At 36.1% G+C, this 60948-nt stretch overlaps 2 protein-coding genes across 4 annotated transcripts; both read right to left on the minus strand.

Moving 5' to 3' along the window:
* Nucleotides 1–1133: 1133 nt before the first annotated feature.
* Nucleotides 1134–22027, minus strand: txlnba (taxilin beta a). Of its 3 annotated transcripts, none has more exons than XM_051725167.1 (10): nucleotides 21897–22027; nucleotides 19024–19300; nucleotides 17512–17603; nucleotides 15253–15423; nucleotides 7828–8022; nucleotides 5978–6097; nucleotides 5578–5652; nucleotides 2652–2744; nucleotides 2429–2524; nucleotides 1134–2344 (listed from the first exon to the last, which is right to left on the minus strand). In XM_051725167.1, the coding sequence occupies exons 2-10, from the start codon at nucleotides 19298–19300 to the stop codon at nucleotides 1409–1411; spliced, it is 2055 nt and encodes a 684-aa protein (XP_051581127.1). In that variant the 5' UTR covers nucleotides 21897–22027; the 3' UTR covers nucleotides 1134–1408. The 3 variants fall into 3 exon arrangements, with proteins under 3 accessions (XP_051581127.1, XP_051581125.1, XP_051581126.1); XM_051725165.1 differs by having other exon boundaries at nucleotides 19024–19303; nucleotides 21897–22023; XM_051725166.1 differs by lacking the exon at nucleotides 5578–5652 and adding an exon at nucleotides 5724–5798 and having other exon boundaries at nucleotides 19024–19303; nucleotides 21897–22023.
* A 14023-nt stretch (nucleotides 22028–36050) lies between these two features.
* On the minus strand, nucleotides 36051–38289 carry cited2 (Cbp/p300-interacting transactivator, with Glu/Asp-rich carboxy-terminal domain, 2). Its single transcript, XM_051725175.1, has 2 exons — nucleotides 38078–38289; nucleotides 36051–37816 (listed from the first exon to the last, which is right to left on the minus strand). The coding sequence occupies exon 2, from the start codon at nucleotides 37810–37812 to the stop codon at nucleotides 37120–37122; it is 693 nt and encodes a 230-aa protein (XP_051581135.1). The 5' UTR covers nucleotides 37813–37816; nucleotides 38078–38289; the 3' UTR covers nucleotides 36051–37119.
* Between the last annotated feature and the right edge of the window lie 22659 nt (nucleotides 38290–60948).

The raw sequence follows: 60948 nt of genomic DNA on the forward strand, positions 1-60948 counted from the left end.
TCCACTTACGTTTAGGTGTAGGTTAGGGGGTTGGATTGGGTTGGGGGTTCAGTTTATAAAATATGCACTTATCTTCCCTGTATTAAAGCCAGAGATTTCACTAGAAAAAAATCTTGAGTTGTAAAATTTCCATCCTGGTCTATTTTTATCTGTCATACTTGTTTTCATTTCTTTAGTAATAGGGCTACATTCAGAGGCATAGCAAACATCATAATGGTTCATACATGACAGTGGATGTATAATAGGTTTTTGACTCCTTAAGTGATTATGGTGAAATCAAGGAGTTCTAAGAGCAAAGTTCTACCTGTCAATCAATCACTAAAACAAAATTTTTTAACTTTGCCGGTTACGTGTGGCTTTAAAAAGAAAAGATCCGGTCAGATATTTTGCAAAAGCGCATACATTCAGAAGTTCACAAATATTTTTCAGTGTACCTGATGTCACCATAAAGTGACACAGATGAGAAGAACACGCATCTATGAAGCTCAGATAATACTACCCTAAAATAACATGCAACAAAATGGATGCACTAGTTTAAAATATTTTTTGTTTATTTTGTTTCTGTCAAAATGACGGACAGCTTTTGGAATTATGTGTCAATATTTGAAAACAAAAATGGGTAAATGGAAGAGAATTTTCGGTTAATACTACTGACAGCCTCTACAGCTAAAAACAACTCGCTTTTGGCGCTCCTCTTTGGACATTACACCAGGAAAATGGAGCTCACAATTGTGCAACAACAGTTGCCTCTTTGGCCACTGGGGGGCAGTGTTTTGCATTTTGGTAAGCACACACCGATTTTACCTAAAGAAAATTCAACCTAATGTTTTCGATTTTACTGTGAGTTCAGTCTGGAATATCACAGAGACTTAAAGGGTGAGCTGTTTAGACTTGGGCAAGTAAACACCCTAGCAATAGCCAATGCTCTAGTAACCACCCAGAACAACAACGTGATAAATACCACTCAGATCACCTGAACAACTGCATCGCAATGCCTTGGCAACTTACCAGAACACCTTAGCATCGAAGCCCTAATATTTTCTACAGAAATGGTAAAAAGTGTTTTCTGTAATGTGTTTTTTACACAAGTCATATGACTCATGTCTTTAATTTTGTGGAAATGTACACTGTAGGATTGTCAACAGTAAAACTTTATTTGATGTCAGTGAAAAGAAGTGGAAGTTGAAAAAGTCCATACTACATTCAGAAAGTTATGCAAAGATAGCCAAGAGGCCATTCTTAAAGTTAACTTACTTAAAGGAAAGTGGCATATGACCAGTCTATCATCTTCTATATGTAATTCGTTAACAGCAAAACACTCGTCAAACTTCATTAAAACAAACTGATCTAGCAAATAAAGAAAAGTCCACATGGTGCACCTTGGATAATGCACTATGCATTATTTGGCTTAGCTTTTCTTCACACCCTTAGCAGAACCTTTCTTGGTAGGACCTTGTTTTTTAATCTGGGGTTTGCTGGCCTTTGGTTTGGCCTCTTGAGATTTTTGGGCTTTAGGTTTTGCTGTCTGTGCCCCAGCAGCTTCCTCTTTTTGAACATCATCCTCTTTGAGGGACTCTTGTTTAGGTGAGTCTGCTTCAGGTAGCTCAGATTTAACAGCTTCAGCTTTGTCCACTTCTGGTATTGCCTCTTCTTTTATGACAGGCTCTGGCTTAGTGGATTCTTGTTCAGTTGTCTCTTGTTTGACTGCTTCTACGTTTCTCACTTCTTCCTGGCTTGGTTCCTCTTTGGCTGACTCTTGTTTTCCTGTCTGTTGTTCTATGATCTCTGATTGCAGAGGCTCTTGAGGAGGTTTGGATTCTGTCTCAGGTTTGGCTGGTTCAAGATTTGTGGGCAATGGCTTGTCTTCATTTACTTCTACAACCTGTGGTTTGTTTTCCTCTGTGGTATAGGGTTCCTCTTGTACGAATTTCAGTTTATCTGCTTGTTTGGTGGGCTCAGGTTGGGGGACCTCAGGAATTGCTGGAATCTCTTGTCCAGACTCGGATACCTCCTCTTCCTCACTGTCTGATTCCCCAATGTCATCTGTAATGGGAGTGACCAAGGAGGCTGCAAACTCCTGTAGGCGGGTCTGCTCCTCCCATAACCTCTCCATCTCAGCGGTCAGGGCTGGGTTTGTAGCTGGTGTAGAAGGTTGGACGAGCTCTGGAAGCTCATCTACCTGAGGCATGTCCATGGCAGGTTTTGGGGATGCCTTATCCGGAAAACGTATTTCTTTAATCTTGCTGTACAGAACTTTTCTCTCATCCTGCAAGGCTCGGCATAAAGTCTCCAGACGGTCGATCTTCAAAGTGAAGAGTTCAAACTCTTTTGCCTTTTCAGATCGCTGTAGAAGCGTGTAAATATGTTATTGATCGCAGAGCTAATGGTCAAATAATGACAGAACTTATGTACATTGGTTACATGTTACCTCTTCTATCATATCAACAAGAGCTTTGTTGCAGCTTTCAAACCGTGTCTTCCATGTATTTGACTCCTTTTCCAGCTTGTTCATCTTCTTTGTCATCTAGAGAAAATAATGTTATCAGAATTTTTTGAGACTTGGGACAACTTAAAAAGGCAATTTCAAGTTGTTCTTTGAACAAAAACGTTAAAATTGGTTCCAAACTGTAAAAGTGTGTAACGTAACAAACCTTATCCATCTGCTGTTTGAAATTGGTATAAATCTCATTGCTTTTTGCCAGTGTACCCTGGAATTCGTCAAACTTCTCGGAGTACAACACAAGCTACAAAAAGAACATTAGGATTAGTTTCTACCATTTCAACCAATTAGTTTATAGTTTCTTTCTACTAAAATATCTTAAATTGTTAAAGAACTTACAGAGGGGCAAATTCACTAAACAGTTGTGCCACCTCTGCCAGCGGTATTTTAACACAAAAAGCTGTTTCTTATTCACATAACACCTGCAGTCTAGTTTAAGCAGTGCTGAAATTGTGCTGCATCTTGATTATTTAAATGAAGTTATTGTTATTCCTTTCCACGTAAACACACCTGGTTTCTATGTAAATTCTGCTCATTACAGATTGTGCTTCATTCACAAAAATTGCCTGCCGCAATTTACATCATGCTATTACTGCCAGATGAAAGCAGGTGGTAAAATGTCTTTTATTTAAAAGAGTACACTGTGTACATTTCTATTGATCATATCAGCAGTAATTCATCTAATAATGATCAAATGATGGAGAAGAGCATTATAACCTGACATATCCACATGTGCGGTGTAGTCAAGCACACTTTTGGCATGTTTAACTCTGGTGCATTTTTGAGCTGCCGCCCGCAATTTTTCACACTTAAATTTAAAAGCTCACCATTCACACATACTAATGCTAATTGCAAAACATTTTGTCTAATTTTTCAGAGAATCTCCAAAATTACAAAAAAGACTTAAATTATTCATAAATAATATTTTATGTTTATAATCTTATGCTAAACAAAAAAAATATTTTTTTCTGTTCTAAATTTGTTAACATGAAAATCTGGTTATGTTCACTCTACCTCACTTTTATTTCACTAGATGGCAGCAAGCACTAGAAAAAGATTTTTTCACATTCCATCACAATATACAGATCTGAAATGTTGGTGTCACTCTAATGAATTTTAGCCCTCACAGATGTGCTCGTCCATAGACATTCAGTCTAATTTTCAGTTCAAGCACCACCCTTGTTTCATTGAAGCTCTATGTGTCACTAAAAAGCTAAGATCCTCCCCTTTGGGATGATATATAACATTTTATCATTAATAGTCAAAAACATATTTTTCTGATGATTTGTTTAGCATGCTTTTCCTGCTGGATGGCATATTTTGTTCTAGACATCTAAGATATAACATTGGATTATTCAGCCAAGCAAGCTCATTGAAAACTGACTAAGGTAATAACTTGGGGCTTACAGCAGCAATGATCGTGCATAAAAGAGTCTGTATTTGATGACTTACAGAAATAATTTTTTACATGGTGATTCTTTTGAAAATCTTTCAAACTGTGTATTAGGGCAACAAAATAAACTGTATATTCACATTCCTGAGAATGAAAGCTTTAATTTGATATATGACTGGTCCATTTAGGTGCTATGTGAAAGACTTTTATTTTCACATAAATATTTCTACCCCATTACCTATAGGGGGGCGCTAATTTGCGACGAGAATGTTTTGCAGCCTTATTTTATGTAACATAAATGCAGAAATGATAGTTATCTCTGAGAATTTCAGAGATATTCTGAGAATATTCTAAGCTTTCAAATGATACCTCATATGCCTGACTTATGTATACGGTGTCTTTAACATTTTAAGTGTAAACATTTTCACGATATAGCGCCCCCCCTTTGGACCTGACGGCTGTACAGTCCCGGCAGGGTATGCAGATCTTGGAGGTCTGCTGCATCCTCCGCTATTTAGCACTCATATTTGTCCTGCAAGATTGCACAGAATTGCGCTTGCAAATTGCGTTCAGCAGCGATTTTGTGAGCGCTTTTGTTCTGTTGCCTGATCTGCATAATTCCTTTAGTAAATCAGGTGCTAAACCAGCGCAGACAGAGGGTGCAAATAACCAGTGCTTTTACCAAGTGCAATTCAATTTTAGTGAATTCCCCCATGTGTATTTACTTGACCATAAAACATGCATAATATATTAAGATTTGTTTTCAGAGAATCTGGAATTATGTTTATTATTATTATTATTATATTATTATTATTTAAAGCATAGTTTTTTCTTTCAATCTGCTAATAAGAACAGTATTTAATTCAAGATATATATTCTCTGAAAACAAGTCACACTATCTTACATTATTTTTGCTGGAAACTTCTTGTACCGGCAAACAGACAAAAATACTGATAAAGGAAAGGGATTTCTTGCAGTGAAAACGTTAATTCAATATAAGATTGCGTGCATGTTGTATGTTAACATAACATTTAAACTTAATAAGCTCCTTGTAGTCTTCTTTATTATTCAATTATTTTTATGTTGATGTTATTTTTCACACCAAACTAGATAAATCAAGAGGAACCAATCAAAGTTTTAGCTTAGTTTGTTTAATCCTAATAAGATATGAATTTTCCTGTGTAACTGGTTATTTCTCATTAAAAATATGGTTTTGATGTAAAAAGGAAACCAATGATATTACAGCTCTATCTATCTATCTATCTATCTATCTATCTATCTATCTATCTATCTATCTATCTATCTATCTATCTGTCTGTCTGTCTACAGTATCTATCTATCTATCTATCTATCTATCTATCTATCTGTCTGTTAATCTGTCTGTCTATCTGTCTATCTATCTATCTATCTGTCTATCTATCTGTCTGTCTGTCTACAGTATCTATTTATCTATCTATCTATCTATCTATCTATCTATCTATCTATCTATCTATCTATCTATCTATCTATCTATCACTACAAACGTGTAATGCAATTGTGCCTAATGGGTTTGCATCAGGATTGTACATTGGTTTATTTGTTTATGTGGTTTGTCATACAGCTCAAATGGACAACTTTATGAACGCCACAGCTTGGAAGGAGCGATTGAGGGACAGTGGGTAATGGCACAGCTGTAGATATTCACCTGAGCCTGCATGACTGTGTGCTGTTCTTTCAGCTCTTTAGCCTGTAGTTTCCACTCTGCGGCCTGAATAAGTAACTGGTTAAACACAACACACACACACAGACAGACAGACAGACAGGTGAGAGAGACCAAGAACTCAACTTTACCTGTTTCTTCATCTGTAACTCCTGCTCCTTCATTGTGTAGCATTTCTTAGTTTTTTCAATTGCCTCTTTAAGCAACTAACAACATAAATGGTGAGATGTAAACGTATGCCAATTCTTTAGAGTTTAAAAGTTAGTTCTATGTAAGACATTGTTGTAAATTAATTCCTCTTAAGCACATGCAGATTACTTTGTTTGCCCTTCAGTTTACTTTAGGCAATTCTAAAGAGCAGGAATAAGAGAATTGTGCGTCTTACATATTCCTTCTCTCTCTTGTGCTTCTCTTCTGCTTCCTTAAGTAGCATCTTGGCTTCTTCCAGTTTGGCATCAGACACTTTCTGCTGTAGATCTCGGTGCTTGAATATCTTCTCTAAGGTCTTTGTGTATACAGGGAAGACAAACTTGACGAGTTACATCATACTTTATAAAGTCAGTCAAATGTTTATTAGAAAAATAAACAAAAGGTCATAATTAGAAAAGAAGAATATTTTTTTATGACCATTTTCTCTCTGACTCTAGAATAAATGTGCCACTTTCTATACGTGCCTAGAAGACTTAGACTTTAATGCCCTCTTTGCATGTGAAATGAGTAATTTCTGCATTTACGTATGGGCTTCAGGTTTGCTGTCAGGTACAATATAGTTTTAACTGTCGCTAAAGCTGTTAAGCTCTTGTGAAAGTAAACCTCAGCCTAATTTTTGCAGCTTAGTTTCGATAAATAGTCTTTTTGAACTTGGGATCCTTCCCAGAGTTTTGAGCTCTGAAAGTTACAGTATGTTTACATAGTACACTGAATTTGTATTGTCAAAGATCAAGGGAAAAAAAGTATTTAATTTGATATGACTCCTTTAAAGGACTTTTTTTTTTTTTTACGTCAACAAGACAATAAGATATATGGGACCTTATAACACCTAGAACTGATTACAGGACATTAACACTGCATTCTAAAATGTTTTTCCACCAAGTGGCTGGACAGGATCTCAGGAATAATCCACATCATGTTTATTTTTATTTGCATCAGTCAACACAATGCAATATTTTAACAATTAAGAATTTGTCTATATCACAAGCTCCACTGTAATACCCTGCAAAAGGTGACTAACACAAGTAAAATTTGTTCCTGGATCAACGTTCTTTCTTGTTCTTGGAACAACATTTGTATTAACCAATCATAGCCTTATGCCTAAGGCTATCAACGATTGGTTGATAGAGATGTTGTTCCAGGAACAAAAAAGAATGTTGATCCAGAAACATGTTCTACTTGTGTAAATCATATTAAGTTTGATGAACTTTCCTCTTCAGTCTGATCATATGATGTGTGTCTCTACTTTAAACAACAGAGGGCAGTAGAGACACATGATTCAATTTGATTCCAAGACATTAAACTTCCAGCTGAAAGATGGGGTCTGTTTTAGCCCACCACACAGCTGTCTGTGAACAGTCTCTGTGGTGCCCATCAGCATGACAGATTGAGCTTCACTTCCCTCAAATCAGGCTTGTCATTCCACCGGTCAATTCTTATGTGATTAGATACGGAATACAATAATTCTCTACAAGGTGCAAGAACAGGGCATGAGTCACTAAATCATAATAAAACAGTGCAAAGTACTGTATGTTTGCCTGTGCATATAGCAGCTTTAGAATGTGTGAGAATGCAGCTTTCTCCTCCACATGTTGTGAAATTACAGCTCTCACAGACACGAGCTGTCTACTCTCAAATGTGCATACATTTCCTTTATGCATAGTGTAAGGATTACCCATATGGCTGTACAGACAACACCTCATTTTAAAGAGACATGGACAGGAATCCCAGTAATGGCTAATTAGAAACCTTAAAGCTGAAGTGTGTCATTTTTCGATGTAAAAATACTTGATCCTATCCCAGTTTAATATGCAGAAACAACTATAAGTAAGCCATTTGTAAGTTGGTGGAAGACAGTATTTGTAACTGCTGGAAGACAGAGGGAGTGTTCCGTTTTGGTGGAATGTGGAGGACCAACAGCATATTAGGCAGGTGGTCATAATGTTTTGGTTCACCAGTATATATACAGGTATTAAAATAATGTATATGTGTCTGTGTATGTATGTGCATGTTCATGTATAGTACCTGCTCTCTGCGCTCGTACTGATCTATGATGTTCTTGAGTTTGCTGGCCAGCTCGCTGTTCTCCTGGCACAGCTTGTTGTTGCGGCTGCTGTGCTGCTCGATCTGAGCATGAATGTCCACCAGCGTACTCTGGAAATGAGTGGTGATCTCCTTCCGCTTCATCTCATCCTCCCGCAGCCTTTGCAGACTCTCCTCCTGCAGGGTGAGAAAGAGAGGGAAATGTGTTGGAAATCTGGAAAAATATGTATGATGAAAGCAATCGGGATCTAGTACTAAGTCAGTGTTGAGATGGACAGTGGTAATTAGAAGTGAGTTTAGGCCAAGTCCACACTCATCTGTGTTCGTTTGAAAACTCCATTTTAAATTTCTTAATGTCATTGTTATCTAAAGTATGCAGTACTAGAGAGCGTTTTTAAAAGTCTCATCTTACAGTGGAGGAAAACTTTGTTCTGCAGCCAACAAAGCTTTTTGGAAGGATGTCCTCATTTCATATTCAATGTACAGTTGGGTCCAAAAGTCTAAGACCACACTGAAAATCTAGGATTTAAAATAAAAAAGTAAAACAGAAGGTTATGATATGAAATGAAGACAAAATAATTAAGAGTCTGCACAATTTCTAGGTCACTAATCAAACAAGCAATTTTGTGACATTGGAACATTCTCAAATCATATTGGGATAACAGATCATCAGGTTTTGCACAAGATTGCTCGAGTGCATGGTGTCATTAAAGTGTATGAAAACATTAATTCAAAGTGAAAACAAGTTGATTTCTGTTACACCATTGTCAAAAAGTTTTCCCTAATTTAAGCATAAACCTAACAAAATTTGGTTAGATTTCTCTGAAAGCAGGACCAGTGTTGGGTATTTATGTACTACATGTAATGTGGATCACATAAATCAATTACAAAAATCAAGTACTTGTAATAATTAAATTACAATACATTTTTAAATGTATGTAATCAGATTTCATGTTACTAAAGTTTAGTGAAATGACTGTAAATTGGTACTAAATGCACTTACAATGAAAGTTTCATCAAAACATGATATAAGTAATCCGAAAGTAAACACATTACCTAAAAAGTGTAATTTAAAATAGTTTGTTACTGATAACAATTTTTTGCTTCTCAAGTAAATGCATTTAGTTATAAGGATGTCCAGAGAGTTTTAATGGAAAACAAAAATGCAAAAATAATTTTTTGCAGAATATGAAATCTCTCTTAGTGGCATGAGATATACAATAAATCATCTTTTTCTAGCATCTCAGAGTGGACTTGTTAAACAGGCGTGCCGTTCCATGTGTTCTGTAAACATGAGCTCCTGTTTCCGCTATGCCAGCTCCCTGACTCAGCTAATCATCAGGAATCCAAGCATGGAATGTTCCTCTTAAGGGCCGAATCTGTTTGCTGCCTGTGTTTACACATGGCATGAGTCTCAAGCTCCCACCTGGGAAAGGTGAAGCTGTTGAACCAGTAGGCAAGATCATCAGGGAGTTGAATCATACACACATAGGCATTCAAGAGGAATGACCCTGCTCTAAAGACAAGATTAAATCTAATTTACTGTCCTCACGGCTGAGAATCGTACCTACACAGAGGGCTTAGATGTTCTGCTCTGACCTGCTCATTAATGGCTTCTATAATACTTAAATAAAATTGATTGGCGAATGAACAAGGTCAAACCCAGCCTCTGGGGAGACCTAGTATCATCAACTTCTGAAGGGGAATATAAGAATTTACAGCTAAAGTGTGTAATTTTTCCAATGTTAAAATACTTGTATTCCAGCTTAATATGCAGAGTCAGCTATAAATAATCCATTCGTAGGTTGATTTCCCTGAAAAGTGTTACTCAAAATAAGTAATCCACTACAAATTACTTCTCTAACATTGTAATCAGATTTTTAAATTTTTTTCCCTCCCCTTTTCTCCGCAATTTGGAATGCCCAATTCCCAATGCGCGCTAAGTCCTCGTGGTGGCGTAGTGACTCGCCTCAATCTGGGTGGCGGAGGATGAATCTCAGTTGCCTCTGCGTCTGAGACCGTCAATCCGCGCATCTTATCACATGGCTTGTTGAGCGCGTTACCGCGGAGACATAGCGCGTGTGGAGGCTTTACGCTATTCTCTGCGGCAACCACGCACAACTCACCACGCACCACACTGAGAGCGAGAACCACATTATAGTGACCACGAGGAGGTTACCCCATGTGACTCTACCCTCCCTAGCAACCAGGCCAATTTGGTTGCTAAGGAGACCTGGCTGGATTCGACCTCGTGACTACAGGGGAGGTAGCATCTTTACTTGCTGAGCTACCCAGGCCCCTTCATTGTAATCAGATTTCTTTACTAATTAATTAATAGGAAAATTAATCACATTATTATTTACATTACTTTTAAGTTACTTTCTAAAACACTTTTCCACTCAACGAATTCAAAATAATGTTCATATTTCCTCTTTGGCCTTGTTATGCACAAATCATACACTCAGCACCACCGCTTGTTTCTCCTTAAAATTAATCATTATGGAGCCCTTCAGCTGTCACAGAAACACAGATATACATACAGTATAAACATAATTCATGTTTTAAATGTATTATACGTAAATAATATTATTTAAGATATGTGTTACCCTAGTAATGTACTTAAAAGTAATTAAATTAATTGAAAATCAGTGTAATCTGATTACAAGAATTTAAAATGTAAGATATTACAATATGTTTTGACTAAAAGTAATTAGATTACAGTAACTAATTACTTTGTAATTGGATTACACCCAACCCTGGTCACGACCAGTCAGACACAACATTGGCTCAACCAATGGTATGAGTTTAGGGTGGGACTATCTGTTTTGTCCAACCAATGGCAGAAAAGTGGGAGTGTTAGGGAAATCTGCTTGAAAACAATCCTTATTTGTGCAATTCAATTTGGTGAAACTAGTGGCACAGAAATTATACACTTCACCTTTAATATCTTTTAAGCCCGGAAAATAAACAAATGTGATAAAGATACTCCTCTTATTTACCTCAAAGAAAACAAAAATGGAAGAAATAGATGTGGATCCAAAGGCTTGGACAAAAAACACTTCCTTTTATAACAAATCCTCCTGCACCTGTAGAAAAATGGCTCTAGGTGCTATGCACAACACGTAACATCTTTTGTAACATCTTTTTATACTGCACACACGCTGTGAAAACTGTCTATTGAAAGGCAACAAAACTGTTTGGCAGTGTGAAAGGAAATAAGCTTAGCTGACCACTATATCCAACTATGGGAAAACATTTCAAGGGCCAAATGACAGTTTTTGTCCGCAGGAAATAACAAATATGACATCTCAATTTACAGAGGCCTTCACAAACGGTTCTAATTCTCAAATAAACTTGTTTTGATGGTGTCTTGTTTGTGTCTCTTGGGGGAAGAAACACTACTTTCACTCTATAACTTGATACACTAATGATGCCACCCTTTCCTTGCTAGTTTAATCCACGAGACTGACTGTCTCCAATGGGTTCTACAACTTATAATACCTTGAGCATATACAGTACATTACAAAAATACATATTGCAGAAATGTTCATAGCAATTCTCTCTTGAGAAGAGTGTAAGGGCAATAGCTTGTTAGTAAAGCTAATGCATTATTCATTATAATGCAAATCTGCTCTAAAGGGAACACTCTAAAGTGTATAGGAAACTGTCTTAGGTGTGACCTATAACCCCTCTCAGACCTAGAGGCAGTCAACCTTCTTTGTAGATGTTGAGTCGCTGTGTAGCACTGATAGAAAGGTAGAACAGGAGAGCATGGCCCCTGCAGTGATTTGAGCCTGTGAGTCATTCTCTTTGACTTTTGATTTATAAAAGAATGGCAAATGCCATTGAAGCTCGGTAACACTATCCTTCTTGTCATAGTGACCTGTCAGCAGCACTTTGAGTCTGAGAAGTCAGAGCCTCAATGAGTCACTGCAGTAAAGCCCCACTGGACTCAAAGAGACGGCCTCCTCAGAAAAAGTTGAGTTGACTCAATCTCAGCAATCAAAACACTGACAGGGCCAAAAGGATTTTCGGAAAAAAAGTCTCCAACATGTCAACCAAAGAAGTTGCTATACAATTTCAAAACTTAACCCTCAGAGACTGACTATAGCAACATTTCATCAGTTGTTTAAATTGAATTAAATAAATATTTGTTAACAACAATTTTGGTGAGTGACGAGACCAAAATAGAGCTTTATGGTCACAACCATAAGCGCTATGTTTGGAGAGGGGTCAACAAGGCCTATAATGAAAAGAAAACCATCCCCATTGTGAAGCATGGTGGTGGCTCACTGATGTTTTAGGGGTGTGTGAGCTCTAAAGGCTTGGGGAATCTTGTGAAAATTGATGGCAAGATGAATGCAGCATGTTATCAGAAAATACTGGCAGTCAATTTGCATTCTTCTGCACGAAAGCAGCGCATGGGACGCTCTTGGACTTTCCAGCACAACAATGACCCTAAGCACAAGGCCAAGTTGACCCTCCAGTGGTTACAGTAGAAAAAGGTGAAGGTTCTGGAGTGGCCATCACATTCTCCTGACCTTAATATCATCGAGCCACTCTGGGGAGATCTCAAACGTGCGGTTCATGCAAGACGACCAAAGACTTTGCATGACCTGGAGGCATTTTGCCATGACGAATGGGCAGCTATACCACCTGCAAGAATTTGGGGCCTCATAGACAACTATTACAAAAGACTGCACACTGTCATTGATGCTAAAGGGGGCAATACACAGTATTAAGAACTAAGGGTATGCAGAGTTTTGAACATGGCTCATTTCATTTTTTTCTTTGTTGCCATGTTTTGTTTTATGATTGTGCCATTCTGTTATAACCTACAGTTGAATATGAATCCCATAAGAAATAAAAGAAATGTGTTTTGCCTGCTCACTCATGTTTTCTTTAAAAACGGTACATATATTACCAGTTCTCCAAGGGTATGCAAACTTTTGAGCACAACTGTATCTATTCACTTCAGTAAAATGACGAAGTGTTCTAAGAACACAGCAGATCAATATTTTTTCTTACAGTTTGTCGACTGAACACCAACATAGAGGTAAAAAACAGGAGCTGATATTAAAAATGGTTTACATATTTAACACAGATCTAGTGATATGATTAATTTGACAAAAACAACCGATCAAACTATTGCCTCACTAACATAATGTAAAAAGCATAACTTAATGAAGACTCATGCGCTGGTATAAACTCCACTTACAATGTGTGTTTTAAAGAAGGATTGTCCTTTGTTTTTTTCTGCAATGCATTTCATGTAATACTGCCTATCAAGAACGATATGCAAGAATGATATGCCGATAAATAACTCTCATTTGTGTGTTCCTCATCTCTAGATTATTAATTTAGATCAACATCAGTGCCGATAAAAAAAAACATGGATAAATGAGCATTGTTGAAAGCAACTTTGTAGAAAGTTGATTACACTGTCTGACTAATGACCTATTACATAAGGGTGTTTCGGCTCATGAAACTCACACGTGATTGGCTGAATGGTCGCTTAGTCAGCCCAAAGTAACAAAAGGCAAAGAATACTGTATACAAATCCACCATTTGGACTCGTTATGGGTTTAGCTGGGAAAAGTGCGAGGGACAAAAATCTCCTTTTTAAAGAGTGCAGGGGACGGCTGCTTCGCCCTTGCTCTCAGATTGAATTATGTAGTATGAATATCAATTAATTAAAATGAGCTAATGCAACACAATTCTTGAACATTTTGTCACAACTTAATTTCATTGCATTCAATCTTCTTACATTTTTTGAAATGAAGTTTACTTAATACATTTGTGTTGGGACTAAAAGATTAATTTTTGTTGACACAACTGAAACTGGGCAGGGAATTTATAGTTCCCAGCATGCTTTGCGGGGACTTGATGTGGAGAGTAAAAATGCTGAAATTAAGTGTTATTTTATGTGTTTTCAAGTTAGAAATGATCAAGATGACAGCAAGATAAGAAAATAAACTCAACAATTGATAGTATTTAATGTTGCTTTACTCAAGGAGCAATTTAACATTTAGCATGCTAATGTATGCTATTGCTAGCTGAAAGTTGGCTAACTAGCTTAACCTCATGATATAAATCAGTAAAGTGTCAAAAATATTATGTGAAACTAAAGACATGAATCATGTCAGGTACACATAAAATAATTTTGAGGCTACTTAATTTGGTCATTTAAAATAACTTTATTCTATTATGTTGAAATTACGTGAACAAATTACGTTTTTTGACAAAGAAAGAAGGCACTAAACCACGAAGAACAATTATGTTGATGTAACTTAATTGATTCATGTACATGATTTTTTCAGTGCTCCTTTTCTTAAAAAAGAAGAAGCAAAAATTAAGGTCACAGTGAAGCACTCACAATGGAAGTGAAAGGGGCCATTTTGGAAGGTTTAAAGGCAGAAATGTGAAGCTTCTAATTTTATATAAGCACTTACATTAATTCTTCTGTTAAAACTCATGTATTATTTGAGCTGTAAGTTTGTTTAAATCGTAATGTTTACAGTCATTTTAGGGTTTGTTGACATCGTCATGGCAATGTAGTTGTAAAATTGTATATAACTTCACACAGAAAAGGTTAGTAAGTGATTTTGTCACACTAAAATCACATTAACACGCATATTGTTTACATGTTGTGTACACTTTTGAAACAGTGAGTATTTTAATGTTTACAAACTGGCACCATTCTCAAGTGTATGTGCCTCACTGTAACCCAGATTTTTGTCTTTTTTTTTTTTAAGAAAATAAGGGACAAGTCTAAATAATTTTTTTTGGTAATCACCATTATGCCACAAATGCTGTCGATTGAGCTTAACTTGTATTAAACCCGGAGTATTCCTTTAATTAAAACTGGTAACATTTTGTTAAACCCATTGTTGTAATGTTACAATATTTATTCCATAATTCAACCTAAAACAAAATATGCAGACATCATTGTTTTTATAACCAGTATAACCAGTTTCCAAACTTTTATTTTGGAAGGAAAAATAGAAAAAAATATATAATATATAATCAAAATCAATTCTTAGATCTTTGGTAAAGGTAAAGACAACATAAATTCAAAGTTATTATTCTAAAGAAATAAATGTAGTTTTTTCCATAATCTTTCATCAAAATGTTATAACTTCCTCTGCATGTGAAATGACTTTTCTGCTGATGTAACCAAGGCCAGACAGGCTGGAAAAAATTATATTAACAAATAATATCATAGCCCTACTTTTCACAATCCAATCAAACCCCCTTGGAAGGAAAATCAAGTCCCACCCTAATTGTTTTCCCACTGAGTGTTCTGCTTCGCACATGTCACATTATGAAAGTTTAATGCATTGCCAGTGCAGTTCCATGTTGTCTTTTACAACTCAATTCTCTCTTAAACTGACATAGAGTTCTCACCTTTAGTGTCTTGTTATGTCTCTGGAGCTCCCTGCAGAGCAACTCCAGCTTGCTGCGGGCCAGGATAGCACGGCTGTTCTCAAACTGGAGCTGATCTCTCTGCTTGGCCAAAAGACCCTGTCTCTGCTGAAGCTGCTCCAGCTGTTTCTTCTCAGATCTGTGTTCCTCCACCTGCCCCATAATAACACACATGGATGCAGATGTGATCCATACATCATCTTATACACTGCAGTAAACACCACTGGCTGTTCTAAATCTACTTTAGATCAGGGCTTTTCAAGGTCGCGAGCACTTGTTAAGGGGAACATGAGATTATGGTGTGTGGCGTGGATTTTGATTCATCCCAGAGTGTCGAGTCTTTAGAATCCGTTCATCGAGATTCGTTTTTTCACCATTTCTGGGCCAGTACGCCAGTGTGTGGCCACGAATGTGCATCTTTTATGTACTAAGTGAGTCACTTAATCATTAGTTTAACTGATTTGTTTAAAACACAGAGTCTTTTACGGCCGAAGCCAAATTTGGAATGGCAAACTACCCATACTACTTGTACCACTTCTGCCATATCTGTCTATGGCTGAATTAATAAGAGCAGTACGGTAGTATGCAATTCCGAACTCAGCATGAGAAATGTGAATGATTCGTTCACTTAAAAGATTCATTCAAAAGCACAGATTCATTCATGAATGAAACGCTGGTGTTTTATAGATAAAATGAAGTAAAGGGAAAAAGATTGGACAAAAAGACAGAAGTATAAGAACAGGATTGACATATTGTGCTCTCAGAAACTCAGCTGTCACACTAAATATAGTAAAGTAAGGATATCTATTTTATGTATTGGTAAAGCCTAAAGCTTGCATAACCAATACTTATGTTGTTGTATGTAGTATGTCAAGTAGTGTGCCAATGTTGTTTAGCAGGCATTTTTTTTTTCTCAGTGGATTTTTACTTTTTATAATGACTGCCTGGCTATGTTCTAAAGAGCCTATTCAGAAATTTTAGATCTAGCAATGTAAAACGCATGTTTGATATGTATTTAAAAAATGGCCAGTTATTTACATGCTACATATTTTTTCCAAATCGTAGTGGCATTGTATTATGTCTCAGCTAACATATGGCCTGCAGGCCAGTAGTGGGTGCTTTCGAATGTGGACAGGGGTCATCATGGGCACTCTGACCGGTCTGCGGCTGCGCAGCCCCATACGCAGCAGGGTGCGATGCACTGTGTGTTGTGACACATTCCTCCTGTAACCATCATTAATATTTTCTGTGACTTGTGCCACAGTAGACCTTCTGTTGGTTCAGACCAGATGGGATAAACTTCGTAAACATCGATGAGCCTTGTGCACCCAACACCCTCTCGCCGGTTTTTAGTTTGTCCCTCCTTGGACCACTGTCGGTAGGTACTCACCACTGCTGACCAGGAGCACCCTACAAGCCTTGCCGTTTCAGAGATGCTCTGACCCAGTATTCTGGCCATAACAATTTGGCCCTTTTCAAAGTCGCTCAGGTCTTTACTCCTGCCCATTTCTCCTGCATTCAACACACTGATTATGAGAACTGATTGTTCGCTTACCATCTAATCTACCCAGACCTTGACATGTAGCTGTTATTCGCTTCACCTTTGAGTGGTCATAATGTTTTGTCTCATCAGTGTATATGCCCTAATAATAACTATAATTTTAATATGTTGGTTATATGGTTATCTCAGTTATATCAGATTTCTGTATGGAATAAACATCTTGGCTATGCTATAAACCAGTCTGTACCAGCATTAAAATGTATGCTGGGCTATGATGGTCTTTAAAGCAAGGAACATTCTGATTCTGGGGTTGGTCAAAGCACTTGAGGATTTTTTTTAGTTGTATACATCAAGAGACCCCTGAGATTGTGGAGTTCTGAGACCTATCTACTTTTTTCAGAACTATGAGAATTACTTGTAGTCTTCTGTGATAATTTCTTCTCTACGTATCATTTCCTTTATCTGTGTGCTCTGAAATGAAAAGAGTGTTGTGAGTTTCTTGTGTGGCATATTGCCTTGTGTTTAAATTAGCTTATTGAGCATGTGGCAGTGAATGTTTAGGTCATCACAGTATAAGCATAGCTACTTCTAACATCTCACGAATCGTGCTTTTATTTTCTCTCCATGCCAATCCGGTTTGTGTTGTATTTGTTTTCTCCTAACTGTCCTCCATGCATTGTTGTTGCCGCCAGTGATAACTGTTCAGAGAGAAACACTCTCTCGTGGGTCTTGATACTCACCAGCTCTGTGTATTTCTTTAACACCATTTCCACTTTCTCTTCTGGTGAGCTGAGCTTGTTCAGACTTTGCAATAAGGACGTGGCCTCTTTACCTGCGAGACAAGCATTTTCCATTCAGATCAGAGAATGGAAAGATAAAGAAGATGAGCACAAGCCCACAAGGGAGTGTTCTGCACATAAGCTTAAAAATAAATCAACGGCTGAGGCAGTGAAATCACAGTGTGATATGATAAAATGGTTTAGAAAAGCAAACAGGTAACAAGACATGAAAGTTCATAGGCACTATTGTTGCACTTGTTGGCAGAGAACTAAGACAAGCACCATAGCTGTCTGCATTTTAAATAAGTGGGCTGTTAGTCTTAATGTGTGGAGGATTCTCCAAACATTTGATTACTACACTCATAGCGCTCAACTGTCCTGATGATAGAAAAACTAGAGCACTGTTTATGGCTTCTAAAATTCTGTTTATTTGTCTGATTGAGAGCTGGTGCATTCTGCGTTGTTTTTCATATGAAACATAAGTCATGATCATAATCAATGTTCTTGTTAAAATCTCTGATATGCAGATTACATACCAGAAAAATTCCTGAATTAGAATTATATTTGAATAGAGATATCAAACAGGATGCAGATACAGAATTCTAATTAAAATTAGAATTTGTAAGTAGAATTAAATTGGAATAACATTAAAATAAATTAATTTAAGTGTTTTCAATACAGCAATAATGTTTAGACAGATGTCTAAAAGTTTAACTGCTTAGAGAAATGTCTAATCAAAAAAGTGTATTTGATGAATCAGGGAATAAATAGGTATAATTAGACAAATGTAATCCTAAAATTGTTAAATAAAATAAATTATGAATTTTTTGTTGCAGTGTTGGGTAAATTACTCAAAGTAATCCACTACAAATTGCTTATTACTTCTCTAAAATTGTAATCAGATTACTGACTCTCAGATTACAGATTACTTAATTGAAAAAGTAGGCTCATAACATAACTACCTACTTAAGTTACCTTTTAAAACGCTTTTCAAAAAAAAGTTTTACCGCTCAACCAATTTAAAATAATGTCTATATTTTTACCTTGTTCACTGTCACATGCAAGTCATACACCTAGCACAACATGTTTCTCCCCTGCAATGACTTGAAATACTAACCTAATTCATGTTTTAAATGTATTCTAGATAAATATTATTTTAGAATAAATATTAATTTATGTGTTACACTACTTTTTGTACTCAAAGGTAATTAAATTACAGTAATTAATTACTTTGTAATCACACACATTTGTAATATTACATGCAACACTGATGTTTTAAATTCCTCTGTGCCTCTTTGAATTGGAATTCAGTAAATCCCTCTTCCTGTCAAATCTTGCTGTCAGCAAATCAGCCTTTCTAGAGGTTAAGCTTTCTAGTTTGTCAGATTACTCTTTAATCTCAAGTTTCAGGTTTTGACTCTTTATCAAACTAACAATGTCAGTTAGATGACAAAAGAGGGGCAGATTCCTCACCCAGGCCCTTGAGGAGTTTTTTATCAGCTTTCTGCTCCTTCTCTGGGCTGGCTTCAGCTTCTTTGGGAGCAGCCTCTTCATCAGCTTTTGCTTCCTCCTCCTCATTTGTCTCCAAGATGGAGATCTGCTCCTGCATCAAGCTGGATGCTGAGCCATATGTGTTGATTATATCTTCTAGCTGCCTGCTGAAGACCTCCATGGGGTCTGCTGGCTGCTCCTCGGTGCCACTTACTTGTTCAGTGGAGTTTTCAGAGGTCTGGTCACTGCCTTCCATCATCTGCTAAAATTATCAAGTTAAATACATCATAAAACCGCTCCATAAGAGAGCAGATTGATTAACAGAGGTACAACAGCCAATTCCTTGATTAGACTGTTGGCTTGATGCAGAAATTAGACTGTTGAAATTAATAAGAAGTGATTATACATTACTTGATCTGACTCGCTAAAATCGCCAGCCACTTAATTGAGGATGGATGGCTTTTGGTCAGTCTGTGCTACGTTTGTGTAAATAGATGGACTTCCTGTTTTAAATGCATGAGGTTGTTTGTAAGAAATGTGATTTCAGATTTGAAGAAATGAGAGAACATTTCATTTTGATTAATGTATTTGCTTCAGGCATACACAATACGAATTACAGAGGAGTGACCTTGAAAAATAAATATTTGCTGAAACTGAGTATTGGTAATAACTGGAGGAAATGTGAAGTGATTTGTCTGTACAATTATGTTGGACGAAATAATCACTGGATTTCACAAGGTTTTCCAGGTTAGTGGCATCAAATCTTTTACAGATATTCAGAGTTTAGTTTGAGACACTTACAATTTAACTATATATCCTCAATCAGAATTGTATTTTCTGCTTTGTTTTGTGTCAGTACTTCTATGGAACAGTACTTCTAACTTTTGGATGGGCAGCAATTCTGATCACAGTCTTTTCATTTTACACTGCTCATAGAGATTAATGTACTATTATTGAAACCAGCCTATTATTGTGTTAAAATCTATTTCAGATAATCCCTCCCCTAAACGCAATGTAATAACAAAACAAACATTGGTTGGTCACTCTACATCTTCCCTGATGTAAAGCTTTATTTATTTATTTATTTTTGGTCTCATGACAAATTGTAATAATAGTATGAGATGGTAGAATTGTAAGAAATTGCATGAATTGGTTAGTACAAAACCATACGACTTTTACTCCCATAGACGATAATGGAACCAGTGAACAAAGTTTAAACTTTAACCCAAACCTAAGCCTAACCATTAAGTCTAACCCCTTACACAAACCCTAAACTTAACCATGATTTTAATAGGAAACTAACTTTTGTGTACCACAGAAGAAAGAAAACACTGGGTCTGGAACAAGACGAGGAAAGCGTATTAGAGATTATTGACATACTTCAGTCATTTGTATTGCATAAATAAATATGGAACGAGTAACTACATTTGTTCAATGACGTTTCTTTTCTTAAAATAAAGTGTTGGATAGGACTAGGAGGCCAGCATATATGATGCCTCTGTTGTATCATTTTGAAATTCTATTTGTTGATTGGTTAGTCTGTATGTGAATTTAAGTCATACCTTTCCAAACTAGGTCATACAATATCTTATAATTTTAACATCTTGTACAAAGTTCTGGCTACATGAGACTAGTTTCTATCTAACTCTCTATCTGTCTCTGTCTGTCTGTGGTAATTCACCTCATAAAAAGTTAATCATCATTTGATTTATTACAATTAATTAATCCTAAAATTAGAATTATTATAACTCATTATCATATCAGAATTTACTTCAGTTATGTAGTATTATGAGGCCAAGGGGATTTATCTTCACTCCACCTTATAATTCTTAAACATTTTCAATGCAAGCAGTATACAAAGAATAACATCTGAGCTTGAAGTTGTCCACATACTGGGAAGACATCTGAAGAACGGCAATGAGCTGCGAGTGATACTCGACGCTAGGGGCAGGGAATGCTGAGAAAATCCACATGATCTCACGGGAAGTCGGCATGTTGTTTCCGAGATTTCCAGTACCCAAGATCAGCTACATTAAGCCGACTCATCGACAAGCGCCATCTCCTATCAGACATTCTTGCATCGGAACCAGAACGTTTACCTTTCTCTGTGGTGTGACCGGATGTGTGTTGCATTAACTGCATGGGAGACCCAGGTTTGGATCCCATGTTGAAACCAGGAAGTAGTCATGTTCTCATAATCAGTGACAAGCACAACTCTGAGTTTCCAGAGGTTGTTTATGTCCCAACTCTGTTGCTTCATGACCACTGTTGTTTATCATGCCAAAATTGTAGCCCTCCATCCACCCCTTGCACATGTATTTGCCCCCCCTTCAATCTCAACACCCCTCCTCCTTCAGCAGAGGAGCAACATGGCACCTGTTCTGAAGCCACTTGCTATTTTTGGAGTCTCTAAATATGGACAAGCTATTTCTTATTCTGGCCACGTACCCTCTGCTGTCAATGATGGCAGTTGTACGCAAAGTGGAAAAAACAAAGTCATGGCTAGTCTAAGCATAATTATACCATATTTTAACACTAGGCTAAGAGTGATTCAGTAATGAATAAGAGTAACTTTAACCATTGGGAAATGCATGGTTTACCTTCTCACAAGACAATTAGAACTTTACATCTGAATTGACCTAACAACTACAGAATTATTACATTGGAATTGTTTTTGTCTTCATATTGTTTTCAGATGATTTTCTTTGTATCCCAGAAATCAAACCACACTGTAATGACTGGAAAAAACATATAGTTACATAAAATAAACAAGCTCAGATGTTTCTCAGATAAGCTCACGTAACATTCTTCTCAACATCAAATAAAGTAAAAAAATATTAAAGCTCAAAACTTACCGCACATGCGACTGTTCAGTTCAAATGGAAAAGGAAGACAATAAGACAGCCAGTCCACAGTTTCGGCAGAGTGAAAAAGAGGAGTGAGGAGGGTCTAACAGGACTCAAGACAACAGCTGACAACAAGAGCCCCTCAAAATAACCTCACTGGAACACCAATGGAAGCGTGGCCCAAACACTCTGAATGAATCTGCCTGTCGAGATCTTTATAAGCAGGCTTTTCAGGAAGACAGCTGAGGAGTTAATTTTATGGTATCCTCTGAAGACCTTTTGGTATATCTCCAAATAGTGCCGGTTCGCTGAAATTTAAGTTAACATAGATCAACTAATCTTAATTTCATTCATAAGTAGTGGCAATTAGTTGGAACTTAGAAGTATAAAGTTTAAACTTGTGGTCAACCAATATGGGTTTTTGTAATGGCCGATGTTGATAGCAAGGTCGATCAACGTGATCACACGGGAAGTTGACATTTTGCTACCATATGTTCGGTTCCCTGAAATAAACCCCATTCTGATGAATTACTGACAAGTGTAATCCCCCATCAGACGTTTCTGCATAAACTGTAAAGTGTTTACCTTTTCCTGTGGTGCTACTGAACAGCACGTTGCGTGAGCAGCCTCAGAGGCACGACATCTGTCCCAATGTAACCAGAAAGTAATCGCGTTCACGTAATCAGTGAGGATACATTTTCCATCTAGGATTCAATTTTTATTCCACCATGTGTTAGGTTTAAGTTAAGGTTAGGGTGTAGGGTTAATAAAATATACATCACTCTTGACTGTATTACATCATTGAGAATTCAACTTGCTTTACACCTTGCTTTTGGTTCCACTCTGTGTACATTTCATCTGGAAACTGGGGCTCACACGTGACCATACGTCCACCTAGATGTCCAGCTTCGACCATTGGGGGCTGTGGTTCGAATTTCAGTGAACAAAGACCAATTTCAGGAGCAGAACTTTCAACCTACTGTTGTCGAATTCACTGTAAAAAAAAATTAAAGAAATTTAAAATAAATAAAATAATATATATATATATATATATATATATATATATATATAATAATAATAATTAAGTTTACCTTTTAATTAAGTCTTGATGATTGTTAATCCGGCTCCTGCTTCCTCCTTTCCCTAATGAACAAGAGGCCTGTCTGCCACAGTGGTGCTGAAACCCAGGACTGGAGGAAGACGTGTCATCAGAGAGCCCTCGTTGCTGACAGAGGATCACGACGCCAAGGAGAGGATTGATTCGATGGTACTGGAGCGGTTCACCAGGAAGTGGAGGATCCACTGCCATCCGCCAGGGGACAGAGGAGCCTGCTGCCATCTGCCAGGAGGCGGAGGAGCCGCTGCCATCTGCCAGGAGACGGAGGAGCCGTTTATGATCAAAAAATTATACGCTGATTGTTACCTTTTTGTTTTGTGCACCAAGAGTTGAGGTCTGTGTGTGTGGCTGAGTTTCTTGTTTCTTACAACAATATTGCAAGGTAATGTTGTCTCACAGACTACACAGCATGCATTAAGCCTTCCACATGACAAAACATATTTTAAAGGGAAGTCCAAAATGCGAAACGTTCATATATAATGTTCATTTAAATGTTATTTTATCATGCCATTACATTTTTTTTGTAAGATTTACTGTATAAACTGAAATGTTTCAGTTGGATATACTCACTCTCTTTAGTTATGTCATGAAGTTATATAGATTTTACTTAATTGTATACCATTCAAATTTACTTATGTGCAAAACTGTGTGCAAAAACTTGCAAAAGAAAGATTAAGTAAATCCTAAAAGTCTTTATTATTATTTTTTTCTCAGTGAACCTTTTTGCCTTCACTAGTTTAAATGGTCCTACAGTGTGACAAGGAACGTCCCTCAATATGAAGTCATGTAAAGACTACATGCAGAATTAGCAAATACAGTTTAAAATAGTTTTAGGTGGAGTATAGCATCTAATGCGGCTGGACTTGTCAACTTTTTAAAAAATATTTGATGTCATGCACCTATGTTTCATCATTTAAAACGTAACAAATTTCTTTCTTTTTTCTTTTCTTTTTTCTTTCTTTTTTAAAATTTTTTTTTACGTTATGCTTGAAAAGTGTACTTGTGCTAACTTTCGTTAAAACAAATGCCTCTTGGTTAGGTATTTTGCAACCTGGTCTCATAGAATCAGGTTACTATAACTACATTTTTGCAAAATGAAGCATTCCTATTTTTTTAAGCGTGCATGGCCTAAGTGTTTTGGGACCACTGTATTTTTGTGTGTGGATAGAACTCAAAAGGTTGACATGGGTTCTTACTGTGGGAAGTCTTTCTGATAATCCTCATCCTCTTTGGCTTTTATTAGTGAATATCTTTAATCACCAGATAGAAGTGATTCTGACATTGGCTTAGCTTAATTATTTCTCTCAGTGCTTCCATCTCAATTAATGATCATAATGCCCTTGTTCTAGTGAAGACACTGGATAAAATCATGTTCTGGTATTTTGATAAATGTCTTTTTAAACTTGAATTACTTTGCACAATTTGGCCCATGTATCAACTACAGGGCTGGCAAGGAATTGACCAGTGCAGTTAAAAGATAAAAGTGTGAATGAGCGACAGATCGAGTATAGCATACATAGAATTGCTAATATCCTCCATTAGTTGGCACATATTGTACTGCATGTTAATGAATCAAGCTTGTTCATATATCAGACATATTATACTGTATGTCTTAAACTTTTAGCAGCTTCAGCACAACCCGAATGTGATAAGTGTTGGTGAGCAACTAAATAAAAGTAGTGATGCTAAAACTTAATAGTGGACAATACTTCAGCTATTTTCAAAACTTTTCCATGATCAAGTTACTTTTTACAAGTAGGTGTTGCACAACAAATCATATTTAGTTTTACAGTATATAGTCAGATTCATTTAATTGACTTGGTTCATTCAAATGGTTCAAGCAAATGAACTGCACTGCATTTTATGCATTTATGTCTTCTTTTTTGTAGGGAAATATTTAGTTAAATGCTGCTGTTCATTACTGTTTTTGAGGCAGTTATATAAATTAGAGTGCTTTTATTTTTTAAATTGTATTTAGTTTCAATTTACCCTTATTCACCCTAATTAAGATTGTTAATTCATTCAAAACCCCATGTAGATTCAATGTAGTTAGCTACTTTTTGTTATTAGCTTGTAGTGTTGTTGACAACCTTTTTCACAAGAGTAGCTTGACTGTAGTTAACTTATTTAAATTAAGTAACTCAGAGCATAGCAAGCTACATTTTCAACGTTGCTTCCCCAATGCTGATAACTAAGCAATATGACTCGTTTTACAAGGTCACAACAGAATACTTAATCTTGCTGCAGTTTATTTATTTTTTTGGCTTGAGAGCTTCTCTAAATGAGCTGCTGACTCATCCAGTCAAATTAAGTCAGATCTGACTATGTCTCCTCCTGCCTCTCTCTCCTCTCTCTCCAGGTGCTGTCAAAAGCACTCTAATCTTTGGACTGTGTTCCATAGACAGCAACGTTCATATATCCTGCATCTAAAATACTCTGTTACACATTGCATTTAATGGTTGAAAATGAGGCTTGCTAGATTTAGAAATTATTTATCATTTGTCATTTTTTTAATCACAGACTGTGTTGTTAACATCGATGGCAGATGGTGGAAAGTTCAAATGAGAGGAATGCATCTTGTCTTTCTAAATCCACTGCCCCATGGGGGTCCATGAAGGTACAGCAGGGGGTCAGTAGACTGATAATCATATATATATATATATATATATTAGGGCTGTCAAACGCTAAAAATATTTAATTGCGATTAATCGCATTTTTCTTCCCGTTAATCGCGATTAATCACAATATCTTTATAAACATGAGTGGACAAAATATGCTTCATCCAGATATATTTTTCAGTCATCCACACAAAACCTACCCCACCAACAGAGTTGAACAACAGAAAATGAACACAGCACAACTCAATTCAAATTATTTATAAAATATGGTAGTTGTAAGTGTTTTATGACAGGATTTATTTGCTTCTTTTTATGGAGTTTCGACAGACATGCCAAAAAATCTGCACTGTCATTTACAATTGACAACACTGTGCAAAATACATCAAAAACTCCTTTTAGACCCTGGTCACTATTGTAACCGGTGGGATTAAATGGGTCAATGACAGTTAATGACAGTTTAGATTACCTGCAGGGTTCCAGCAATGTCTCCAAGTTCTGCATTGGTTAGTGCATAGCAAACACAACCTTGGAGACAGCAGCAGGGTTTCCGTTAGCTGGTAATCAGTACCGAGGCTCCCTATATGCATATTACGCAATCAGCATAGGGAACCAACTCCCTAGGGGGGCGCCAGAAACTCCACTGGCTGCCCTTACTCGCATGTTATATGTTATTCAAGGACCTGGTAGCAGTCATGGAACACAGACGATCGCCTCACGCTCGCACTTTCACTTTGCGCTTGCACCGTGCCTTGCAACTTTTATATACTGTATATATACACTCACTGAGCACTTTATTAGGAACATTATGGTCCTAATAAAGTGCTGATGTGGTCTTCTGCTACTGTAGCCCATCTGCCTCAAGGTGTTGTGCATTCTGAGATGCTAGTCTGCTTACTACTAAGTTACCATAGCTTTTCTGTCGGCTCGAACCAGTCTGACCATTCTCTGTTGACCTCTCTCATCAACAAGGGGTTTCTGTGGATTTGTTTGTTTTTTTGGTACAATTCCGAGTAAACTTTAGAGACTTTTGTGCGTGAAAATCCGAGGAGATCAGCAGTTACAGAAATACTCAAACCAGCCCGTCTGGCACCAACATCATGCCACGGTCGAAATCACTGAGATCATATTTTCCCCCATTCTGATGGTTGATGTGGACATTAACTGAAGCTCCTGACGCATATCTGTTTGATTTTATGCATTGCACTGCTGCCACACAATTGGCTGATTAGATAATCGCATGAATAAGGGTTGAGAAAGCTTGACATCCTCTGCTTTAAACTAGATTCAGAGTTCCCCATCAGATTTGTACGATGAAACAAAGAATTGGGCTTCATGTGTCTTTTAGTACCTTAAGTACCTTTTTAGTCTTTTAGTAAATTTATCAGTGGATGATAATGCAAATAAATCTTGGCTACCATGTTAGTGAGTAATCATTTCAAGAAATGCTTTGTGAATACGTACAGATATTTCAGCTCGTTTTTTATTCACAGGGGAGGAATGGAGTAGAACTTGATGGCAAGATGTGTCAAATATACATGTAGTATAAGGTAACAGAGCAGATTTCTCTGCACACTCTTAAGACACACTCCACCAGCTCTCCTGACATTGTATGTCATTGACTTGTTTTTATCTCCTTGCCATGCAGCAGAGGTACAGCTGGATGTGGTGTCTGCATTCACAGTAACAGAGATTGGAAAGCACAGGGGGTTTTAAAACTAACTGTAAGGGAAGAGCACAATACTCCTCACAACCTTTTCCCAGTGAAGGCAATTATGACAGTGAACAACCCTCTGTGTTGACTTTAATGCAATTTGCACCCATCGCTAGCCAGTTCTCTAAAAGCAAAGAAATCTGGTAATGACAGAAGCCAGATTTGAGCAGGACAAGACCCACATTCCCAGCTGGCCTGTCATGAACATTTGCCCTCTGCCTTTGAGACTGGTAGTTCCCAGAGGCAAATTGTATTGCTGTTGTTGCTCTTTCATAGCTCAGAAGACTTAATAAAGTCCTCAGTTATGCATCATTTAAGTATCAAATCTATCTCCCTTCTTACTTAACAAATAATACAGCATTGATCACAAAAAATAGACACAAATGAGACATTTGATGACATACAGTAAGGAGAGTTATACATTTAACATTGATAGCTCAAATAATTTGATTTAGTAAGAATTTGATTAGAAAGGATTGAGTTCATATTTAAATCTTTGACTTTTGATTGCAGACTTTGTTATCTTGGTATGCCGCAGCACAATTTGTCACATTGTTGTGATCTCCTCATGAACCTGAGAATTTACATAAGTGAGATGACTGAGGTATTTTTCTCAAGAGAAAAATAAATAACATCTCGGTTATGACTGTAACCTTGGTTCCCTGAAAAGAGGGAACAAGAACCTGTCAGTAGTTGATGCTATGGAAATGCCTCCCAGGAGTGACGATCTCTGAAGTCCAGTAACATCACACCAATCAGTGTTGGCCCTGCCTTTTAAGCAACATATGCGGCTGCATAGGGCCCCCGCGGCCACCAGGGGCCCCCCACCACGGGTTCAGTATAGCCAAATAATTATTTGCAATAAGTGTAAATATCACTGGGCACACAGCCCGACTATATGCACGCCAATAATCCAATGGAACCTTTCAAAACTATCAAAATGATTGCATACGCTTAGAAGAAAATACATGGAGGGATAAGTATGTGAATTTTAACCTCCTCAGCCTAAAATTTTATGTGGCGACATTAGTAAGGCAGTTGGTTAGTTGTGTGTGCAATCCGGGTTCAAGTCCACCTTTTGCCAATTTCACTGTTCTCCCCTTATCGATCCATGTAACTGAATTCAGACAGTGGCTGTACATGTCATTGGAAAGTCATTTATTTTAAATAAAAATGAACACAAAAGGTGAAAAGAACGCATCTAAGGGGAGTGTGATATCACTGAAATTAAACACGGTGTTCTCGTAATGATCGGGGGGCTCACTAAATGTTGGGCAGTGCACAGAAGGGGGTCGGATGGGCGCACGCACGCCTCTCCCGGTCTAGAATGCATGGTTGGTGGCTTTTTGCAGTAGCTTGGCATTTCACAGGCCAGTTGAAAGTGAGGGTCATCATTGCAGCGACTCGGTTACCCATTTCCTGGACCTGAAGAGAACGCTCTAAAGCCGCACTCTGCATTTAAAGACAGCAGTGACGAGGTACCATTTCGTAACACATCAGGTGCGTTTCTTCCCACTGCCAGTGATGCAGTTATGTTCAGTCACAATACTTATACTACATACACTGATGTTATTAGATTATATACTGTTTAATTATACACCAGTGTGCAAATAGCATATGCCACTATTTACATCAAGTGTAAATATCATCTACTGTAGCCTAACATACCTTAATTTGGTAATTTAATCATTTCTTATTAATTTGCACATAACTTCATTAAATATATTTATTAATTTGTGCGTGATATGTTTGCTTGTTTTAAAAATTATTTTCTTCCTTTTTTGTACTTATGAAGTAGATATACCTGTGCTGATAAACTAGTTGATCGTTTTGCGTTTTTAAGATTTATACTTTTGAATAAATAGAACTGTTTATTTGCACAATTTAAACTTGCTTAATTATTGATGTTGTGTGTGTTTAGATAGGTGTATTTGTAGGTAGGGGGGCCCCATTTTGAAAATCTGCTTAGGGCCCCAAAAATGCTAGGGCCGGCCCTGATGCCAATATATTTTCAACTGAAGAAAAGAGAGCGCATCTCGGTTCCTTTAGCAGTGTGAATCAGTAGTGCAGCTAGTGTGGGCAGCGTCTCATTCCCTTCTTTCAGGGAACCAAGTTTACAGAAGTAACCTAGACTTTCCCTTTCAAGTTGGTCACTTTGACGCTGTGTCAGAAGCTGACTCTATGGGAGCACCATGCTACTGATTGACGTGGAATCAACATGGTCCCCCTTCATATTAAAAAATTTGAAGGAAAGAGAGAACAACAATAACCACATATGTGATGGAGAAGAGGAGAGACGCAAGGCTCAAGCCGGCAACAAATCATCCTAAAATTCTCCATGCTCCATACATGCCCACCATGGCACGTGCATCAGGGATGGAGCGTCAAGCACCATCTGCCAGTAAATTGCCATGATTTTAGAAGGCTTTAGAGATTGTCACTCCTGTGAGGAGTTCCCATAGTGTCAGCTATTAATGCAGCTTAAAAATTATTATTTCATTATTTAGTTACTCTTATGTCTTTCAAAACCTGTATGCTGATAGTTGTAGTCACCATATCTTACATTTGTAGACACCACATTTTATCAAAAATTTTAACAATTCTTTTTACTGCCTTGCAAGTAGTGGTATTTCCTTCATGAAAAGCAAATGTAGTTAAAGTATTTATCCCCAACATGAGTGCCTATGCTTCTCTATGCAAACAAAGTAACAATCTTTGAGGAGGTCTTCAAATGCAGCATATGGCTTTGAAGCCTTACAAAATGAAAAATACCTCTTTAGCCCCCAGAATGATGTGATCACAGACTGACTCATAGTACTATGCCATGTTAATGGAAATGTTAAAAGGTCCTATGTAAGTATCCAAGACTCTTTCATGCAATAGATTGACAGCATCTGTAGTGCACTAAGCTGTAAAAACATGCTGTTGTGAAACTCATCTCTTATCAGCAGGGCAGAACCTCCACTGACAGATTACTACAGTAGATTTCACTCAGTAAATTAAACAATGTCACAACATGATCCAGATCAGTGTCATCCAGTGTTTGCCTTTTACAGGATACTCTACACACTGAGGTTGTGAGCCATTCAGTTTTGAATTGAAAATGTCATTTTAATTTCAATTCAATTCATGATTTTGAATTTAGATCACAAACAGGATGCAAAATTATAAAGTGAATGTGAATTTAAAGGGATAGTTCACTAGGGTTGGGAACCAAGAATGTTTCTTGTTCAGAAAAACAAATACTGGAACCATATTTTTTCATGACTTTAGGTTTCGTTTAAGGTTTCCGAACATGCAATTTTCCACCAAAGGAACACTGACTGATTCCCAAACAAATGACTTTAATGAGCCGGTTATTTTTAGTTAATCAAAAGTAGACAGTGCGATCAGCATATTCTGATTCCTGCGTGACCAGTGTAGTCTGATACCTGAACGAATGATTCTTAAGGGCCAGTTCTTTTGAATCTGCAGTGCAAAACATACAGTGTGACCAGTGTAGTCTGATATCCAAACAAATGATTCTTATGGGCCAGTTCTTTTGAATCTGTTACACGAAACAAACAGCACGATCACTGTAGTACAATTCCTGAACAAAAGTTGAATCAAAACATACAGTGAGACTAGTGTAGTTTGATTCTTGAACAAATTACTCTTATGAGTTGATTCTTTTTAGAAAAAACAACAACAACACACACATCAGTCAGAGTGTCTACTTAATTAATCTTACTGGCGTGCAAGTTATGAATTTCATCATGTCTAACTCGTAATGAAATAAGATCTGCTACTGTGTTATTTAATGTTGTACTTTCTTCCGTGGAACACAAAAGTGGCAGAAAGTTAGCCTCAGTCGCCATTCACTTTCATTGTATGAAAAAAAAAGATGCAATGAAAGTGAATGGTGACTAAGACTTACATTTTGCCTAACATCTCCAGATTGGGTGGGCAGGATGGTCTAATCAATGTAGTTGATATACAAAAAGGAAGACAGAAGTAATGCTTTCACACAGGAATGAGATTTAATATCTGTGGTGTCATTTTAGGACATGAGCAAGACAGCCGTATAAGATCTGTTATGTTACCTTTCTTTTAAGGGTAAATTTCTCTATTAGTATGAAATATGTATGTAATAGTTTTAATGTATATACTATGGATCACTGAATATTAAAATCAGTGCTGCATGATATATCGAAATTATCACAATATCCATATCGCAAAGGCCTGCAATAACAGAATGATTTTAATACAGTAACTTCAAGGCGATGCAGATAGCAGACAATAGACTGGGCGTGCGACTGTCACTTGGTGTGTGTGTGTGTTTGGGTGAATTCCTTTCTAAAGTGATCATCCCTATTCCCTACTCACTATGAAAGACAGAGCTCTTGATGTGGGCACTCTGAAGGGAGCATGGCATAGTTTAAATGTAGCCTTCACTTAAAGTCTTTTGAAAGGGCCCTTTGTGAAACAATAAACTTTCTTACTTTTGTTTGGAACAACCTTTTGAGTGGCGTCCCCTTCCCAAAGTGCCCTTCAAGGGCGCATAAATGCAGTTTGGAATATGCACATTGAATGAACTAATAGTAAAATTAATACAAACATGAATTACAGTGTAAAAATACAATAAAATATTTTACAACACAGATTCTTTTAGGATATCCCACGATATGATGAATTAAAGTTTATATTCATATGCGTTTTACAAAAAAATACAAATAATTAAGATGAATTTAAATATCTCCTACATAGCTAATGGTAAAACTGTACATATTATATGCAGTCTATATGCAATTTGGAACAAAAAACAACTATGATTGCGATTTCTGGGGTACTTCAGTCATCGCAAATAAAATGATTTTTAATTCCCCTCCACTTCCACCACTCTATCTCTTTTTATCTTCATTTTGAATGAAGTGGCAGAATTTGAAGCTCTGCCAAAAACCTGAAGGAAAACAGACCTTGAGGAAAAGTGTGTTCCCGCATACTCTCCAAAAAAAAAAAAAAAAAAAGAAAAAACCTCACTGGGGAGTCTTTTGACATTTCCTTTTTATTAGTCTCAATTATTGATATAAGCTGTGTTTAAAATTCTGTTCAAATTAACTTGCTGTAATGGATACATAATGGTGCCCTGAATAATTGCCTTTGCAGGAACTAAAAAATGAAGAAACTTGAGAACTTAGAAAGCCATCAAGAACACACAGTTTGACTCCACAGTCCAAGGCTCTTTACCTGAGGGTCCGCTTCACATTTAGCTGGGAAGCAGAAGGTTGTAGATATCCTGTTGGCTTCCGCTATTAAAAATGGCATTACAGAAACATCCATTATAAGTCAAATAACTTCACCATAGGGAAGTCATATAACTACAATTAAAGTAACATCATTTGGTTAGAATGCATATCAAGATTACTGTACTTCAATTAACAACACAGAGGATCGGTGTAATATTAAATGAAAAGTGTTTCATTTGTTATTTATTTGAAGTTCTGCCCCAAATACAACCCACTGGTTGAGCCAGTGTTGCAGTATTGGTCTTGTTGGGATGTTCAAACAAAGCAATGTTTCAATAGTGCCACAGAGCCACAGTGTTTACATTTTTCAAGGAAATCAAACTACAAATGACTTATAGTTCTTCCATTTAAGCTGGCATATGAGAAAGTATTTTATCATCAGAAAATTACACACGAGTTTTAAGAATGGCAAATGAAAGTTTAAAAACTACAAATTCTTACAGAACAACACCAATAGAGATTAAGGTTTACATTTTTAGAATTGATTTTATGGTGGGTATATGTATGTGAATACTGAGATAACAGCTAAATTAATGAAAGGTTTCTTGTACTTCAGGACTCCTTTGGACTCCAACCAACTCATTCTAAATGGTTGTTATAACAGAAACTCCCTGATGCAGAACAGTTAAATACATAAATTAGACTATTTTAAGACATGATTAAAAATACTCAGATTCCCAAGATACTTTTTGCATCAGCACATAATACCTCTCATGATGTTACTGAGAGGTTGACGCACATTGAATTTCATCACCATATGCATAATTATATTTGCATTAGACATAACTCTGAAAGAACATTTGATATCAGTTTTAAATACAGTTCTTTTCTGGATGGAATGAGGATGAGCTCTTATTTCTCACTTCTGTATGACTTGAATTCAAAATTATGCTAATGCCCAGTCGTGTATCAGAGTCTTCACTATCAACCCTTGATGGTTTTTAGAATATGCTTAGCACTAGTAAGCTGAAGAAGCTGTCAGCCCCTGAAGCTTCAATTTCACTGCAGGAAAACTCAGCTGAATGCTACCTATTTGCATGATAATGATTCATGCAGTAAAACTGGACACTATACCCCGCACTTGGTCTGCATTTAAATGTACATCTACAGTGAGCTTTTTTTAATGTTCTTTATTTATTTTTTTCTCTCTTGTAGAAAAAGTGCTTAGAACAAGCAGCCCAATGTGTCAGTTGACTTCATTTAAAGAGAGACCTAAAAAGATAGTGTATATTCTTTAGGCTACGTTCAAATCAAAAGTTTGACATTTATTTGTTTTTGACTTTGACCAACAACACTTTCCTAGTAATTTGTGATTACTAGATCAATATAGAAATTTCTTTGACTTTTTAGGATTTTACTCATTTTCATGACCTGTCCAGGTCTGGAAATTACATTTTAAAATTCTAAAATTCTGTTTCCAGGTTTTCATGACCTCATAGAACACATATAATTAGACCACTTCATCCTCTTTGATAATGTAATTCAGTAAATTATTGCTTAAATATGAACTGTTTTGCTGGTATTGTAAAATTAAACACAACCTTTATATCTGCTGTGCATTGAACAAGAATTATACGGACGCCTTTAACGGTTGCACACTGTCACCATGTCAACAACCATGTCTCCCGCTTAAAGCATTTATACGCGCTTCTTCCATGAACATGGATAGGGGAAAATGGGCCCCATGGCTGCGAGCTGGGCCCCATGGGAGTTGTAGGCTCATGGGCTTCATCCCATATAAGCCCATGTGTTAAGGTGCTCCAATAGTGGCCTTTACAAAGCAATGATCAGTAAAGACAGTGTGCACAGTGTCACTCACACAAACACAAAACACCAACAGGGTAACACATTTGAAATTAAAATAATGCAATAAACCTTAACTAAACTACATCAGATATTACACAGAACACAGTAATGTAGATAAGTGATATTAAAAATAAGAAGAAACATAACTATTCCAATAAAATTTTATTAAATGTGATGGGTCACGCTGGGAATTCTGGGAATGCCCGATTATTGTTTTTTTTTACCATAATTTTAACAATAATTTATCATAAAAAGTACATGTACTCTCTTGTTAAACATAATTTAAATTTTTACAGTTAATTATACAGTAAATTGTCCTAATTTTTACATTTAAAAAAGGTCATTTTTACCATAAAATGACATATAATGTCTTTTTAAATATATTATAATTTTTTACCGTATATTTTAAGGTAACTAACCGTTAACCATTTAACTTTTTTTACTGTAGCATTTTTAGTCTTTATTGTTAAAATTACGGACCGTTTTTTCAGTGTATATACAAATATATAAGTAGTATAAGAGTGTAGGGAGATCAACTCGATTGCATAGTAGAAGTGGGCAATGGTTGCTGAGTTGTTTTTGTGTGCTTTGATTGCTGTGATTCTTTCATCGGTGGCTCTTTCTCTACAGGATCATGGGTATTGTAGTTCTTAACCAGAAATTCCACTATTAAGCATATATATTTATATGCATATTTTTTTTATAAAGATGAAATAACACAGACTGATTGCTTCAACAGAAAAATATGTCATCAATTAAAGGAATAGTTCACCCAAAAATTTAAATTCTCTCACCCTTATGCAATTCCAGATGTGTATGACTTTCTTCTGCTGAACACAAACAAAGAATTTTAGAAGAATATTTCAGCTCTGTAGGTCCTCACAATGCAAGTGAATAGTGACCAAAACTTTGAAGCTACTAAAGGAGATAATGGCAGCACAAAAGTTATCCGTAAGACTCCAATGGTTAAATCCATGTCTTCTGAAGCTGTATCATAGGTGTGGTTGAGAAACAGATCAATATTTCAGTCCTTTTTTTACTATCAATCTCCACTTTCAACCTCCAATTATTCTTTTTGGCGATTTGTATTCTTCTTGCATATCACCTCCTACAGGATGGGAGGAGAATTTATGTTAAAAAAGGACTTAAATATTGATATGTTTATCACCCACCCCTATAATATCACGACTGAAGATATAGATTTAACCACTGGAGTCTTATGGATTACTTTTATGCTGCCTTTATGTGCGTTTTTGGAGATTCAATGTTTTTTTTTATTATTATTTTTTTATAATGTATTTTGGTACCCATTCACTTGCATTGTATGGACCTACAGAGCTGAAATATTCTTCTAAAAATCTTGGTTTGTGTTCTGCTGAAGAGAGAAAGTCATACACATCTGGGACAGCATAAGGGTGAGTAAATGATGAGAGAATTTACATTTTTTGGTGAACTATACCTTTAACAACCTCAGAGCTTATATTAAGTCTGTCTTTAAAAGTTTATAGGTTATCGTTAAAAATCAGTTAGTGTATGGAGAAAATACTTTACTTCCAGGAGCTCTATAATGACAAGAGTACATCATAACTGAGATCTGTAATCATAAATGATGATGGCACCCAAAAGAACAGTGCATTACTTCAGTAATGAGCCTCTGCTTTATTCATGTTTGCAAATTAAAATATAATAAATTAAAAATTTCTTCTAAAAATATACAAAAATACTGTAAAATTTTCCTAGAAAGCATCAACACAGTAGTATTGCCATGTACCACATACTATAATAAGCACAGTGGTCTCTCTATTTTGGAAACCAATGAAGATGTAAATCATCTTTGTTGGCATATTTCCCCATTCCCTTCCTTTGCAAACATTCCAGACTATGACATTCAGGATGACAATGTCTTTTCCTGAATTCTTCCATAGATTTACCCCTGTTTTTTTCTGTCACCATTCAATACACTGTACTCAATTTAGCATATAGAGTAGCCCGCAAATGCGCACACAAACATACATATCACTTCTATATATGTTTTAGGCTCTGATATACACACAAGCATCATGGAGGCAACATGGGTCTGAGTAAATGTATCAGATTTAGTTGAAAGGGTGGAGAGATGAACAACTTGAAGCACCTGCTCAACATCGAATCATTGAGCAGCACAGGAATCTGGTATATATGGCCACTAAAGTTTATAGCTAGTACATTGCTGATTGAGACAATTACACACTATTATCTACAATCATGTCACAGAACCACCAAAATTATTTAGAATATGCATTCACTGACGTCTGATATCACTGGAGGCCTCTACATGTAGATGAAGTTTTTTTTTTTTTTTTCTGTTTTGTCTGCTACACTAATACTGAACATTTATCTCTGATTTTCTGGGCTTTCTTTGCTTTTCTCACTCTCCAGCCCCTGCTTACAGTATGTGATGCATAGCATGACTCATGTCAGGTGTCATGTCGGAATACAATCCCTTGAGAACCCCCAAAACTCTTCATGCAAGACAAATCCATTTCTTGTACAGAATGGCAAGAAACAGCTGATTAAAGTTTACTTCCATGAATTTTGTGTATCATTCTGATTTATGGAGCTAAGAAAGAAAACACAAGCAATATCAGTCTCATAAACAAAAAAAAAAAAAGAAAAGAAAAGAGACAGCAGAAAAATAATAGTCCTTAAAATGAGATTAACAGCTCACTCGGCTGGGCTGTTGCTTACAAACAAAGTCCGTCATAAAATCAAACTCATTCTGTCCCAGCCAAAGCTCTGGCAGTTCCTTTATTCGGTCCAAGCCCATTTCTATCACCAGTGACATCAAGACCTCCTCGTCAATAAAATCAGTGTCGATAACGTTGGGGGGCAGTATTGCTGCAGGCATGTGGTGGCCAGGCAGAGGCACACCAGACGTGTTCTGTTTAGCATTACTATCTCGGAACTGGTGTCCTGTGCCGTTTAACTGGTGGCTGGCGGGGTGCAGTTCATGCATATAATGGTGATGATGGGAAGGATGCGTGTGGTGACTGTAGTAAGGCGTGTTGAGCTTCTGCAACTGCATGCTTGCGGCGAGCTGCTGCGCTTGGCTGCTCACAGCAGCGGGTCCGACAAACTGGCCGTTAAAGCGGGCAGGCAAGTTACCATTGGGGTGCCCTCCGTTCATATTATTCGCAGAGCCGATAGAATGCCGGATTCCGTGGTTCGTGTTTACATTCCCTCCCGCGTAATGCATGTGGTCTCCCATTATGACGTTATAATGCTGCTGCTGTTGAAGCGCGTTCGAAAACTGTCCCATTCCCATCCTGCGCGCAGAGTGCTGATGCTGAAGACCATTAACCGCATCTGGGAAACGTCCATGGTTCATTGCCATCATGCGGTCTACCATTCCCCTGTAAAACAGTAAGCAATTACGAATTAATTTAAAAGAAACTGCATAAGCATGTAATGCAAATAACCAGTAATCCATAAACTTCGTGTGCGCAAAAGGATTTTAATTTTAGGTTTACTTTTGGAAAGGAATATTCCAAAGAGTTCACTCTTTTATCGGAACATGTTTACAATCTGCACAATTAAACGCATTGCATTTGACTAAATATTTGCTGCATCCGGTTGAACATTCATAAACATGCCAAAAACTTTGTCACCTTTACCTCTCTGCTTGAATCTGCTGAGTGCGTCGCACCGCAGTCGGCAACAGCAAAAAGTAACTGACAATCCAAGAGATTAAAGAGTTTACAATCCCTCCTAATCCAATTCAATAAAAACCGTACGCTGTCCAAGAGCAGACCGCATTCAACTCCAACCTCCGCATCAAAACCATCACGCAAAGAAACTGCTTTACGCTTTTCGGTCAGCACTCATATACAATCAAGCCAGGGGCGGAGCAAAGCGAACCTTGAATCTGACTAGACTAAAGTCTAGAGCTGTGCTCGTGCAAAAGGTGGAGCTCGAAGCGCGCGACCAATCGCCTTCCGCGCGCGTGGAGCAACACCGCTGCACGCATTACCTCATTGCGGCTATTTCTGTTCAGGGCGAGAGTGAGCAAAACATGGCATACCGTTTCACGGGTTTTTAAAGGCAATGTGCGTGGTCGAACCACACGTTACATCAGGATAAATTGATTTAGATAAACAGGTTGATGACACTTTACATTGCAGTGCCCGTGTTACACATGCAAATATAATTGATAACACTACTTATATAAACTATGTTTACAAGCCTATGTTTTCATGTCCTTAATATATTGGATAACCTACTAAACTAACACCTTATATTCAAAGATGGAAATCATATTGTTTAGTTTTCTTATATCACAAAGTTGAACTCTAAACAACTTCATTACTTTGGTTTGAGTGGATTTAGCATTTTTTCCATATCCCAGGGTGTTCGGCACTAAATTGAAAAACTGGCACTTTTTTAAGACACATTCAATGTGTTTATTCATTGTTTCCTTTCAAAACATGTTTTCTTGGAAATATTAATTTAATTTCAATTAATATGGTTTTCCTCAATATCAAAATCATGTTCCATTCTGTATTTAGATTTTTTTTTTTTTTTTTTTTTTGTAACATCCATTGAACTAAAAGAAGCCAGTGTCATCAGTAAGTATTATGGAGTTTAGGAATTCTTTGTTTTGGGGTATTACTTGGTTTGTTTCACTTTTAAAGCAATATTATGGGTTCAAAACAAGTTAAGCTCAGTCGACAGCATTTGTGGCATTATGTTGATCACCACAAAAAAAAAAAAAAAAAATAAATAAATTGACCCACCCCTCCTTGTCTTTTAAAAAGAGCAAAAATCTGGGTTCCAGTGAGACACTTACAATGGAAGTGAATGGGGCCAATCCGTAAACATGAAAATACTCGCTGTTTGAAAAGTATAGCCACAAGACAAAAACAATATGCATGTTAACATGATTTTAGTTTGATATAATCGCTACTAAACTTTTCTATGTAAAGCTACAGCCAGTTTTACAACTTCATTGCTATGATGCCGTTATGTCAACAAACACTAAAAGTTACGTTTAAACAACTTTACAGCTCAAATAGTACATTAGTTTAAAGAATTAACGTTAGTGCTTTTATAAAATTATAAGCTTCACATTTCAGTCTTTAAACCCTTCAAAAATTGGCCCCATTCACTTTCATTGTAAGTGGCTCACTGCAACTTAAAATGTAGCTTTTTTTAAAGAAAAGGAGGGATGAGTTGAAATAATTTTTGTGGTAATCATCATTATGCCACAAATACTGTCGATTGAGCTTCATTTATATTGAACATTTCATCCCGTTTGACTGAATTAAAGAATTCTGTATGATAATATCAACATTTAAAAATATGGCTAAAAAACAACAATTATAACTTCAAGTTGACTCCCTCATGTAAGTGTATTCTCAATACCTTGAGCAATGACTAACTTTTTATTCTTTTTTTCCATCCTGTTTGGTTCCATCCTCTTAGCCGTTGTCAAAAGTCATAATTATAAAGTTTAAGTGCATGAGCTTGACCAGTGCATATTTCCAAAAGTCTGGTATACCCTTTTTTAAATGCTTCCTTAAATAACAACACAAGCATATTAATATAATTATTCATTTAAAAGGTAAAGATTTCAAAAAGCTCTGGATATCACTAATATGAATATAATACATGTAATGAAAAGTGTGCACTGAAAAAATTAGCAGCAATTAAATCCCAGGAGTGTTGATAAGACTGTTGTAAACGAGTCTGCACACAACGCTGCCAACTAATCTCCACGTTCTGCACGTCCAATCCAGTACGCCTGCTGAGAGACAGTTGACAGTGGGTTTGATCTCTGAAAATCATGTAAACAAACCAAAATTTAGAGGGATGTAAAAGCGTTATCTCCCCTGCTGTAAGCATCTGTCACATGCAATGCTCTTTGGAAAAAGGAGCATTTTAAAATCTTTTACTGGAACAAGTCAGAACAATACTCTTTTTGCTTAATTGGCATGGCATGCATATCTTATCACTTTAACATAAGTTTGGATGTTATTATTTGATGTAATTGCCTCTAAGCATGATCTTATTGTGAGTCTTGATAAATAACAACTACCTTGATAGATGGACCAGTCATTATGGTGGGGGTAAGACATTGACAGGGTGTTCTTGAAAGTAAACATGGAAATAATACCTGTTTAATTCAATAACCTGGTAATAAAGTCAGTAACAAAAGTAACTGCAAATTTCTCAGAGCTCCGCCCATTTAAATATCTAAATTCTAAATACAGGCCATTCAAATTCGATTATTATGCATATTTGTTAAAAAGAAAGCAGTGTCATTGGTTGACATGATCATTTTGTTATTGGGGCCATTAACACAGTCACTAATCCTATTGTGGCTTCAGATGTTTTTGAAAAGTTTTTTTTTTTTTTTCTCTCTGAGCAAAGCATCCAATGACTTGAAAAAGGTTGTTTGTGATTTTTGTCTCATATGACTGGCTGCAGAGTGAATCTCACCAAGATTTAAGAGCAATATACATTCTTATTTCAATGGCTTCTGATGCATGTAAAAAGTCCAGTTGAATTCATTGGAACATTGCTTTTAATGCACTAACCTATGTTGTTGGATGTTGTTGGGGTTGTATAACAAAGGAGCCTTCCTAAGAAACTGAGTCAAATAATTGATTTTATTTTACCACTGGTCACTCCGAATCTGGATATTTACAGTTGCAAATGTTACAAATTCATGCCGATGGTTGAGCCAGTCTTTATATGTTGGGCTGTTAGGGATACCCACACAAACAAAGGTTTTTTGATAGAGCTACAGAGATCTAATGTGTACATTATTTAAGGAAATCAACCTATGAAAGGCTGATTAATAGTTGCCTCTGCAATTAGGATAGGAGAATGTATTTTAACATTGAAAAATAACACATAACAATATGAATGCAGGGCCAGATCTAAACAGAAGTTTCCCAGTCACTGTTGAGTTAAGGCCTCGATATACTTCCTACGAAATCGAAGAATGAACAAGTGTGACGTCATCTAGAACAAAATCTGGCCAAAAAGGTGGTTTTACGTTCATTTGAGTGGTTCGCAAGAACTTGCCTGGGCAAACTTTTAGCAAAATTTCTTACAGGCTGCTAAACACCTTTTTACTGCCATTTGTCCATGTCATCAGTAGGTGTGACCTGGAGCTCCACCTACCGGTTTGCCGTGAGTCCCACTCATATCAATGACCTCAGCCAGCAGCTAATTTTGTTTACGCTGTTCAGTCAAGATCAGTAAACATCAACACACTGAAGTGCAATTAATAGTGAGCTGGTGCAAATTTACCTACATCTGTATGATCGTTCACTTAGAGACATTTTTCAAGACCATGTCATGCATTTTTTTTATTTTTATTAGTCTACAAAAAGAATCAAATTTGCTCAAATACTCTCAAGTGCCCATCCACTCTTTTGTTGTATATGCTGCTTCACTGATGTGTCATCTGCAGCGAAAGCCATTCACACATCTGCCCATAGTAAGATATGCATATCATTCTTTTGTCTGTATTTTTCCCATTAACACACTTTTATACACCAATCTTTGCAGTTGTATCAGTGTCAACATAAATTACAATAACAGAGTGTAATCTGTGCATATTATGGCCGTGTACATTGTGTTAACACATTAGCATCATGAATTCAGAATGTAATCAAGACAAATTGCGCATTTTCGACTGTATATATATATTACTTTAAATCATCATCGAGTGGTTAAAAAAAGCATCTTTTACTGATCTAGGATGAATTCTACTCATAGAATGAGGCTGTGAAAAGGTCTCTCGCTTAATGTGAAGAAGAAAGCGGGAGCCATACATAAAAACATAATTTTATTTCTATAACTCTGCTGCATGCGTCTCTCTCTCTCTCTTTCTCCTCCAGCAGTTCAGACTACTCTTTTATCCCTCCCAGCTCTCACTGCAAACACAAACAGCTGTTAGAGATCATTTCCCACAGGTGTCAATCCTTACTGTTTTTCGTCTCTCGGCCTCGCTCTTCACAGACGTTGCTCGGCCACACCCACATCACCACAGAGGCATTTAGTCATTGATAACACATTTTAATATCACACTGGTTAAGGTTTTACTTAAGGTGTCCTTATATTTAAATGTACTTCTAAATGCCTCCCACAGTGGTGTGGTGGGTGTTTGAATGTTCGCAAACAGTATACCGTTGCTTGGCTTTTTTGAACTTCTTTTTATCCATGAACGAAGAATGAAGAAGAACTTCTGCGGAAGTATATCAGGGCCTTCACTGAGATCATGGTGTTGCTCTGTCACCATTGTGCCCTTAAGAAAGACATATAACCTCAAATTTCTCTACAGGAGCTGCTATAATCACAGTGAAAGTTGCTTTGGATGAAATGTGCCTGGTTAAAGTGGAAATTAAAGAGATTTTCAACCAATTTTAAAGAGTTTAAATGTATAATTAAATATCTATATATAGACAAGCATAAGTGAGAATAGATTAATGTACTATACTTCATTAATCTTCAGGCTCTCTCCTAAATCTGTCAAATTAGAGTGAGTTATCCCTATCTTTAGGGTTTGTTCTCATAGAAGGACCTGGTCTTATCCAAGTGCTGCTTCAGTTTTAGAGACTGCTTAGACAATAGCATTCCAAAGCTGTTTAATCCCAAAGTCATGCCTGAATCAGCCTCAGTAGGGAAACTAACTAATGAGTTTTATACCCTCTAAGCCTTATGTTTGAAACCTATTGCACATTTGTGTCACTAGACACACACTGAATTTGGGAGCTTTTGTTTTTAAGGCAAATGCAACATGCTCTGTGAATGTTTCAAAATACTTGCTTCTGTTTAGATTTTAGTGGATCTAATATATTTACTTAACTTTTGAAAAAAAAAAAAAAAAAAAAAACACCATTTCTGTGTGGTGTGAAATTTGTATTGTTTAATTTGCCCTCTGTGCATTGTTACCCACCAGTAAATAGTCAGAGGCCATATGATTTTATTTCAGAGAACTGGCTTTATTATGAGCAATAAATTACAGTTAGATTATTGCCAGTGTTGTACACCCAGCAAGTTTTTTTTTTTTTAAGATGAGGATCTTGAGGATCTTTATTTCATGTTTATAAAATAAAAATGTCTTTTCCACCCTTCAGCGAAGAACATCTTCTTGAGACCATAATGTGTAAATCAGAGTTTTAGAGTGCAAATAAATTAGTTGGTAGAACTTCATCAAATTATATGGGTGTTGATCTGTTCAACCCTGGGTCACATGGTGTTCTGCTTAGGATGGTTCACCATATCAAATTACCCAGATCAAAGATCCTGAACTGTCAATAACAAACTAGCCATGTTAGTGCACAAATGATTATGACAGGTTAAATAGCAACTGAAAACTGAAAGCATAACAGCAGCACATGTATAACGCATGTGCTCTTATCTCAGAATCACTCTGAATCACTTTCGATCTCTTTTTTTCACTTCTTGTCTGAAGCTTTGCACATGTGAACAGTCATCTCCAATACTGTTGATGAGGTATAAATGAAAGGATGTTAAGCTTGTTGAGCAATTTTTAACACCCAAACAGGCTAAAATCTTTAACCTGATGTCCATTTCATTTTCAACCTGGCTTCATTTTTATTTGACCTGACTTTATCATTTTAGATATTATTACATATGTGAACATAAATGCATTTAAATCATTATAAGTGAATAGGCTTATATGGGTAATTGATGCATAATGTCCATCAAGATTTTAGGTTAAAATGTACATGAATAAATAAGTAAAATGTATGTATATCTTAGGTCATGTAACTGGTCCCCTTTTCTTTACTTGTTCATCAGTCCTGTGGTGTGACAGAGGATTTTTTAAGAGTACAAATATTCAAAGTCTCTTAATGAATATGAGGTTATTAAAGTTTTATGTATAATACTTACATGTATAATGTTTAATATATTTCACACAAAAAATCAGTATCAAAATGCTCTTTAAACATGTTTATAGCTTAGATATAATCTTTTTAATCAATCTTTTTTTCCAACACATGGTTATTAAAAATAACTGACAGCTCTAACCATGAAGGAAGAATCAGTTTAGGCAAAAGATGTGAAAAGAGTGTCAACCTTCATTACACTGCGGATAAACACATATGTTTCAGTTATGGAGGAAATAAAAGCTAGTTTAAGTCATCTTTTGCCAGTTGTAATTGAACATTGAACTAAAATTTTACTTCTTAAAACTTCTCTCTCTCTGTATACATTTTTCTTTATTAAGACGGAACATTGCTGTAAAAGTACCAACCTGGGGCTGGTTGTATAAATCTGTTTTAGACTAGTCTAACAAGTTAGTTGTCTTAAATTTTCATTTAAGACTGGTCTTAACTATACAGCAGTGTTTCCTGCACCACTTTACAGCAGCAGCGCTCCACTGCTACTGAATCTCCAGTGCCACGGCAAAAGAATGAAACCCAAGTTGTGAGCTTGTAATCTGAATTGAATGTGATGAGATAAAAAAAGAGTGCATGCCTGCAAAGTAATGTGAAAACAACATGTCTTTCTATTGCATATTGCCCTATTGTGTATAGGGCTGAATGATTTTTGAAATTAAATTGGAATCAGGATATGTCCTTTTGTGAATATTAAAATGCAAAGGGCTGTGTTTTAATCAAACTGTCTGCACACGCTTCTAGTGCACAGCTCTGTTATGAGTACACATGAGGCGGTTCTATGCCCACTCCACGAATTTAATCTTGTACACAGAATAACACGCGTTGCTTTCGATTCAATTTGGTAACACGCTGAGCGTGTTATATTTACAGCACTCCAAATCCACTTTAATTGGCCAATAGAAGTTACTAAATCTAAAACAACCCTATGACACCAGGTTTTTGTGGACAGAAGAGGAGATGAGAGCATTTCTCCATATTTGAAATGAGGCACTCATTCAAAGGCTATTGTTAACGCAACTTCACACAGAAAGTTTCTACAGTTTTCCACCAAAATAAAGGTTTGATGGGTTAATCAGATTCCATCTGATCCCATTTTTTCCCCTCTCTACCATGTAGTTTAGTCTTTTGTACATTCTATGTGTATATTGTGTATTGTTTGTGTACATTCTGTGTAATGTCATACCAAAACTGATAAGACATGTCTACTTGTTGTTGGAGCAAACCACCAAGACAGTTTCCTTGTAAGCACAACTTACTTGGCCAATAAAGTCAAGTCAAGTCATTTTTATTTGTATAGCATTTTTCACAACACACATCGTTTCAGAGCAGCTTTACAGAAAATCATGCATTAACAAAAAATGAAACTGTAATATCTATAAAGTCTTACTATTGTAAATTGTGTATAAAAATTAAATAAATAAATAATAATTGTATTTAGAACCCCTGGGAGAAAAATAACCTTGGGAGAAACCAGGCTCACTGTGGGGGCCAGTTCCCCTCTGGCTAACCAGCATGAATATAATGCCAATATTAGTTATTTATGTGCAGTGCAGGTCATGATTTAAGATTAGTAAACAAAGCAAGCGTTAAGGTCCAGTGTTTAAAAAAATTGTTTTTAATGAACTGTAAGATTAATGACTAATATCTTTGAAGTCCATCCTGGATTAACTGCAGAAGTTCACATAGATGCATTGTCCTTTGTTAGTTGGCTGATGAAGGCTTTTGTTGGCAATTAAATGATAGTCTATGTATTCCATTTCAAGAGTATAGTCCATCAATAGACAAAGGTGATGCAGGCAGAGTTCAATGAGGTGCATCGCAGTTCAACCAGCAGGTCATTTCGGTGAGGTTCGGTGGGGTCCATCCTAAATCAAAGGTTCAGGCAGTGGCATATGAAGTATCCGATGTCTTACAGTTGGCTTTGGCATCAGTTCATCCTCTGAAGTCCATCGTAAAAGACTGGATGTCTGGCTAGCACCGGCTGCATTTAGTCGTTATCACTCAGAGACACATAGCAGTGGAGTCCGACACCAAGCAGAAATGGAGCTGGATCTGGCCGGCTCTGGTATCCTAAGGATATGAATCCTGAGGTTGAGACATGGAAACAAATAGAATAATATTAGCGTAGATGTCATTCAATTTTATGCAGAGTTACAGATCATGATAGACGTTTCTGGTTCCAGCAGACCTAACTAAAGCAGCCTAATTGTGAGTTGATTGATAAATTAGGTGTATGCCTGGCTAAATAGATGAGTCTTTAGTCTAGACTTAAACTAAAAAAAGATAATTATGATTATGATTATGAAACCATAGCAATGCTATGTACAAGTTAATAAATTAATTATATTACTCTTCTATAGTAATAAAAAATACAAAAAACAGTTATTATTAGTTATTATTACGCGTTTGAGTTTCTCATTTAATTGTATTCAGACAGTTTCACTGAGCCGCACTGCAGACCACACTGACTGCAGCTCCTGAAGAGTGTGTGAAGATTAACCGCTTCAGAACTCCAGCGAAAATATAAACAAGGATTTTAATGAATGTTAAGCTCTCCAGTTTCACTATAATTTAATGAGCATGTAATGGCAAATGTCATTTTTCGTTGTAGATTCATAAATGCAGTTTATGAACCCACTGCATGTGGGTAATAGAATGAAGAACACAGACTCTCAAAAGTCTTTTTTCATGTGAAATAAGGGCTCGTGGGTTTAATCGGAGAGCCTTAAAGTAATGTGTGAAAGTGAAGAATTTGGGATAGAAATGTTTTACAACTGCATACTTAATTTTTATATATAAAATAATATTATATAATATCATATAAAACTGACAATTAATCGTCATAATCATGCAAGCCATAAAATAGACAATTAATCATTATAATCACAATTATTTGTTTGACAATTAATCGTCAGCCTAATTTCGGAATCGTGACAGCCCTAGCAATAGCTCAAATGATAAAGCTTTACACTTGCAATGCAAAGGACCAAGAAACTAGTCCAGAAGGCCACGTGAGTCAACACCTATCATAGAAACACCACGAAGTGACGTGGTTGTTTCACCAATTGTGTTATTCATTTGACATTTGCTTTTTATGACACTATCGGTTAGGTTTAGGGTAGGGAGTCACATTTTGTTGATTTAAAAAGTCGATAGAGCATTTACCCTAACAACGTCTTCTGTTTTTCATCTCACATTTGCTTTTTATGACAATATCACTTTAGGGTTTAGGATCAAGATTTAGGGTAGGGAGGTAGGCTTTGTTGGATTAAAACTCAATTCAGCATTAACCTAAAAAACATCTATTTGGGAGAACATTTAACTCTCTTTTAGCGAAGTGAACATTTCACCTTGGAACTGCGATATGTGTAATGAACCCATGCAATCTCATTTTGAAAAATGTCGCCACTGTCACATAATTTCATGAGATCAGGCTGAAAAGTACATTAAAGCTGCACAGACACTTCTACTTAGATTCTGTTTACCCAGGAGGCAGAAAGTGGGTCGATTTTATTAATTCAGCATTATCCGTCTGATGTTAGATCAGTGCTGAAACTCAGTAAATACTATGTCAACCCAATATAACAATCCATTTTCAATTATGAAGTTTGAGCTAAGTGCACTCATAGTAAATTAATTTCCTGTTAGATGAAAGGAGATGTAACAACCGAGACTGAAATTGATAAGAAATGAAATGATACTATATTACACAAAGGCTCTGTCTTAATTGTTTTTCAGAATATATTCCTCAAAATATCAATATTTTAGTAGAATTCTATAGATAAACATATAATGGGGTCAAATGAAGGTGAAAATAATAGAAGATTTTGGGTCACTGTAACATCAGTTCTAGCGCATTAAACATGCATCAGCCTGCCTTTCTACCAGTAATATCTGGCATTTCTTTCATGGTGTGAATTATGCCTGCCTAGTAGACATTGACCTGTTTTTTGGGGTTCAGTGTAAATGAATTACCATTTGGATGTAAATGATCCCCCTCCTCATCTAAATGACAATCAAGTCTGTACTTGTTCGCAATAGCTCACTCTAGATTTAATGGCCATTTTCAAATGAAATAGCCCTATACTTAATGTGGTAACAAAGAAATCACTGTAGTTTCTGTATAGAGCTGCAACACTGTTATGCAACAGAAATGCTGTCAGTGTGAAAGCACAATGCGAGCCTGCGGTTGCAGTTAAGCTGCAGTGGCACTTACATACAGTGTTGAGTGTAATGCATCACTAAGTAATTCATTACTGTAATTAAATTACTTTTTCATTGAAAAAAGTAAAGTAAGGGATTACTCTGAATTTTACAGTAATTTAATTACAGTTACTTCTGATGTTAAATACTGTATAGACAACAGAATAATTCTGTATAAAACGAAATTGAACATCTAATGTTAAAATGTATGTTTTCTTATTTGATGCAGCCCTTTAAATTCTTTGGCCAGTTCATGAATAATTTATTTGATTTTATATGATTTATTTGAAAGAATGTCTATCCTTCTATTTTTCATCTGGTCAAGGTTGATAAGGGTTTTAGAAAGTAATTAGTAATAAGTAATGCAATTACTTTTCAGACAGAGTAATTAGTACAGTAATCTGATTACACTGTAGAAGATGTAATTAGTAGTAAGTAATTCATTACTTTTCTAGAGTAACTTTTCCAACACTGCTTACATACTTCTTGCACAAACAATTTGGGGTATTTTAGTTAACTGCCTGTTTTGTTAAAGGTTATTTTGCATAAGCAAATATAAGTTAAGTTATATAGGGATCTCTAGTTTCTCCCTCACCCAAATCTGTTTACTCTGATATCCTTGTACAAATATGAGCACACAGATCACCATCAACTATACATTTCACCTCGGAACTGCCGCAATTTGTGTAATGAACCATGTAATGTCATTTTAAAAAATGTTGCCATAGTCACATCATTTTCATATGAGATCCCCCTAGGAGATTCTGGCATCACATTAGAAAGTTAAAGCCATGCATTGCCTTTGCCGTAGCTTCACATGTCTGTCATGTTCTCAAATTTTCATCCTAGTGTATTGATTTGTACTACTGATGTGTAAAGCAGTTTACCAGTACAATATTACTAGGACAGATGTATTTGAAAATCACACATTTCATTTGGTTATCCCTTTGTATTGAAATCATTCCCACATATTTAGTGCCAGTTTTCAGGATCTGATTTTTCACATGTGCACGTGCATTAAGGATGACTGAGCATCATGACTTGACAACCTGAATTTAACATTGCCGCAGTTTGATCCCTCTTCATGTGCTATTTCCTTTTTTGTCAGTCTAGTTTTTAAGATGCATGTTATCTGTCCAAAGGGTGTTTCTCAGTGGGGCTTTTTGGGAGTCTTTCTTTGGACAAAGTGCTACAAGGTGGCCTAAAAGGTCATTCTGATGGCCTGCAGCAGGAATGTTTGTATGTAATTGCCAAGTTCCAGCCCTCTGGACTATTATTTTAGTTTTTAATTTAAATTTAGTTTGGTGAAATGAGATGGTGAAATTGTAACATATCAAATGACATGTCTCATATGAAAAAGTTTTTCTACTGTGGTACACTGTGGTGTTTATTTTTATTAAAAATAATGGTTAGGTTTAGGGTTTGGGTGAGGGACTAGGTAGTGCCCTATGATTTCTGCGTTGCGGAAAACACGGACGGAATGCGGAATCCAGTCATAAAAACGGAATTAACTCTAAAACGTGGAATGTCACGGAATACCACATATCTGGGATGAAATTAATGTATAAATGCACAATTAATCAAAATAAAATTGTGATATGTCCTAGTGTGATGATTAAACCACAAAATGCTGAAATTTAATTAAACAAATAGCCTATACTGTATGTTCTGCTTGAGCTGTGTGCTGCAACAGTACGTGAATGTGAGAAGCCGCTGCTTATACACTAACTGCGCCATTAACAACATGTGCGCTCTGTGTGTATTAATGACAAGGAGCAGATCACTTTATTCACTGTGAAGCGCGTAGAACATGCAGACCATATATTAATATAATTCAATTATAGCATTTTGTGATTTTATAAGCACATTAGCCCATATTGAAAACTGCTTTTCCGGAGGTGAGAAGTGAAGCTGTGAAAAATATCTGATTTTCTGCCAAGATGTCGAAATAAAAGCTCAGTTTAACTAGTTTTGTAAAATTGAAAAAATGCGACAGAAATATATTACTTCTGCATAAGAAAATGTATTGTTCAATGTAGTAGTAGTAGTGGTAGTAATAATTATAATGCTAATAATACTACCTCAATAATAATTACATTATATTTAAGCAAAATCTCAAGCAAGAGTTTCATCACTGCTTTCATAACACTGTGATGCTCTTTTGTGCAGCACTGTATTTCATAAGATAATAATAATAATAATAATAAAACTCTAATTTTGGGTTTCGGATTGTGATGTGAGGATCAGTATTAATGCTCTTCAATTAGTAAAATATAATGCAATGGTATGTTGAAAAGTAATTGTTCTGTTTTCATTGATTAAAATTCTATGAATTAATTTGACAGATAAATAGACAGTTTTTTTTAGAAAATAAAATGGAAAACACAGAATTTGGGAAAAAATAAAACAATAAAAAAATATTTTCGTAATAGCATCGTTCATTGGTTTATTATTTTTCTGTATGGGAGTAAAAGTTGTACGTTTTTATGAGCCAGCTCATATAATTTCTTACAATTTAGCTTAGCTTCAATTCTATGACTTAGTTTTAGTTTGGTTTAATTTTTTCAGTGTTTTATAGTTTCAGTTTTTTTTTTTCATTTATATAATGATGTTATATTTCTTTCAGTATATATTTCTTTTAGTTTTTAGCAGTTTAGCATTGTCAATGTTAATACGTTGTCAACTGTATATGCTACAGTAGTATGATAAATATTTTTAAAATATGTTTAACATGTAAATTTATCAGGGTCATTGCTATCTAGTGGTATTTTCATGGTTTCATATAGTTCATGAAGGTGTGTTGTTTACCAAAAAAATAATTTGTAGTTAGTTTTGGAGTTAAGAAAATTTATTTAAGTTTAGTTTTAGTTTTTCCAATTAGGCCTATGTTAGTTTTAATTTTGATCTCAGTTAACAAAATTGTTCTCATTTCGTTTTGGTTAATGATCATAGCACTGCTTCGCACAGTGGGAAGGCATAATGGCACCTCAACCCCATTTGTTTCATTATGCATAGACAGGATGTTTACAGACTATGGAGCCAATTTTCGACAAAGTCGCCATAAATCAATTCATTTAGCCTTTTAAGTGGTGTGTGTGTTCATGGCAGATATAGGGATAAGTTCAGTCAGTAATAAAGTGCTGAGGCACGAGGCAACTTTTGCAACAATTACGCCTCTACAGTTCATCAAGGTTCCCATTGATTTATGGAGTTGCAAGTGTTGTTGTTGTTTCCCGATGTCTGTGAGGTCAGGCCAGGCCTGCTTTAGGAGTATAGATACCATAGTTGGATACTGAATATAGATCAGGCCTAATCTGGTTGTATTTGCATGAATTACTGAGTCACCAGACACATTTCCATCACAGCAATTTCCTCAGGCTAAGCTGTAAAACCATTTTCTGCCCTTGTCTCAATTCACTGGCAGATATTTTAGAGACTGAACATAGGTACAAAAGTAGGCTCATGTTGTAAATCTGTAACCATTGTAATTCCTTTTGTTGCAATCAAATTAATTGGTTGTAAACAAAGCAACAATGGCATACTATGTGCTGTACTTATTATACAGAACTGCATTCATACATTCTTTCTGTAATGGGTTTAAATGAATAGTTCACCAAAAAATGAAACGTCTGTCATTATTGTTTCATGCTCATGCTGTTCTGAAACCATATGCTGTTAAATTTCTATTGAACAGATTTTTTTTGAAGATTCTTTACACAGCTCTGTCTATACAATCCATACAAAGACACTTCATAGTGACTATGTCTGTCAAGCTCCAAAAAAGTAAAGAATAAATAAATAAATAAAAATCACAAAAGTATCATAAAAGTAGTCCATACGACTTTGCACTGTATTGCAAGTCTTTTGAAGCCATGTAATAGCTTTGTGTGAAAAACCAAAATTGAAGTTATTCACTGATAATCTTTTCCTTCGCTGACACTTGCATCTAGCCTGTGTTTTGTGACCAAAATTAAAAAAATCCCAAGCCACATTCTGTTACTTTACATGCAAACCAATCCCGTTTTGGAATTGATGACACTGATGCCATTTTTTTATTTAATTACTTACATTTTGCTGTACAGAAAAAGCTGCATAGATTCAAAAGTTTCAACTTTTGTGTTCTACAAAAAAGAAAAAAGAAAACATTCAGTTTTGGAATGTCATGACATGAAGGGTAGGTAAATAATGATGGAATCATCATTCTTGGGTTAATTAGTTATTTAAAAGATTTTTTACAGTTCAACACCTGTACTTGTCCCGAGTTTTTGTCCAAACAGCAGTTTGCTGCATTTTTCATTATTTTTCTTTTTTTGCTGTGTATTTAAGCCAGTACAGCTGAGTCCCTGTCATTAATTTTCAGGCGTGATAATGGAGTGTTAACAACAAACCTTCGGTGTTGCTACTGGCAAAGCAAATGCCACACTAACACAGTATTAGCCGTTGACTCTTGAAAACTTTCTCAATATTATGACATTATCTTGCTCTGTGCTATGTAGTTACTATCCTGCCTTGTGAATTTCTGCTCACTGTGCCTAAATGATTGTGGAATTCTGCCATCATCTGCTTCATTTCACACTCCAGTAACAGAAATGCAAGGTCAACAGCAAGATTCCACATAGCCTAACAAATTGCATTGCAGGGTTAGTAATCAAGGTGTAATGTTTTAGTAAAAATAATTTTAAATCAACATTCAATGTGCGCGCTTATATAGTTGCAGTTTTCTTAACTGCATTATAAAGATCTATTGATTACTGTAAGTTAAGTACTTTTTTGGTGGATACATATATGGTCAGTAACAACTATCAGCATTATGGCTTATGAGTGTTTAAAGGAATAGTTCACCCAAAAATGAAAATTCTTTCATAATTTACTCACCCTCATGCCATCCCAGATATGTATGACTTTCTTTCTTCTGCAAAATACAAATGAAGATTTTTAGAGGAACATCTCAGCTCTGTAGGTCCATACAATGCAAGTGAAGGGGGTCCAAAACTTTGAAGCTCCAAAAGGCACATAAAGGCAGCATAAAGCCGACTTCATGACAGCATCTTCCCCCAAGTAATCAGATTTTTGATCTCTTGATCGCTCACGATACATATATCAGCACTGCACTTTATTAGCCTCAGACTGGACTCACATTTTATACTTCTCTTAATAACACACTGGCAACTGACTTTCAACCGACAGCTGAATGTCAACACAACACTTCATATTTATTTCCACTGATCACATGACTGATCACAGTCATACTGCTGTGTTGCTTGGAACTGCACCCAAGACTTTCACCCAGTGTTGTACTTGTGTATATGGTTGAGTGACAATAAAGGGATTTGATTTGATTGATTTAAAAGTAATCCATAAGACTTCAGTGGTTTTATCCATGTCTTCTGAAACAATCCAATCAGTTTTGGGTGAGAACAGACCAAAATGTAACTAAATTTTCACTATAAATCTTGACATCTGCTGTCTCCTTGGCTATCATGATTTCAAGCTCGATTACACTTCCTAGCACCATCTACTCTAGCACTCTGTGTATGCGTCAAGCACTGGGAAGTGTAATGGAGCTTGAAATCATGATCGTGCCTAGAGATTGCAATGGCAAGATGCACAGTAAAAAATGTGTTACATTTTGGTCTGTATTCACCTGAAATTGATAGGATCGCTTCAGAAGACATTAATTAAACCACTGGAGTCATATGGATGACTTTTATGATACTTTTATGTGCTTTTTGGTGCTTGAAATTGTTGGAAATTAGCTTAATTTGTTTGGTGAACTACCTATTTAACATCTCTGATAATGGACCATGTTCCCCTTTTTGACTTCATTCCAGTGATTAATTGCATTATATTTGTCTTCATCATCATACAGTAGATAAATGATCAAAAAAGAGAAAACTGTGTCAGCTCAATATCACTATTGATGATCTGTACTTTTTGGCTTCTTTTTTCTCATTCAAGTCATCTTTGCTGTAATCTTGAAATGCCACAGTACAGACTGTGAGTTCACTGCACTGAACTGAGGACATTATTCCCATCTTAAGTATGCCTACCATTATTCCTCTCCACTGGCTGAAAGCACTCTGATAAATAAACATTGAAGCAATCCAACTTTATGCTGGTCTCCAAGCAACAAGAGTCATTGGAAATTAATACTCAAGCCAACAGGATGAAATTGACAGTGTACTGCTTGCTCCCCTGAATGTAATTGGCAGCCTCAAGCTATTAAATTAAGCAGTCTGATTCTTGAACTGAGCTGTTTGAAGAAAAGCTTAATTTTTTTTTAACGTAATTTCCATATTTCCTTCCTGGATGATGGTTAGTGGCCATCTTCTCAGCAAACATAAATAAATAAGATTGAAGTGATCTTACCTAAGCAATGCTAATATATTAGATAAACACACTCTTCTGTCTCTTTATCTGTCTTTCCTACAAACATCCAACCCTGCCCCCAACACACACACACTCTTACATACTTCCATGATTAGTGCCTTTTCACTCTCTGAGTCAACCTTGATTGTATTTCAATGAGCTGCAGAAGACTATATGGAGTTCTTAAATAAATTAAACATGAACTGTTTGCTTTGCTTTCATTATTTTCAAACAGTCTTGGAAGATATAGAAATTGTATCTGTATAATTTTGCCCAAATGTACTCAATCTGCCCAACAATATTTTAGAAAAGCCTAAATTCTTATTTTTCGCATGAAACCATTTGGGCACATTCTGAACTAGCTTTTTTTATTTGTATTAGCCCTTAAAGGGATAGTTCACCCTAAAAATGAAAATTCTGTCATCATTTACTCAACCTCATGTTGTTCCAAACCTGTATGACTTACTCTTCAGTGGAATATGAGATGTAAGGCAAAATGACATCTTTAGTCAGACATCCTTTTACTGTATGCAAAAGATTAAATGAAAGTGAATAGTGACTAACATATTGCCTTCATCTGTGCCATAAAAGATCCAAAGGCATTTAGGTTTGGAGCAACATGAGGGTGAGTAAATAATGACAGAATTTTCATTTTTGGATGAACTATCCCTTTAAGCATTGGTGCAAATTATCACATTCCCAATATTTAAACCTAAATACCCAACTGTTTACCCAGTAAGGTACACCAAATCCTGAAAAATAACTCAGGAATGGGATTTCCACTGACTGCTAGAGAGAAGATTAGGACTATTTCTTTGTCCTTAAATTTCACCAGAGCAATAATTAGCTTCATCTAAGCAACTTAATTAGAGCAGTGTGGGCTGCCCTGCCATACTTATCTCTCTCATCTCACAAAGGTTGCCAGGCAACTGCAGCAGAACACCATGACAAATGTTTACTGCAACAAAACTTACCGGATGAGTCATTTATCAGCCTCATCAAATAGTAAGTGAAAGACGGTTCTTACAGACAATTTAGCTTTAAGCTGGAGCTCGCAAAAGTAATCTCTGTTTGAAATTGTCGGCATTAGGTGTGACAAACTACTCAGAGAAAAGGATGCTAAGCACTGACCATAACAGAAATTACCATTTGACTTTCACATTCTATATTGCCTGTTTAATTAGGCTTGTACAGCGAATACCCTTCGTGGCTACCATGTGTAATGTAATTTTATGTAGAGGCCTCATATAGGGGATACAGGGGCTAGTCGTCACACTTTTTACTCTTGTGAATGTTTCTCAGGATAGGTTATTTTTTTTAAAGTCAATTTCTGCATGGCCACATACCTTAAAGTCTTGGCTACAAAAAAAGCTGTGAACATTTTCACTGTTGTTGCCCTGGAAAAAAACATACAATTTATTATACACTGGGGCAAGTTGTCACATTATATAGGGTGTCATAATGGAACATGCAATTGAACCACTAGTAATTGATAAATTGAAGGCTATAAATTTACGATAATTAAAAAACGTGACAACATGACCCAACATAACTTTCATGAAAAATGATTTTTTCCTAAGAACACATTTAAATCTGTTGGAAAAAACCTGCCTTCATAATATAGACTAGTTGCCCTTTGCTATATTGTATTCCAGTGTGGTTTGAGTATGTTAGCTTGTTTACACACAAGCTATAACAAATATATGATGATGGTGAAAATGTACTTTAGAAGATAGAATTCAAACCAATATACATAGCCACTGCTAGAAGAAACACACATTTGCACAATTGGACATTTGACTCCACATTTCATTGTTACTGTGATATAGCCCTAGATTGTGACAAATTCCCTATGTGACCACTAACCTCCCCATAACACTTTGTGTAGGTTTTAGCCTAAACTTGTGTGCGCACACAAAGAGCAGATATTTTTACAAAGTTTTCAGATTTATAAAATCATACATATGCAAGAATTTCTGCACTTCATAAAACCCAGTTAGTAGAAAATTGTGCTTACATGCTCAAGCTTTATTCTTCACCTTGTCTCCTCCCCAAAACAACCATATACAGTATAGAGCTTACAATGCCATTTTCTATCATGTAGTATAACCTCATCAGCATATAATTTCCATATGCATGTTCCAGATATTTTACAGCATATATTTTCATGCCTTTATATAAATATAAAATTAAGTCTAGATGATGAATACTTCTGATTTGAGAGCTTATAACTACTCACTCCATGACAACATTTATACATCCGGTCCTATGGCTTTTTGAGATAACAGATTACAACAAATTGCTGATTTGGAATAGGTCTTCAATTACATCACAAGCCTACTCCTGTAACATACTATGAAAAATCTTGTGATGGTCAAAGGTATTCTGTACTGTTGTACTCAGCGGTGGAAATGGGATTCACTGGGGGAACTCCCAGGCTTGTTCACAGAGGATGCATTTTTTTTTTGTTTTTTTGTTTTTTTGATTGAAAATAATTGAAAAATTACAGTAAAGGCATTTATAATGTTACAATTGATTATTTCTTTAAAAATAAATGATGCATTCTTCAAACTTTCTGTTGCAGCAATGCAACTGTTCGACATATACTATTAATTAAAGCTGCTAGTTTAAGACCTGTGAGGAGTCTTTTTCTCAAATTAAAGACTCTGATATATTTGTATTCTTGTTGTTGTGCATCTGGGTTGTCCACTTGTCTCTCTGTCCCGGTTAGATCAAGTTTGTTTTATTCTTTCAAAACAGAAGTGCATGGAATAGACTTCATCTCTCAAAAGAACAACAGATTGATGAATTTGAGGAGGAATATGTATCTTTTTGGTTATTTTTAAAACGGAAATTTGACTTGCAAGTCTAAAGTAACTAAATAAATGCAATACCTCAGCTGAAAAAAGACACTATATTGTGATTTCACACTTCATTAAGTAGAACAACAATTTTAACCTTTCTAACAAAAATAAATGTTAATTTAGTACTAAGTTAACATATGTATTATATTATTTCTTAAGGATTATGTGACACAATATTTCTCAGTAGACTGGAGTAATGGTAGCTGAAAATGGGGCTTTGTTATTATGGATACAATTTTTATTTTATTATAAATAAAAAATAAAAAAAATTTGTATTTCAGATTATAGAGATTATATCTCTGTAATCTATAACCACGTTGTTCTTAAAAAATAATAATAGCCAAATTACTGGATATTTCCCTTCATTTTAATGAATGGGCATTTGCTGTCAGCCACACTAAACCATGCCCCCAGCATTGCGCGCATGTGTGTATGTCAAGACTTCAGAACAGACATTCTCGAAGAAGAATACCAATACTCAGCATTTATTTGTGCATTAAATTGCACACACACACTTATGTACTTGTGGATGGTATTCTGAGCAAAAAAAAAAAAACAGTATATCTGTGCATTCTTCTGGTGCGTGTATTTGTGAATTGAGTGCGTGTGGATCGGTTGCCTGTGGATTCCCGTGTGCATCTGTCGATCTGTTGCGTGAATGTGTTGTGGCCACTCATGATGGTCAACATTGCACAACCACAGACGCAGAAGATCTGACGCATTTATGTGCAGAACCTGCAAAGCCTTCGTAGGCAAATTAGTGGAGAAAATATAGAAATATCCTTTATTTCCCTAACATATTTAGCCAGTTTGAAGGGGAATGCTGTCTCTTTGCCGTCTCTTTGCATAAAGCTGGAAAGGGCTATAAAATTATCTCGTAGAGCTTAGATATTTATCTGTCCAAAGTTAAATAAATTGTCTATAAATGGAGACGATTTAGTACTGTGGCTACTCTCTCTAGAAGTGGCCATCCAGCCAAGATGACTCAAAGGGCACACAGCAGAATGCTCAATGAGGAAGAACCCTAGAGTGACAGCTATAGACTTGAAGGAATCATTGGAACTGGTTAAACAGTTGCTGCCAAAGGAGGATCAACCAGTTATTAAATCCAATTCACTAACTTTTTCTACAGCACTATGAAAGTTTAATGGGATGTGTTCAATAAAGACATGAAATATTATAATTGTTTGTGTGCTGTTAGCTTAAACACATTGTGTTAGTCTATACTTGTGACTTTAATGAAGATGATATCACATTTTATTATCAGTTAATGCAGAAAACCAGCTAATTCCAGAAGGTTCAAATACTTTTTCTTGCCACTGTATATATTGCATATCTATCTAGCTCCCCTTAAGACAGAAACTGCATGCATCTCTGCAGACAAGAACAAAAAAACAAACAACTGAGGCTGATATGAACTATTCCAGGCCACTGCTGGAGTTGAAGGCTTAGGTCACAAAAGCAAAACAAGCCCTAATCAACTCCCCTTCTCTTTAAGTCAGCATTGCTCCATGTATGAAGAATGGGCTTTATTCATTTCAACATAGAAGCCCCTGTCTGGCTTCAGAATTCTTGCCTGACATTCCCTCAATCTTCCAACTCCAACAGGCCTCCAAAGGAACTATTTTCAGTCTGAGTTCAGTCTGCCCCGAGGGCATTGCTGTCCCTCCCAATATCTGGAGCTGTGCTCTTTATGGCCTGGAGTTTCTGCAACCTTAAAGGATAATTTGACCCAAAAATGAAAATGTAAGCATTGTTAACTGACCTTGATTTTTTTTATTTTTTTATGTTTAATTATATACAGGTCAATATGTTTAATGCAGTTACAATGAATGGGGATTTGAGCTTTCAAGTGTCAAAAAGGATGCAAAACCACCATAAAACTATAATGAAAGTAGTCCATATGATACTGTACTATACGCTATATTACAAGTCTGCAGAAGCTACATGATTGTGTGACGAACAGACTGAAATTTAAGTAGTTTGTCTTTAGCACATTTGCATAATGAGAGTTCATAAGAGAAGTACTGACGTGTGATTCTTTTAACAAATCTTTCTTTTGAGTCAGATCTTTTCAGTAAATCAGTTTATCCACTCTGAATAATTAATTCATTAATTGGATTGATTCAGTTCTCGAGTTTAACTCACTGACTCAATGTTAACAGCTCAATGTAATAGAGGATTATCAGTGAAAAGTAGGAATGGGAATCATAAGGAATTTAATGATTCAGTTTCCAAATCCTCTTAAAAATTACAGTTCCTTAATGATTCTTTTAGTACTTTTAAAGAAGAAATTTCTTCTTGTCCCAGTTTACAATTACTGTTACAATTTACTGCCCTCAGCAGTCTGTTACCAAATGATGATTTCATATTTTAACAGAACAGATTCTTGCAAAATGGTGTTTACTCAGATATTTTAAGTTAGATCTTTTATTAATTTATAATTGTTTTTATAAAATACCACTAATTACAACAAAACTCACAAGTAGGCCTATCTGTAACCACACATTTTCATATCAACAACTATCCAGTAATTACTCTGAATTCTTGGTTTATTTCAAGTCAGACATGACTAAACAAATGATTTATGGTTCAGTTAGTTTGAGATTCACTAAACAGAATGGGCAGTAATTGGTTAGTTAGGAAGTGCTGGATGTTTTGTGATGCAGATTCAAAAGCACCGGCTCATAAAAGTCATTTGTTCTGGAATCGGCCTACACTGTTGCTCTGTATGTTTCACGCTGTAGATTCAAAAGCACCAGCTCATAATAGTAATTCGTTCAGGAATCAGACTGCACTGTTTATGCATTATGTTTCACACTGTGCAGTAGATTTAAATGAACTGGCTCATAAGAAGCATTTACTCGGGAATCGCACATTTCATATGGACTATACTTTTGTGATACTTATATGTTGCTTTAAAGTCCTTTTTAAAGTTTGAAAGCTTTATTTCCCAATCATTTTAATTGAATGCAAAAGAGCAATCAGTACATTCTTCAGAATTTCTCCTTTTTGGGTGAACAATCCCTTTAACCTCATTCACTGAAGATATTGTGTGTTTAAATGAAGGACACAAATAGCTGTCTATGACAGCAGAAAAGGGAATGAGGGAAAAAAAGAGATTGGGGGGGAGGGGGGGAGGTTACTGCGGATGCTGCTGACTTTGTT

This window comes from Myxocyprinus asiaticus, chromosome 19 (assembly GCF_019703515.2).
Source record: "Myxocyprinus asiaticus isolate MX2 ecotype Aquarium Trade chromosome 19, UBuf_Myxa_2, whole genome shotgun sequence".
NCBI classification, from domain to species: domain Eukaryota; kingdom Metazoa; phylum Chordata; class Actinopteri; order Cypriniformes; family Catostomidae; genus Myxocyprinus; species Myxocyprinus asiaticus.

Coding starts and splice junctions, on each gene's coding strand:
- txlnba (XM_051725167.1), bottom strand. CDS start 19,300: ATGATGGAAGGCAGTGACCAGACCTCTGAAAACTCCACTGAACAAGTA. Junction 5,653..5,977: donor ACAAGAGAGAGAAGGAATAT/GTAAGACGCACA, acceptor GTGTTTAACCAG/TTACTTATTCAGGCCGCAGA. Junction 2,345..2,428: donor TTGTTGATATGATAGAAGAG/GTAACATGTAAC, acceptor ACGCTTCTACAG/CGATCTGAAAAGGCAAAAGA.
- cited2 (XM_051725175.1), bottom strand. CDS start 37,812: ATGGTAGACCGCATGATGGCAATGAACCATGGACGTTTCCCAGATGCG.